Raw genomic sequence first — 60,948 nt, 5'->3', positions numbered from 1 at the left:
TCTTTCAATTTGAATTATTGTAAAGTATTTTTCTCAGGGCTTGGGATAGAGCTCAGTTGGTGATGTGGTCGACTAGCATGCACGGGGGCCCTGGATTTGTCCCCACTGCAACATAAACCAACGTGGTGGTACTGCATGCCTATAATGGCAGCACTAGGAGGCAAAGGCAGAAGGACCCGAAATTCAAGGTCATCCTTACCTACACAGCAAGTTGAGGTCAGTCTGGGATACATAATATCCTGTCTCAAACAAACAAATCAGAAACTTTTGTCATTAAAAAAAATCACAAAATAAAGGAAGTGCCACTCAATAATAATACTAAAATAAAACAATGATAATAGTCATTGTACTAATTCTCAGCCCTTTAGACGTATGAACACCAGCCCCAGATCCCACCAGTCCAGAAGCATTTTCTGTGTTGCGTTTCAATGCCATCAGAGCATGTGGAGTTTTCATCCTCCGTCGAGTTCAGTAACACCCCGAGCAGTCCCCTTCTCCCATACAGTTCTCAGAAGCAGAGGGAGGAAAGAGTAAGTCTCTTCGCCAAGGCCTGGAGCCTCGAGGGCTTCAAGCCTTCGTCTCCTCAGGGTAGGAGGGTGGCGGTGAGGGTTATGTGACTGCCTTTACCGGCCATCCATTCATTGTTCATTCTCTCAACAAATATGTGCTACCTGAACTGCTGTGCTGAGCCCTCAGTAAAGGAATATGATATCCTACATCCTGATCTGTTGGGGTGTGTGGAACTTAAACCTTTAACAGTCAAAAGAGCGAGAGCTGGTGTGGACGAAATCAGTGACAGTGAGTGGGTCGGTGAGGTGAGCCAGGAAGGAACTGTATTTTCTCAAATCATTCCCAGTCCCTATTCTTTCCTTTACTTGTTGAGTTTCCCACACTGAAGGTCTAAGAGGGAGAGACTCCGAGAGCTCAGAGGTCACTGGCAGCCTGCGCTGTGCCCCAGACTGTACCTTGAGTATCAATGACAATTGTGAGAGCGGAGTGTTTCAGCTCCCGGAACAGAAATTGAATCCTGGACTGGCTACAGAGGGGGCCCTGCCAGCCGCTGGCTCCGAAGTTGGGTTTGGCTCTGGGCTGGAAATGTGGAAGTTGGGGGCCAGACACTTTGCTCAGCTCAGCAGCTCGTATTGATCTCCGGGGCTCTTTTGTCTCCTCCTCCCAGTGGAAGCCTCTCCTCCTTCTCCCCCTCTGCTTTTCAGGCTCTTCCGCTTTGCTCTTCTGCTTCCACCGAATTGAAATCTCCGAGAGCTGCCACGGCTCTGGTACTTTCATAAAACTGTCCTTGCTCTCTCTGCATCTGTCCAGTCAAGGGTATCTTTGCCGGAGGAGGTCGGAACGGTGCTGTCAGTCCTGGTGATGATCGCATAGCAACACAGAGCAGCACCGAGAGGGGAGGGGAGGAGGAGGAGGAGGACGGGGAGGTGGGAGAGACAGAGGGAGAGTGTGCACACAGCAGCTGTCGGCATCCCTGTCTCAGAGACTTCTTTGCTGATTCACAGAGGCAGCTTAGCCCGGGCCTCCCAGCCTCCAGCTACCCGCCTGCTTCGCAGACCTGACGGAATCAGAAGGTAGGCCACAGAGAAATTATTTCCAAGCCTCGCCCTCGTTCAGCTGGCAGTAAGAAGGGATGCTTCAGGGGTAGCACTGTCTAAGGGGGTGTCTGTATGCCTGCTCTTGTCTGCCTGCATGTGCCATTGGGGGAAAATTGCATTAAAAAGGCTTCTAACGAAGTAGTCACTGATTGAATTCATAAAGGAGAAAGAAGATTCTGAAGACTAGTAACTCAAGCCAATTGGAGCAATTGTGATCTAAAGGATGAATAAGAGGAAGGTCCATGGTCTGTTTCTTTGACAGGAATGTGGTGTTTATTTATTTATCTTAGCTTTTTCAGTGACATGCTTTTTTGTCTAAGGGTAGATTTACTGGTGAGAGGGAAGGAGTATGTGTGGAAAGCATTTGCTGGAAAGAGAAGAGAGGCAATACTGGACCTCCAATTTTTGGAGCAAATGAGTATTCTGGCCAGCAGAGAGGACACGGGAGTTCTTCCCTGAAGTAAACCAGGCTCAGGCCTCAGAGCCCAGGGGTGAAGGGATCATGGCATCTCTGCACTGACTTCCTGACCCCCTTCATTTTCCCTGATGCAGTTTCCCCCCATTGTCTGTTCTGTTTTCTGATCCCCTCTCTGCCTCCTGTAACAGGGAGGCAGCCTTTTCCTCTGCAGAGCATAGTTTGGAGTGATTTGAGACAAGAGCTTACTTCTCCAGAGTCTGACACCCCATTTTCTTCTACACTCCCTGCCTCCCCTAGCCTCAAGCTAAGTGCCCCAACCTGGTACACGGGCCTGGGACTGGATGGGTAAATGCAGTTTACCCTTCTTTTGATAGGTGGACAGATCTCGTGGGTTCCCAGCAGGTGAGGTGGCTAGGGGTGGGGAGTAGAGCTCTTCGGAGCATCTCCTGTTAGCTGATATTGAGAGCATGGCGCTTGCTTTCAGGAAGAGAACGCACTTTTTCAATTGTTCGAAAGAACAAAGGCCTTCAAAATCTCTACGTATACTTTTACAAAGGAATCTTCGTTTCTAAATTAAAGGCCCCCAAGTAAGTCACCTTCAAGAAAGTCTGGTGGAAGCCACAAACCTGAGCAGATTCTTCTTCTGAGGTTTGGGTGGGGAGATGGGTCTCAGAAACCTAAGGGCTGGAAGTTGAAGTAAAAGTCCTGTCCCTGAAGGAAGATGGAGCCGCTCCTTCCCTGGGTGAGCAGGTCTCTCTGCCTGGAAGTGCTGATCCCTGCCAACTCTTGATGGGGGATAAAGGCACATAGGAAGAGACTTGTGCCTTCTGGGTTAGGTCCTAGCTGAGTGGCTTTGAGCTCTCACCACGAACATCTTTCAGCTCTGCTGTCACCTAAAGGAGGGGAGCTTGGCTTGAAGCAGCAAACTTCGGATAGGCCCAAAATGCAGATGGGGAAGATCACATCTCAGACACAGGCCTTCCCATCGCAGATGCTCACAAGTGTCTGGTGCTCCGTCTGCCATAATACCTGAGAGGCTAGACCTCCAAACTGATCAAGGACATTCAGTGAGAGAAACCCACTCAGTGGCTGTTTCGGTACGCAATCCCAGTGTTCTCTCCAGCGTGTGGAAGAGAGGGCATGGGCCACGACTCTCCTGTGGGGTCAGAGGACAGACAACCTGCAAAAGTCAGTTCTACTCCTTCCATCTTGCGGGTTCCAGGGATCAAACTCCGGTCCTTAGGCTTGCAGGTGTCTTCCCCCATCTTACCGGTCCTTCCAAAGGATTCCAAACACTGACTGCTAGAGTAGTCAGGAAATCCTTCTAGGGCAGCAGTTGTAGGAGAATATCAGTAGATTGTGTTTTAAAGTGTGTGTGTGTGTATGTGGGGGTGGGGTGGGGGGCACAGAAATGCTTTCGAAATGCTTTTTAACTTCGTTTTCCTCTTGGAGAGTGACAATGTACATAAACCATATTAAAGGTTCTGAGGAGTGCTGCTTTGAATAAATCTGAATATTTTTTGACATAGGAAACACTTGAGAATTTATAGGGATGGGTTTAGCAGTTGCTGCTAACTAACCAATTAACCAACCAGACAAACAAGAAAAACTTGAAGGAGGCAGTCGTCTGAAAACAAAAATCTGTAAGACAGTCTGCTCAGGCATTGCATTTTTTAAACATGCAAACCCAAGAGTTTAACAAAATTGCTCTCCTTCCTACAGCTACTGAGTGGCTGAGAGATTATCTCCTGATTTCCAGCTGACTACACCCAACTGCTAGGTCTCTAGTGGGTTCCCTCCTGTCCCAGGAAAATGAAGAAGCTTTAAGGAATAATCTTCTAATTTTGAATGTGATATCTATATTTATTACATTGTGTTTAGTGTCTTGTTATATCCGAAAGTGATCAACTTTTCATTTAGCATGGCATTTGTTGCATTTTTAAAAGCACTGTATTTTGAAATGTTTTATGCATTCAAAACAGCATAAAGAATAATCTGATGTCCAGGTTAAGAAAGACATTACCAATAGAGTCTATTCTTTCATAATTAAAGCTCCTACCCTCCACAGTGGACACTATGCTGGATGTAGTGTTTGTTATTCTCTTTCATTTATTCATACTTTAATCCTTTCTCCTCTCTCTCTCTCTCTCTCTCTCTCTCTCTCTCTCTCTCTCTGTGTGTGTGTGTGTGTGTGTGTGTGTGTGTGTATTCATATATGTGTACGTGTGTGTTTAAAGAACATGCTGCTGTTTCTATTTTAAACGTTTATACCAATGGTATTCAATGTATACATTATTCTACAACTTGTTTTTATAGTCACTATTATACTTGTGAAAGCCATCCATGTTGTAATATGTGGCTCTAATTCACTCATTTTTTAATCATGTATATTTGTGAACATAAGCAGAATTTATTTATCCCATTCTGCGACTGGTGGATGTGTAGACAGCCTCCAGTGTGGAGCTATGACAACCAGGGCTTCTCTGTGTTCATCCTTAGGTAGTTAAGTTAGGTGAATGCTTCTGTCAGGAAGATTATCTGGAGTGGAATTGTCCACTCACAAAATATGAGCAGCAGCATCTTTAAGAAACATTGTCAAATTCCCTCTCCAAAATTGCTTCTAACCTACATTCTCACTAGTAGGGTAGGAAACGTATTGAGTTAATTGGCTCTCAGAATAAAATTCTCACCCATGAGGATGTGTCTCTAGGCTTTTGAATGGGAAATAAATTTTGTTTCTCAAAAGTGCTTGATAGGTCTTAACTCAGGAACACCTTTGCTTGGTTCCAGCTGTCAATTAAGGGGTTGCTTAGATGATCGCACAGGTCTCTTGCTGTTTGATGGTTGGTGTTTCTCTGCTTTATTCATTGAGTCAGGTACATCTGAAGTAAGAACCCGGCTTCAGCTATGCTTCCGGAAATGACTTTAGGCACATACCTAATGTGTGCCTCCTTCCTTACAGCCATGCTGTCTAGTAGAAAAGCCACACTGTGAGGGAACATGGTCATGCAGTGTTACCTTGGACTGAGGCGTGGAGTCCGTAGCTGCAGGGAGACTTCTCATTCTGTTTTCCCAACACTTGTCCACCTTAAAACTTGAAGCGTTTTTTCCTTCTGAGAATAATAAATGGATTGTCAAAATATGGGGTGGGGGTAAAGAAAATAATAGAATTCCATTTATGCAGCTCCCCAGAAGGGTCAATAAACAGTTTGGTGTGTATTTGCCTAGGCTTTCTTTCTGCACATATTCACACATAGATTTATAAATGCATTTACAAAAATGGACTTTTACCAAGCATAGCACTCTTAACAGTTGTTTTTCTTTGACCTAAAATATATGTTTGGCATCTGTGGTGGTTAGTGTTGTAAGTTTGACACACGCTAGAGTTACCTTGGGAGAAGGAGCCTCCACTGAGGAAGTGCCTCTGTAAGACTGGTCTGTGAGCAAGTCTGTGGGGCATTTTCTTGATTACTGATTGATGTGGGATGGCCCAACCCACTGTGGGCAGTGCACCCTTGGACAGAGAGTCCTGTATAAGAGAGCAGGGTGAGCAAGCCATGAGGAGCAAGCCAGAAATCAGTATTTCTCCACGGCTTCTGTATCAGTTCCTGCCTCCCGGTTCCTTCCTTGAGTTCATGCCCTGATACCTTCATGAGATGCTGTGAGGTGAAATAAACCCTCTCCTCCCCAAGTTGCTTTTGGTTATGGTGTTTATCACAGCAATGTAAAGCACATTAAGATAGCATCTGATAAGTCAGTGCATATAGAGCTTTGTCTTTTTAGCAGCCATGTAACATTCCTGTATGAATGGCTGCACTAGAAAACATTTGAGTACTTGCTAAACACCAGAATGTAGGAATTAACTGCTTGCAACAAGGCAATGAGATAAAGATCTCTTTCCGTGGCTACAGACTTCTCTCCCTCAGTCCAAGGTGACATTGCATGACCACCTTCCCTCTCACAATGGGGCTTTTCTACTAGACAGCGTGGCAGTAAAAGAGGAGGCACACATTTTAGATCTTTTTGTTACCCTGTGTTATAGATAGAGCAGCTGAAGTACAATAAGGTTAGAGAGCTTGTGCAGATTTTCGCTGGTAAGTGGCAAAGCCAGATGCAGAGGCCAACATTTTGGCTCTGGGCCTATGCCCTTAACCATCATGCTGGGCTTCCTCTCAGGCATGGTCCACTGACCAGCCCCCTGTTGGTGGACATTTGAGTCAATTGCACGGTTTTGCTCTCTCACATTACATGACAGTAGACATCCCCGTCTACGTCTATAACTCCCTCGGCAGTGTAAGTTTCTAACCGTCAGCTTTTAGGTGGAAGGAGTTTATTTGTTCATTTTAAAGTATTGATTGAGCTATAGATATTGAGAAAGCTCTGAGCTCAAACTGAGAAGCTTGTCAGTTCAGAAATTTATTTCTAAGATGTCCTGCAAAGGGCAGTTAAGTGCTTTGCAGGGTTTGTCAGCCTGATATGACCCCAGACAGATTGCCTGCATTCTGCCTTTGCTTGCACGTGCGTGCGTGCGTGCGTGCGTGCGTGCGTGCGTGCGTGCGTGTGTGTGTGTGTGTGTGTGTGTGTGTGTGAAGTTTATTTGTCTATATTGGGTCCAGGTTCTGTTTTTCTGTGATGGTTTCCAGTTGCTGCAAAGACAGGCTTCTTTGATGAGGCCCACTCACCAGGAGGGAAATCATGCCCAGTACTGGAAACCTAGCCAGCTTTTGGGGGTTAGTGAGGTCATGGACCTTGGAAAAGAATCTGCCACTGCCATGTTGCTAGGCCAGCATCATTCCTTACTACAGTCTAAAACTATCATTACACACACAAATAAGTGTAGCTACCACCCCTAGACAAAGTGCTGCAGACAACTAATGGCTACTAGGAGAAGGAAAATTAGCCTCTCCCAGGGATGTGACCCTATAGTGGATGTCCAACACAGAGTGGCCAGCCCTGAAACCATATACACACTAACAACAAAAACAGACTCAGCAGGTTACATTTATGTATCTGTGCACACACATACATACACTATGCAAAATAAATATATGCTAATAAAACATTAAAAACAATATCACCACTTCAGAAAGTGATTAGTTTATATCATAAGGGTGGAGCCATAATGCCTGAATTCTACTGGCATTATTAGGGAGGAAAGACTGAGGAGGGAGACGAGGGTATATTCACACTTACAGATGCGAAGGCCCCTGAACCAGTGTCACGCTGTTCGTTTGAATTCATAGCTTCTAACACTGTGAACTAAATACAATTTAAAATTGTTTAAAATAATGCTTTTGTTTTCTGTTTTTAGATTTTAAGACAAGGTTTCTCTACATAGTAGTAGCTGTCCTGGAATTCACTGTGTAGATCAGCTTGGCCCCAAACTCACAGAGATCCATCTGCCTCTGCCTCTTGAGTGCTGGGATTGAAGGTGCGTGCTGCCACACCCAGCCTAAAAGAATGGTTTAAATTGAAATAGAATTGCATCACTTTCTTTCCTCCCTTGCCTCCTTCCAGCTCCTTCTAACTTCTCTCCTTGGAACCCATCCTCTGTTCCCCAGTCTCCAGTTGACAGTCTCATTTTTAAATTATTGTTATGTGTACGTATGTGTGTTTAATTTATGATGTTCTCATACATGCGCGTAATGTATCTCTCTCTCTCTCTCTCTCTCTCTCTCTCTCTCTCTCTCTCTCTCTCTCTCATTCCCCTCCCTCTTTCCTCTGATCCCTTCATCTTCCCAACCAGTTCCCCTGCTTTGCTTGCTAGGACATCGGTGACAACAGTTCCCCAGAGTGTGGGTTCTAGATTTTACAAAGACAGCATCATGGAATGGTGAAGAAATGGCATTCTTGGACAGAGCCGCCCAAGGCCAGATTCCGGCTCTTTGCCTCTTTTCTCATTGCAGCTTGAAGATATTAACGACTGTTTTATGGGGTTCTTGTGAGGATTATATATGTTAACATTTAATTAATGCATATATGTATTATATATATAATTTGATTATATGTAATGTGGAATTTGGTAGATTATTTTCTCTTGAGACAAGGTCTCTCTGTGTAGTCCAGGCTGTCCTTAGACCCATATCCTCCTGTGGCAGACTCTTCAGGGTTTTTTTTTTTTGTTTTGTTTTGTTTTTTTTGTTTTTCGAGACAGGGTTTCTCTGTGTAGCTTTGCGCCTTTCCTGGGACTCACTTGGTAGCCCAGGCTGGCCTCAACAGGGTTTTTTTTCTGAGACAGGGTTTCTCTGTTTAACTTCCCTGGCTGTCCTGGAACTACTTTGTAGACCAGGCTGGCCTTGAACTCACAGAGATCCGCCTGCCTCTGCCTCCCAAGTGCTGGGATTAAAGGCATGGGCCACCATCACCAAGCCAGACTCCTGATTTACAGGTATGCACCACCATGCCTGGTCAGAAGATTTTTAACTACTGTTGTTCATTTAGATATGAAAAAACTACCACATCATTTTTCCACAAAACAACTGAAGACCTTATTTTAGTTCTTTTCCTGTTGCTGTGATAAGATACTTGTTCAGAGACTAGAGAGATGGCTCAGTGGTTAAGAGCACTTGCTCCTCTTCCAAAAGATCCAAGTTCAATTCCCAGCACCCATATCAGGTGACTCACAACTACCTGTATCTCCAGTTCCAGGGGATTCAAAAACTCCTGCCTGCACATGCCTACATAGAGACACGTAATGAAAAAGATGAATTTTTCAACAAATACTTGATATTTGAAAGAGAAAGTGTTAGCATTCAGGCATCTGTACTGGCCTGCCCTTAGGGTCCTGACAGGATAGACTTCAGCTGCAGCCACTAAGAGCACCCCTGTGTGCATTTGCTATGTTTCCTTATAAAAGGCAGGCCTTGCCCATCTCCCATCTTTCTCTTTCCCTTTCTCGTCCCCAGAAACCAGTTCCTGCCTCCTTCTCTGCCCTTTCTCTCTCCCCTTCTCCTCAATAAACCTCCTACATGGGCCCTGTTGTATGGTGTGACTCCTTCCCACCGTTTTAAAAATACAACAGAAAGGGTTGTTGTTTTTTTTTTTTTTTAGCTCACAGTTCAGGTATTACATCATGGTAAGAGTGTCGGTTAGTTTTTGTCAACTTGACACAAACCTGAATGTATCTGGAAAGAAAGAATCCTAACTGAGAAAATTCCCCCACCGGATTGCCTATAGGAAGGTCTATAGGGCATTTTCTTGATTAATAATTGATGTGGATGGGCCCAGCCCATTAGAGATGGGCTGGTGGTCCTGGGTTCTATAAGAAAACAGGCTGAGCAAGCCATGATGAGCAAGCCAGTAAGCAGCACCCCTCCATGGTCTCTGCCCCAGGTTCCTGCTTTGGCTTCTCCTGGTGGGCTGTGATTCAGGATATGTAACCTAAATGAACCGTTTCCTTCCCATATTGCCTTTGGTCACAGTGCTTTCTCAGAGCAATAGGGACCCTGGTAAGACAGCAGGGGAGTCAAGAGGGCAGGGGCCTGAAGCAGCCTGTCATATCTCCTCCATAATCAGACATTCTCAGCTCTCCTTTTCCATTTTATTTAGTCCAACATTCTCCACACAGGCAATGGGCCCTCCCCCAGTTCAAACAGGTCTTTTTAACCCTGATTAACACAATGAAGGCGACCCCTCACAGACATTCCCAGAGCCTTGTCTTAATCTAGATCATTCTTAACTGTCTGCTGGGTGATTCTGGATTCTGTCAAGCTGACAGTTAACACTGTCGCCACAGACTTCCATGGCATCTTAAGAGCGGGGAGAAAGGAGAAAGTAGCTGCTTTTAAATGCTTGATATATTTACGTGGTTAAAATTCAAAAAGTACAAGCAAATACTGAGTCTAAAATCCATATTTCTAAGCTGGACAAGTGGTTCAACAGTTAAGAGCACTTGTTTATTTTACAGAGGACCTGGGTTCAGTTCCCAGTACTCACATGGAGCCTTTTTTTGTTTTTTGCTTGTTTTTTTTTTTTTGGTTTTGTTGTTGTTTTTATTTTGTTTGTTTGAGTCAGGGTTTCTCTGTGTAACAGCCCTGGCTGTCTTGGAAGTCACTTTAGATGAGGCTGGCCTCGAACTCAAAGAAATCCGTCTGCCTCTGTCTCCTGAGTACTGGGATTAAAGGTGTGCGCCACCACTGCCTGGCCCACCCATATGGAGCCTACAACAGTCTGTAACTCCAGTTCCAGGGGATCTGAGAACCTCTTCTGACCTCAATGGTACACACATGGTACACATACATATATGCCAGCAGATACTCATACACATACAACTAAATAAAATCCACATTTCCTATTGATGATGTGAGATTTACTTTTCAGCCTGCTCTGTAATTATATGGGGATGTGCTTACAATAATTCAATATATAGGGATGTACTTATAATAGTTCAATACATTTTACGTACATGCTCAATGTACTTTTTAAATAAGTATACTGCTTTTTTTTAAGGGAGAAAGTCCCAAAGGAGCAGAAGAGAATTTCTCTATGATAACCATTCATTTCCCTTCTCCAATGGTAACAAATTATCGTCTATACTTCCAAAAGATATTTTAATACAAATATAAGGGCATGTTCATTTTTTTTGGTGAGCAAATGAAGACGAACAATCTTGGTTTACTTCTTGTTTTTTTACTGTATGAAATACGTTTTGGCTGTGTACAATGGCACATGCTTATAATTTCAGCTACTTAGGATGCTGAGGCAGAAAGATCTCAGTTTCAAGGTCAGTCTGATAAACACTCTGTCTCAAAAATGAAAATGGCTAGGGATGTAGCTCAGTGGTAGAGCACTAGTCTAGCATGCATGAAACTGAATCCCCAGTTACACACACACACACACACACACACACACACACACACACACACACACACACACACTCACACCATAGAGCAAAGCACTGGCCCAGAAATCAAGGGCCCTGGATAGGGTTCAGTTATGTTTCAGCATATTCACCTGAAAATGAAATTGTAATTCTGGCTCGGGACAATCTTGCCTAATTGTTCTTTAAAAACTGTTTTTGTTTGCTTGCTTGCTTTTGTTTATTCCTTTATTTGAGGCAGAGTCTCACTCGTCCCAGGCTGGCACCAACTGCTATGTCCTGGAGAATGACTTTGAAATCACCCTCCTCTTCTCTCTGCCTCCTAATTGCTGGGATTCTAGGCATAGACCACAGTGCCTGCCTCATGTGGAGACGATCTTGAAAGACAGTTTAGCAGGCTTCAAGTTCATGCTGGACAAAGAGTGGGAATAATAGTGTTTTGATGCCCGCCAATCTTAAACACTTACATTTGACAGATTTAGCAAAATAAGTCCTAAGCCATCATGCTCATGAACTCACAGCAGCTGCGGTTACCTACACAAGGCCTGCAAAAGATGGGGCCCTCCAACTTTTAATTCTAGGTGGAGGAGGGGCTTGTGAGGCCCCGGCCATCCTGGAGGAGTTATTATTGGCAGTTAATGGTTCCTTGGGGTACAGGGAGTCATTGTCTTATGCGGTGTCTCACTGGTTAGTTGCCCATGCCCCAGTAAATAGACTTGTTTATGCAGATACCCTAATTAAACTCAGCGAGGTCCTCCAAACAACACAACACAACAAAACAAAACAAAAGACGGAAGAGCAGGAGAATTTGTTGGGAAGAAGAGGATGAGCTGGAGGGAGAGGAGTGAGGGTAATGGGGGAGTAAATGTGATCAAAATACATTATATACACGTATGAAATTGACAATGAACAATGAATCTAAAAAATAAGGCTTAGAGAGGTGAAATGAGGTAAGGTCATAGAACAAACATCGAAAACAGAGGGTCCTAATACTGGGACCAGAAGGGATTAGTTGTTTTGTTTTGTTTATTGAGACAGGGTTTCTTTGTGTTGTCCTGGAACTCACTTTGTAGACTAGACCGGCCTTGAACTCACAGATAGCCACCTGCCTCTGCCTCTTGGGTACTGGGATTAAAGGCATGCGCCACCATGACCTGAAAGGGATGAATTTTTTTATTCTTTGCTTTATCTTGGTCTTGTCTGGTGACAGGCCAGCAGAAGAATAAGAAGGAAAGCATTAATCTGTAAAGAATTCTGTTTTGTTGTTCAGACTTTGGGAGCCAGGATTTCACACCATTGCCCTGGTTGGCTGGGCACTTGCTATGTAGAAAAGGCTGGCCTTGAACTTGTGGTAGTCTTCCTGCCTCTGCTTCCCGAATGCTGGCATTACAGACAAGTGCCACTATGTTTGGTAAGAAGTCACTCTCGAAGTAGTTCCCAAAAGAAGAAATGCAAATGACTGCTGAAATATGGGTGGAGGGTCCACATTTCTAGTAATTACAGAAATGCAAAGTAATCAACAAGATACCATTTTTTTTGCTCACAAATTTGACCAAATTGACACTCTCATACATTGCTGGTGGTAGTATAAACCAATGTAACTTTTTTCTAGCATACTTTAAACATACGTGTCATAAGCCTGAAACTTTTTTAAAATCTTTATTCCAGGAATTACCCCTTTCAGGACATTATTATACTGATAATCATAATTATGCACAAGGCTGTTAATTGTGATTTGATTTCTAAAGCAGAAAAACTATAAATTTATGTCCAACTGTTAAGATAAATTTTGGTATATCAATTCAGTGAAATAGTGTGTGACAATGATTATAGCTAACTCAACCATGTCCTGTTGCCAGGAAGTATGCCTAATTGTGTACATTGATGAATAACTTTAATAATTAGAACAATTCCATAAGGTCAGTATAATTCTTATCCCCATTTTGCAGACCAGAGCCCTGATGCTCCAAGAGGTAAGGGTATTCCAGGCCACACTGTTGGTAGGTTAAAGAATGTTGACTTCTGGGTCTAGTCTGATGTCAGAGCCAAAGACTTCAACCATAGCACTCTTTGCAGTTATCAGAAATCATTTTTGATTTGATTTGATCCAGTTTAGAGGTACAGTGCTTGTTTGTGTAGTATGTGTGAGGCCCTGGGTTCAATTCCAAGTGTTGGGTCTAGGGGGAATGTGCAAAATAATGGGGTTCAGACCACTGAAATCTAAAACCAGAAGCAAACTTTATTCCAAAAAATCACTGCGGGGCACAAATAGCTTGTCAGCTAGCTGAGACCACAGCCAGAGTTCGTGATTCTGAGACTGTGGTAATTGGAAGTGGGTTATGAGCCCCTTTTTATAGTAAGGGGTGAGCATTAGGTATGGACAAAATAATTTTTACAGTTTGGAAGTTAAACTTTTAGAGACAAATTGCAATTTAGCATTTACAATTTTCCATTAACAAGGTTTTAGAGGGTTCCAGCTAATTGATATTTGTATACCCTGCAGTCTTTCCTGACACAGCTAATTGATGTTTGCCCAAAACATGCAACTCTTCCTGACATAGCTGGACTCCCAGAGCAGGGGCAATACGAAACACCGCAGAGCAGGTTGTCACGTAGAACTCATTGAAAGTTAAATTTGGTTTACGGCAGTTATCGGTGGTAGGACTGTAAGTGGTAGGGAGAATAGCTAACCCCAGGGCTGCAGAGAGCCATCATAAAAAGACTAGCATTTGCTGGGTGGTGGTGGTGCATGCCTTTAATCCCAGCACTCGGGAGGCAGAGCCAGGTGGATCTCTGTGAGTTCGAGGCCAGCCTGGTCTATAGATCGAGATCCAGGACAAACACCAAAACTACACAGAGAAACCCTGTCTCAAACAAACAAACAAACAAAAAACCTACACCATAAAACCTAACATTTGGGTTGCTGACAGAGCTGCCCATCTAAAACAAAGAAAGGCCTAGTTAAAGGTTAATCCCTATTTGCTGACAGAGCTGAGGGCTGTTAGCTTCCATCTCTTAAACTTACAACTTTTTATTCCTATATTGCTATCTTATTCCTATATTCCTGGACCCTTCACAAGCATCACACACACACACACACACACACACACACACACACACACACACACACACACAGAGAGAGAGAGAGAGAGAGACAGAGAGAGAGACAGAGAGAGAGACAGAGAGAGAGAGACAGAGAGACAGAGACAGAGACAGAGAGACAGAGACAGAGACACAGAGAGAGACACAGAGAGAAACAGAGAGAGAGAGACCATGTTTTAGAGGAATACTGACATTATAATTTGGCCATGATGTGGTAAGTGAACGAAGCAGGTTACAAATGATAGATAGCATACGGTGATTTCATTTTAATTGAAAGCCAGGCGTGATGGCACATACCAGTAATCCCAGCATACTGGAGGTAGAGGCAGGAGAGATGCAAGGTCTAAACTAGCTTGAGCTACATATAAGAGCCCTGTCTCAAAAACAAGCAACAACAACATTTAATTAAATTTTAAAATTAGCAGGCAAGGTAATGAGTTTCATTATGGTATTTTTCTGTGTGTCACTATATTTTATTCTAATTTATATCCCTCCCTCATTGCCTCCATCCAATCCTTTTGCTGGTCTCTTTTCTGGTAGAGGTTGAGATGGAATGGCAAAGTAGTTTTCATTAGAATTTCCCTAATGGCTAACTGTGTTCATTTAAAAATTTTTGTTTGTTTGTTTAGAAGTCATATCTTGGGGAGAGTAGAGTACTGAAATCACCCACTATTATTATATCAAGACCCATGTGACCTCTGCACATTAGTGTTTGGTTTTTGAAGTTGGAAGCCTCAATATTCCTGCATGTGTATTTAGGATTGTTAGAGCCTCTTTATCATTATGTGTGTCTTTTCTCTCCTAACTTCATTTGAAATCTGCATCGTCAGGCTGCTACGCCAGTGTGTTTTCAGCTTCCGTTCACTTTTGATGCTCAGTGTGTGTCTTTAGCAGTTTGTTTCTTGATAGCACAGTTCGATACAGTATTTTATCCAGCCAGCTATTCTGCATCTTTTGGTTGAAGAGCTGAGGTCACTTACATTTCAGGTTATTATTGAAATTAATTCCTGTCACTTTTTTTGTAAGTTTAATTGTCATTTGCTCTTTTATCTTTTATTAGTATTTTTTTTGTTTTTGTTTTTGTTTTTGTTTTTATTTGAGAAAGGGTTTCTCTGTGTAGCTTTGCGCCTTTCCTGGAACTCGCTTTGGAGACCAGGCTGGCCTCGAACTCACAGAGATCTGCCTGCCTCTGCCTCCCGAGTGCTGGGATTAAAGGTGTGCGCCACCACCGCCCGGCCATATCTTTTATTAGTATTAGTGGTTTGCTGGTTTACTGTGTTGGTCACAGTTGATTCTTTTCTTTTCCTTTGCTCATCTATTCCTGTCATGAAATTTGTTTTCTTTTGTGCCCCCATGATTGAGACTTCCTATTTTTCTTTCTCCTTTGTGTATAGTATTCCTTTAAATATCATCTGCTAGGCCCTCCACACAATAGAGCACACTAGTAAAATAAAGCCCGATCGAGTCAACCCCATTGGTGAATGGTGGGTGAGCCAGCCCGGGGGTTGTGAGCATGGGAAAGCTGTCCCCATTACTCATCGGTTACTCGGTGGCATGGGCAGGGGAGAGATGTCCCCTCACCCACCAATGCCCAAGGCAGGTGAGAGAGCTGGCCCTGCCCCTCAGCTGCAGCTCTCAGGAGAGTGGCCCCTATGCCACACCTGGGTAACACAGTAGAGCTGACCCTGAAGGTGTAGGTGTGTGTGTGTAGGGGGGGTCTGACCCTGAGGACATGAAAGCAGGACTAGCCCCGCCCCTTGGCATTGCTTCCAGGAGTGAACTCCCCAGGACAATGCAGGAGTGCTCCCCCTGGTGGTGAGGACAGGGGAGAGCTGGCGGGCTGACCAACCCTGCAACCACCCAGGCCCAGAACCAGGGCTATGAGTTGGTCCACCCCAACATCCACCCTGTCTATCTATGATCTGCTGGAGCACGTGAAAGTGCTGGTCCTGCAGACCCAAAGCTGCAGGATCTCTACTGCACAGGGCAACAGCAGAACAGCCAAGAGGAGCCCCAGTGAGGGCCAGCATCGATACTGTAGCAGTGTAGTAGAGGCCTCTGACCAGACCCGTGACTCTCTGCAATGAACACTTGCAAGTAAAGATGTGTGGATAGAAGGGTTTACTGTGTGACTCACTGGGTCACACCACAGCTTACACATGAGCGATTTTTCTCCTTCTCTTTTTTCTTTTCTTTTTTTCTTAAATTTTATTTTATTTTATTTGGGGGGAGCAGGTGAAAGGTCAGAGGGTGGATACGAAGGGATGGGGAAATGAATGGGATGGAGATGCGTGATGTGAAAGACACAAAGAATAAAAAATGATCTTCTGCTCAGTGGTTAGTTTGTGCTTGAGCTGGCTTACTTTGTAGTAATCTTAAAATGTCCTTATTTCTCCATCAATTTTAAAATACAGCTTTGCGTTTCATATAACAGTCTTGGTTGGTAGTTACTTGTATTCAGAGCTTGAAATATCTCCTTCTCCTCCTTCTCCTCCTCCTCTGGTTAGTTTTAGGGTTGCTGATAAGAGACCTGATGTTTTTATGATGTGTTTGCTTTTGTAAGTTAGTGATAGTTTTCCTCTAAAGCTTTTAAAATTGTTTCTTTGTTTTGTATTTTTGACTTCCTGACTGGAGAATGCTATGAAGAGGATCTTACTTTGTCTTACCTATTTTGAGTTCCAAATGACTCTGGCATTTGCATTTATCTCTCCAGATGTGGGGATTTTTATGCTGCTATTTTATCCACTAGATTCTCAGTGTGTTCTGTTTTTATCTCAACTCCTACCCTATGGATTCTTAGGTTTGGCCTTTTGATCCAGAATTCCTGGAAGTTATGGTCAGGCTCATTTTTCTTTCTTTTTTAGTTTTTTGAAACATGGTTTCTTTGTGCAGCCCTGGCTCTCCTGGAAATTGCTATGTAGCCCAGGCTGGCCTTGAGTTCACAGCGCTCTGCCTGCCTCTGCCTCCCAAGCACTGTGTACTGTGACACCTGGAGTCTTTTTTGTTTTTTCTTGTTTGTAAAAGTAGTGTTTTGTTAACCATGCCCTCCACCTCTAAATTCTTTCCTCTGCTATGTTGAGTTCATTGGTGGTGGTTTGGACAATTTTTAAATTTTCGATTTATTGACTTTTCATTTCTAACATATATATTATTAAACTTATTTATTTATTATAGGGGAGAAATTTTTGAGAGGTGCTTTTTTTCTGTGTACCGAGTATTTCCCATTGGTCAAACACAGGTCATCAGTGATGGCAAGCACCTTAACTCGCTAAACTGTCTCATCAGCCCTTTTTCTGATGTTTCTATTCTATGTTCTCCTGTTTTCAAAATCCCAACTTCCTTGCTGAATTTTTCCTCCATGTTACTGACTTTCTTGCCTAGGTCTTAGATGAAGGTCGTGTGCTTATTTGTAGCTTCTTTGGGGTCATTGATCACCTTTAGTCTTAAACTTTGGAAATCTTTACCTAGCATTTACCCATTTCCTTTATCTTTTAATTCAGTAACTGAGGAGCTGAGCTCGTTTGGGTTTCTGTGATTAAATTTGCACATCTGTTGTCTGCATCTCTCTTCAATTTTACTTGGCGATATTTTGATTGAACAGCCTTCTTTGGAGGGCTTAATTCCCTAGGACACCGCAGAGAGGAGAAAACAAAGTGCTTTGGGCTGGGCTTCTGCTTCCCTTCCCTTCCCCTCAGAGAACCCCGTGGTCGAAGCTTGTTCAGTTTAGAGTACTCTGTGCTTTCGCTGCTTCACTATTAGCACCTTCGTGAATTTCCAAAGCTCTTCCTCTTCTCTCTTTGAAATAGTCTATTTTTAGTTATTCTGACTCTGCTTCTCTGGTCACGTGCAACCACTTTCATGTCTCCCAAATCACCTGGAACTTACCCGTATTTCTTTTTCAAAGACAAAGTACTACATCTTTACATCTGTTAAGGATGGTTATCCCTGGGTTGCGATAACACGGCGCTTATTTTCAGTTCCATCTCTGGCGTATTTCACATTTTCCAGTTGAAGATGCAGCTCAGTGGTAAAGCTCTTGCCTAGCATTCGAAAGTCCCTGGGCCCTGTCCCCAGCACCCCAATTAAGTAAATAAATAAATTTTAAATGGAAAAGGTTTTAAGGGCTAGAAATGTGCTTCAGCGATATAGAGTTTACCTCGTATGCACAAGTCCTCAGATTCAATTGCTAGCACCATAGAACAATCTTTTGAATTTTAAGAACATGAATTACTTGTGAATTCAACAAAAACAAAAGCATTTGAACTGGAACTTACTATGTAGATCAGACTGCCCTTCACTCTTTAGAGATCTGCCTGTCTCTTTCTCCTGAGTGATGGGATTAAAGGCTACACTGCCACATCCAGTTCGATACATTATATTTTATCTGAGTGACTGATCTCTTTCTGTTGGTATTTGATTAGGGGAATCATATTTTCAACCATTCTTTGGGGAATGTCTTTGTGGGTAGAAAGCTGTGTAGCTGTGTAATTGCCAGGAATTTTTAGCTGTAACAAAGTGTTCTTCACTCTACAAAACACCAGAATCTGTAATAGTCCTTCATCTTGGGACCATGGACCCTTGAGAAAAAGGGTACTTGATGCATGGAGTCTACAGATGTCTAAATGTGTTACGTGTTTTTCCCATTCTGTAAGTTCTAAAAGTACAGCTACTATTGTGGGTGTGAGTGGGTGAAGTGAGACGCTTTTTCGTCTTAGGAAGGGACCCTTATATGTAGAATGTTGGAAACTGGTGGAATAGAGTCTAAAAACGGTCACTATTGAATTATCACCACCAAGAATCAAAGATTATTGTTTCTTCTCCTTTCTCATTTGCAAGCATCATCCTTGTTGCTTATCTTCTTGGTGTATACATTTATTAAGCCATCATTTGACTTGTACTTCTAATTTTTTGTTCATATAGCTCCTTTTCAAAGATCGTCAGTCCTGACGTGTAAAGCTAAATGTCTCCAGCCTTGCTCCTTAAATACCATTACCCTCACCTCTTACCACACCAAATGTGTTTTTTTTCCTGTATTCCTGCTCTTGCTCTTGGCAAAGTTGCCCACCTAGCTCCCAAATTAGAAATTTTGACTCCTTCTGCTCCCTCCCCTTTCACATCCAATTGGCCGCGGAGTCCCAAACATTTTTCCCCTTCAATGTACCTCAAAGCTTGCTGTCTGCTCATGCATCCTGCCTACCTATTTATTATATGCTAGCTTCTCAGTGTGTTCTTCCCCTGGGAGAATCACCACACAAGGCAAGCAGAGAAAAATCTGGCCATGTCACTCTCCTGCTTAAAATCTTCAGTGCCTCCTTCTTGTCTACAAGATAAAAGCTAGACTCTTTCGTTTGTCATTCAGGACATGACCCAATCAGGCACCTATCTTGTTCTTTGCTCACACTACACTTTTTTATGTGCAGTTTGGAAAATTCTTTTTCATTTTATCTTCTCTACTTAATGCAATCCCACTTATCTTTCATGATTCATCTAAAGTACATTTTCTCTAGGGAAATTTTCTTGACACGACCAGGAAGAATTCACCTTGTCCTCATCTATTTCTTTAACTCCATCCCATCACTCTTTCTAATATTAATGCATATAATTTATGGTCTATTCTCCCTGTTTCTCTGTATGTGAACTCCTTGAGCAGGCACTGTCTTTTCCTTCTGTGTCTTCTATACTGAACGCACTGTTACTGGGGTATGCTTAGCCGTTTTGGGACATCAGCCTTTAAACAGGTGGGTCAATCATTATTGCCTGTCTCCCTTTCTCCCCTTTTCTGCAGAGGCAAACTCTGCCTCCAATGCCCATCTCAAATGCATTCTCTTTGTAGTGTGTGTGTGCATGTGTTTGTGTGTGCGTGTGTGTGTGTATGTGTGTGTGTGCATATGTGTGTGTGTGTTCGTGTGTGTGCTTGCAGGTGGGTGCATGTGAATGTGCAGGAGCATATGCATTTGTGTACACATTTGTACGGAAGCCAGAGGTCAACTTCAGGAGCAGCTTTTTTATTTATTTATTTATTTATTTGGTTTTTGTTGTTGTTGTTGTTGTTGTTGTTTTTGTTTTTTTTTTGTTTTTTGTTTTTTTTTTTTTGAGACAGTGTTTCATTGGCCCAGAGCTCAGTAAGTATTCTAGGCTGGCTATCCAAGTGCCTGTTTCCCCTCCCCAGTGTTAGGATTATAAGCACACGCTACCAGGCCCAACTTTTTTTTAAATGTGTGTTCTGGGGATCAAATTAAAGTCCTCATGCTTATGTAGCACACACTTAACTGACTGAGCCATCTCCCCAGGCCCTCAAATGCAGTCTCTCCGAATCTGGGTGGTCTTGGATCTGCTTTGTGCTTCCCTAACCTAGTCTAGCCTTAATTATAGTACTTGACACATAAGTAATTATTGTAATTACTAGCTTACCTAGCTCCATCTCCAACCTATCTCATAGTAATTCACCTTTGTGTCTTTAGCACAAAGCATCCTATACTACATTATTATACATCCAACAATACTGCCTTGGCTAGTAATTAATCTTTTATGGAACACAGTAGCCTGGGAAGAACTATTGTATAGGTCAGTTATCTATGAATGTTTATCTGCTACATAGTTAGCTGGTCCATACAGCTGTTAGGATGTGCTAACTTCATTGGCTTGGTCTAGCCTTGTCTCTAAATCTCTCCTTATTACTCTTCCAGGTGCTTGATGCTCAACAGTTGGTCGACTGCCAATCCTCACCCTCCATGAGCCTTGGTTCTGATGCAACCTTTGGTCATGCAGGGATGCCCTTACACCCTCCCACGATGTCATGAGTGGCGTGCTGCTGACAGGTTTCATCACAGCAGCAGCCTCAGAAACAGCTGTCCCCAGCCTCAGGTAAGTGTCCATTAGTAAAAGAAAGGCCTGTGTAAAATGACTGGATGTGGGATCTGTTTGAACATAAATGATGCCTATACTTCCTAAGGTGCAAGGAAACTCATGTAAATAAAAACCCTTAGATAGCAGAGCCTCCTACAGCCCATTCCTTATCAGCCATGAGGTAGTTAATGGGGGACATGCTGCAGAGAAAGTCGTCAGGTTAGGTAATCCAAAGGCCTATTACATCTGATGAGGACCAATCCCATGTTAACCTTCTGGGGATTACAGGTCTGGGGAGATCCCAAAAGAGCATGATTCTTCAGTGCATGGCTTAGAGCAAAGTGAGGTCCTTCCACGGCCTTGGTTTCTGCCTAGTGTACTTTATATTCTTCTGGTTTCTCTCTCCATTGGCTCATCATCTCAAGTCCCTAGTCTTCCTCGCAGCTCCTGGCTCAGCCCAGCTTAGAATTTTCTCTTCTCCCTTAAGAGTATGGTGGTGGTGGTGGTGGTGGTGGTGGTGGTGTGTCTGTCTGTCTGTCTCTGTTTCTGTGGTGGGTGGGTGAGAAGTAGTAATCTAGAAAGAGAACCCTCCTTTCCTTAAAATGAGGAAGGAGGTCCAGGGGAAGCTGTCTGGAAAAAAAGGGAGACATGGGTGCACTCTGGATTTCCCTGCAGTGCTTTGGGGTCTAGAGACTGTGGGGCACGAGGAAGTACAGTATATCCCGGAGAGTCACAGACAGACTGCGGTGCTGAGTCATTTCTAGGGGCACAGACAGCAGGTCAGTCTGTAGGGAGATGGGAGAGAGGGCACAAAGCAGCAGAGAGAGAATACGGGTGTTAGGGAAATCATTTGGGAAAAGCTAAAGAAGGAAAAGTCAAGATCCAGACAAGAATGCGGATCAGTCTTTTTGTTTTTCTTTTCTTTGTTTTGGCATTTAGCCAGAGAAACATTTCTGCCTCTAATATATTTTCAAAGCCAGGGTCAATTTAGAGTTGCCCAGTAATCTACCTCTTGCCTGGAGTGTGGCTCTCACAGTGTGGAGGTATTGAAAAGCCTGCGTCTTTCCAAAAGGCTTCATTTGCCCATTGTCTCTCCACACCCACCAAGCTTCCCTGCATGGGCAGAGCTCATAGGGGCCGCAGTGTGTGATTGTGAATGGCATAGGGCAGTCTTTCTTTCCTGATTGCACGTGTTTTTTTTCTTCCTTCCTGCACTATTATTGTCTCAAGGGTTCAAGGTATGGGTAGAGAATTCTGTGGATGGGGTGTGAGCAGCAAACATCCACAAAAAAACAGAACGGGAAAGCAACTGATAGGGGAAGGGAAAGAACACAGTTCCTCTTCATGATTCGCCTACGAAATGCCCTTGGCCCTCTTCAGAGAGGAAATGAGAGGAGAACAGGGCTCTAGAGAACAACGCGGGAGCCGGCTGGCTGGTGATTAGGAAGCTAAGAAGAGAGAGCGCTGAAGAGGATGAAAGGCGAACACCGATGGCCGGTGGCGCCCAGCTCATTGTGTGTTCCTCCCCAGAGCACAGCCAGGACGGCTTGGTCACGGCTGGATCACAAGGGGCTCTTTCCAACTCAGGGGCATTCCCAGTCCAAAGGACTTTGTGACACTGGCTTTAGCCCAATTATCCTAACACAAGTAATGCCTGTAACTGGAGGCACTCCCCACTCTTGGCTCGTCCTCCCCTGCCAGCCTCCAGCCATCCCAGTTGGCTCCGCTCAGGCCTCTAGAAAGGGTCAGGGCGCCGTTACAGCTATGCCTGTAGGTGGACCTCAGTATGGAAACAATGTGGAACTGTGGAAAGCCGAGAAGACTGTGGGAGATAAAGAAGGATGGGAACAGAACACTTTTTGGTATAAACATAGTGTTTTCCGAAAGTGCTCAGGGGTGGGGGCTGAGCTCGGGAATGTTAACCTTTTTTCCAGGCAAGTCCACTAAAGAGAGAAACTAGTGATCATTTCCAGTAGGGCTCGGCCCCTCAGTCAGCGGCTTAATGGAAAGGGCTTCCCTCAGTCCCACCCAGTATAGCCCAGGCTGGCACAGGGGTGTCTCCATCCCTGGCTATCTTCATGGAGCTGCTACATTTCATTGGCCTCTCTTCCTCCGCTATAGAGGCTCAAAGGGATGCCCAGAGCCCATCAGTTTGTCCTCAGGGTACAGAAGTCTGCCAGTCATGGCTCTCCCTCTACCTCTCAAAGGCAGGGCAAAACACTCCCTTATTTTAGTAGTGGCCTCCAGTGAATCTTCTGGTCTCTGCACTCATGGAAGATGACCAAATGCACAGGGATTCTGCTACCCCAGCTTCCCAGTGCAGACATTCCATGACCCTGTCCCCAGGTGCCGAACACACTCCTCACTGCTTCCGAAGACGCTCACTTAGTTGGGAGCAAGGCTTAGTTCCCAAGCTCATCTTCCATCAGTCCTTGGAGAAACTGCCTTCCAAAAGTGTATTGCTCAAGTTGCCTTATCTTTGTGTCCACTTCAGAGCAGGGCCGGGCCTGGAGGCAGTAAGTGCTTTGTGTCTTCCTCAGAGAGGGGAAGTTAGTCAACAGGGCTGCCCTCTCCACACCACTCCTCAGCCCCATGGAATGCCCAGTCCCACTCCTGCTACCCTTGCCAGCCTGGGAGCGAGCCGGAATTCCCCACAACAAAGCTCTGATTCACTGGGTAGACTCTGACATGGCCGCCCCCTCCAGATTCCTGGGGGGTCAGTAAACAAACAGGGTAGCAGCCCCCCATCCCCCACCCCGCCTCCTGGCCTGGCTTAGCTCTGCCCAGTCTCCCTGAGTGGGGTTGCTTGCTCAGAGCTCCTCAGGATTCTGCCTGTCTGCACTCACCAGACACGGGGTCTGGATTCCTGCTGAGGGAAAATCATGGAACTCCCAGGTCCTGCCATGGACTCCTCAGGCAGCACAGGTAGGGTCAGCACACAGGCTGCAGCGGGGCTCAGTTCTCAGGTTGTCCCCCAGAACTTGGCAGCTCCTCACTTTTCTTTCACGCTGTGGTCGTGAGCTATAGTTTTACTGGGATGGTTGGTATCCTAAATTGCCTGGGGAGTCTCCCTCAACTGAATGGACCAGGCTCTGCTGACTCCCCATGGGAGACCTTGCCTCGGAGGAGGTGGGAATGGGGGGTGGGTTGGGGGGAAAGGCTGGGGGGGTGGAGGAGGGAGGAGAGGGAGACTTGTGGTTGGTATGTAAAATGAATAGAAAATCTCTTAATAATAACAAAAAAGAAATTACTAAATAATCAAAAAAAAGTATGATTTTAAGACAGAGAGGAGAATCGAGGAGTCCCAGCCTCTAGGAGGGCCAGCTAGCTGGCAAGATGCAGGTAGACCTGTGGGCAGACAGGAGAGTCTTCATGGGTAGGGCGGATCAGCTCAGACAGAGATTCCCTCTTCCAGCTCCCTCCCTCCACCCTCTACTGTCCCTGGCTGGGTATTTCCAGCACTATGCGCATACTGGGTGATTTGGTCAACCGTACCCTAGACCCGACAATACTCTCACAGGGCCTCACCAGTGCCCAGGACAACAACAGCAGAGTATGAGACGGAGAACCCAAGCTACAGTTTGGCAAGCTTCAAGACTGGGCTGCTTGGCTGCCGCCATAAGTCAAAATCCTTTTTAGTGCAAAATCCAGAATGTTCCTTTTATCTTTCTCAGTCCACGTTCACCTTCACGACCTTTAGGAAGATTTCCAGGCTTCCTGATTGTCATTTGAAGTGTGGATTAAAACTGGGGGAAGGTGACCTGAACGGCCTAGATCCATTGGAAAGTAGGATATAGGGAACAGATCACTTCCTTTGCCTTAGCTGCCTCTTCTCTGAATCTTTGTGGGGCAGCCCCTCAGCTGTGTTTTCTAGAAGGCTGGGTAAAGTGTGAGCCCCTGTGGATTGAGTCTATAGCTCAGTTTGAATGCTATGATTGTTCATGTTTGGACAAATCCCACCAGCTTCTTATTGGATGCAGGGTCCCATTTGCACAGTCATCCTGACAAAATTTCTAACAGAGGGTAGGGGAGTGTATCAAGAAGGAAGCAGTACTCTGCACTTCTATGCCCGTTCCAAGAGAAGAGCTCCCAGCGAGTGGCTCTGTAGAGTCCTGCTGCAGCTCCCCCTTGAATACGCACCCGCACAAAATAGGATAGGATTTCTGGACCCTAGGACCAGCCTTTCTCTCCTCTTGTTCACTCCTGTCCCACACTTAGCATAGAAGAGGGCATGGAAAAGTCCAGAGACCAAGGACTTTTTGTGTTTCTGTCCAGGTTAGAGCTGCGGTCACCATCCCCGCACCTCCTTGGGATGGTGCCGGGAATCCCTGCCTAAGTCCGAAGCTCTTGAACGGGTCTGTTGGAGCCATTGGCCCCCTGGAACCATCAGCCATGAATCTGTGTTGGAATGAAATAAAAAAGAAGTCTCATAACCTCCGGTAAGGACTAACCCCTAGAAAAAGTTACTTTAGGGGTTGGCTGGGACAGTATTGGGCCCCTTTTGTTGCTGTAGTTTGTGTACCCCCCAGTCAGCCTCACTATCTTTCTCGGGCACAGAGGAAGAACCCTGGGTTAGAAGTAAGGCCATTTCTATCTTAACCCGTTTTAAGTAGTCGTGTCATCTTGGATAAGTTGCTCGAGTTCTCTGAATTTTAGCTTCCACTCGGTTTGATTTTGTCCTGAGATTGTAGCTCAGGCTGGCTCGGCATTCTCTGTAGAGTGCAGGCTGGCCTTGAACCTTGGAATCAACTCTTATTTACCTCTCCAGTGCTAGGCTTATTGGCGAGCACTACTACATCTGGCTTCGTTCTTTAGGGTTTTTTTGTTTGTTTGTTTGTTTGTTTTTGGTTTTTTGTTTTTTTGAGACAGGGTTTCTCTGTGTAGCTTTGCGCCTTTCCTGGAACTCACTTGGTAGCCCAGACTGGCCTCGAACTCACGAAGATCTGCCTGCCTCTGCCTCCCGAGTGATGGGATTAAAGGCGTGTGCCACCACTGCCTGGCCTCGTTTGCTTTGGGCAGTACATATACTAGAATGGGAACGATACAGAGAAGATTAGCATGGCCCCTGCGCAAGGATGACATGCAAATACGTTCTTTACTTTTTTAAGAAGATGAAATAAGGAGGAATAAATAATACTTCTCCTCCCTACCTCACAGTGTCACCAACATCCAAATAACCAGGAATAATGCTTTCTAAACTTAAAAGTGCTGGTATATAAATCAAAATGAAGCAATTGTCCCCTCCTCCTCTTCCTCATGACTGTCCAGCCTTGGAGAGTTTCATCTGCACACTCCCATCCCTTTCTTGTATTTTGTTTTATTTATTTATTTATTTATTTAGAGACGTATCCCAGACTGTCCTTCAAGTCACTATATAGCTGAGGACCCAGAACTTCTGATCCTCCTGTTTCCACCTCCTGGGTACGTGGATTGCAGGCATGTGCCACCACGTCCAGTTTCTGTGGTCATGGAGCTCAAAGTTCATGCATGCTAGGCAAGCGCTCTCCCAGCCGGGCCGCGCCCCCAGCCCAGTCGCACCTTTCGATGTCCTCTATTCCCATCCATGGGCTGTCACCTCGGGTAGATGCAACTCAGTAAGAGCCCAAAGGCGGCTTCTCTCTGTTGTTTTCTTTCTGCTCTGCTGTGTACGTCTCCTTCTTAGCCCAAACTCGGGGCATCTGGGGGTCTGTGATGAGATGAGGCAGTGTAGAAAAGCTGAGAGAAAGCAGCCTGTCTGCCTGAAAAGCCTGTTTCAAATCACAGATCTGTGTCAGTCACCTAAGTCTGTAGTCCTGAACAAACTGATCTTTGGAAATGATAATGCCCACCCCATAAGATTGTTGTAAGAACTAGTTGACACCGTAATTTAGAAAAAGCTTTTTTTCCCCAGGTATAGGGAAGCAGTGGGCAGAGATAGTTGTTAGTGCCAACTAAGAGGAATGGGATTAATATCTGCATCAGGCCTTGACCAGCCTCCAGCTTGCTACTGTTAGACCTTAGCTCATACTTCATTTGGGTGTCGGGGGCAAACAGACATGTGATTATATAACACATGTTTTCTTCTGTATTTCCAACCCGTAGCCGATGTTTTTGTCATCTTTTGAGTCCCTTTGGGCTGAGATTTGTGTAGAGCCTTGCTCAGGTCTGTGCTCATATCCAACCGTCCACCCTGCCCTTCCCACCAACTGTATTCGCTCCTGTGCAGAGCATCCTACCTGGCTGAGCAGAATGATGTGATTTGTGTTCCGCAAGGGCAAGAGGGGAGCCAGACTGCTGTCACCCCTAACGCCCTTGCTCAGTTTCTTACCCTTCCTGGCATGGTGCTGGACATGCAGCTGAAGTGACCAAGATCCACAAAGTGATGTTTTCAACCATTTTAATATAGGATAGCTCCCAACCACTGTTTAAACTACTACACACCTGTGGTGGGAACGTTCATGGGTAGATACAAGGAGGAGCGGCTCCCGGGTCTCCTTCCACTTCAGCTAGAGCAGTTCCTTTGAGTCCATTTTGTATATTAAAGTATATTTGCATATTAAAGGAAGAATAGATTTTGTTATTTAAAAAGTGACTGGGTCACTGATCTTACAGTGCTCGCCTCGAGGCCTTCTCAGACCACAGTGGAAAACTTCAGCTCCCGCTCCAGGAGATTATTGACTGGCTCAGCCAAAAGGATGAGGAGTTGTCAGCTCAACTGCCCCTGCAAGGGGATGTGGCCCTGGTACAGCAGGAGAAGGAGACACATGCGGTAGGTTGGACTCCTGGAGGGGTGGTGTGGCGCCTCTCAGCAGGAAACACTCTTTCAAGGTGGGACCCTGACAGACAGGCCCTCAGGTCTACTCAGATACCTAAAGCAGTAGGTCAGGGTGTGCAGTCCTCGTCTGGGGCTTGCAGTCCACAGCGTGAGCCAAGCCTGGTCATCCAATTTAAAACCCTGCCTTGATTTATAAGGAGAATATGGACAAATGAACTTGATATGATGTTTAAAATGCAAACTATAAAACTATGGATCTCAGTTACATAAAGATGTATATAGATGTGTGTGTGTGTGTGTGTGTGTGTGTGTGTGTGTACAGAAATGGCACAGGGGGGCAATACACCAAAACGTTAACTCTAGGTGATAAAACTGTAATTCTCTTTCATTTTGTAATTCTCTATAATTTTTCATTTAGTTTTAATTTATATATTTTTTGTTTGTTTGTTTTGTTTTTCGAGACAGGGTTTCCCTGTGTAGCTTTGCGCCTTTCCTGGAACTCACTTTGGAGACCAGGCTGTATATTTTTAATTTATAGTTTTCTGAACTTTCAAATGTTTTTGTGACATCACCTCTATAATCAGAAAATGACCAATATCTCTTTGTTTTGTTCTCATATTGTTTTGTTTTTGAGACAAATTTTTACTACATGGATTTGACTGGCCTCAAACTTAGTATAGAGCTCAGACTGAACTCAAGCTCATTATAAAACCCAGGCTGGTGTCACACTGAGTCTTCCAGAAAGCTAAGATCTATTCTACGATGTTTCTTCTACTTTATGGCATAGCCAGACTCACTGCATACTAAATAGACTTCCTAGCATTAGAGGTATTTTCTGCCTATAGGGAGGACTGATCTTTTTCCCTCCCTGGGTAACCCTAAAATCCCTAGTAATGCCGCGGGACCAAGTTTCCTTAAGAAGAAAGGTTGTTGATCATGGCGTAAAATTGAAGTGATTGAAAGGCTTTCTTTTCCTTTTGACTGCAAACCTTCACAGGCCTTTATGGAGGAAGTCAAGTCTAAAGGTCCCTATATCTACTCCGTGCTGGAATCCGCTCAGGCTTTCCTGACCCAGCACCCATTTGAGGAATTAGAGGAGCCTCATTCTGAGAGCAAAGGTAGGTGGCCTTCCTGCCTTCCCCCATTTCTTCTTGAGCTATATGTACTAGTAAACAAACACCTTTGTGCCTTTCACGGGCTCCTTTTCTGAGTTGTTACTTAGGAAGGTAGTTTTCTCCTTTGGGCCCAGAGTCAGAATGGGACAAGAGTCACAGTTGTAAGAAAGGAAAGAACCTGAAGTAGGTCTCACCAGCATGGGGCCTAAAGCTGTATGTGGCTCTTCAGAGAATCATGTGTGGCCTTGTAATGAGATGTTAGGGAGGAAGGGAGGGAGGGAGGGAGGCAGGGAGGCAGGGAGGCAGGGAGGCAGGGAGGCAGGGAGGCAGGGAGGGAGACCTCAAGTGAATTGAAGCCACTCAGGGAATGAGAGGAGTCTATCCTTTCGGGATTTTGTTTGTCCCCTGAGTGACAAGCCAGGCTGTACCTACTACCCGTGTGGATCTGCACCTTCATTTTCACATTTGCGTGTGAAGATACTAATGAATAAATGTAGCACGAACTGAAAACATTAGGAAAGAATCTGATTTATTCCAACATAGAGGGACATTGGCGATGCTGGTATCAGCCAGCAACTACAACGCAATCTTAAAACCAAAGAATCTTCAGATTTTCAGATGAAAATTGATTGTGGCTGGTCGATACTGACCCTGGTGACTTCTGGACCTGATTTCATAGCGAGGGCTGTTTTCTATCTCGATTCCCATAAACTGCCAGTGTGGCATTCATGGAAATCAAGTCCAAGTGGCAGTCTAGCAAACCCTCCGGAAAAGGCTCCTGAGCCCCAACCCACGGAGGGAATAGACTGGAAAGAAGCCTTCATCAGCGGAGTCCTTTCTCGATTCCATTCACAGGCTCGGTTGATTTCTGGCCTCTCAGTGGGCCAGTTAGCACATACATCACTGCTCAGTGGCCGCAGATAGGGCAAGCTCCAGAGACAGTAAGGCGAGTCCACGCAGCTTGGGACTAGAGACTCTGAATCCTCCTCTTTCCGAAGGAAGTCTGAGGGACAAGGAGGAAACCTAAAAATGAGAAGTCCAAGGAGAAAAGCTTGGCACATTATACCAGACTCCTGACTGAGCTGGAGCATCCTTCTTTGGATTTTAGTGAACAGCAGACACTAATGCCTAAATCATTTCCTGGGATATATGAATAGGACTAGATGATTTACCTCACCATACCTCTTAAAATACTTTATTCCTTCCTTACCTTGCCATTTAAAAAATGAGATAACCTTAATGTAAATGTGGGAGGAAAACTAAAACGGCCTCATGTGGCTGTAGATTCATGAAGCAACACATGATAAAACTGCATAGAACTAAATGTGTGTGTGTGTGCGCGCTGCGCACACCCACCCACAAATGAATATAGGTAAAACCAGGGAACTTTGGACAAAATTGACAGATTATATCAATGCCAAAATCCTGGGTGTTATATGATACTGTTAGTTTACAAGACATTACCATTTTGGTAAAGGGTGCAGGAAATATCAACATTATTTCTTATAACCAAAAGCTAATCTATAATAATGTTAAGATAAATGGTTTAATTTTTTTAAAAAATAATCTCTGAATGTGGGCCAGTGAGATGGCTCAGTTGGTAAAGGTGCTTGCCCCAGAGCCTGGCAACCTGGGACCCACTTTGTAGAAAGAGAAAGCCCGCTCCAGCACACTGTCTTCTAACCTCCACACAGGCACGCAGAAAACACACACACACACACACACACACACACACACACACACACACACACACACACACCACATATACAAATATACAAAATAATTATGTATATGCATAAATATAAATAATAATTTAAATCCCTGAATGTGCAAAAGTAGCTCAGTCATGGAAATATATAGATAAATAGGAATATTTGTATACAAACAGGCACACACTGGTGTCCCAAACCCCTCATTTATAGGCAAGCATGTATATTTTATAAAAGGATGACTTTGTCTTAGTCTTTCTCTGGGTTGCCTCTCCCGAGTTAGCTTGACTTGGCTTCATGACTGTACTCACAGATACCTCCCCCAGACAACGAATTCAGAATCTTAGCCGCTTTGTGTGGAAGCAGGCAACAGTGGCCAGCGAGCTGTGGGAGAAGCTGACAGCCCGCTGTGTGGATCAGCATTGCCACATTGAGCATACTCTGGAACATCTCTTGGAGATCCAAGGGACAATGGAGGAACTGAGCAGTACTCTGACCCAAGCAGAGGGAGTCCGAGCCACTTGGGAGCCCATTGGGGATCTCTTCATTGATTCCCTCCCAGAGCATATCCAAGCCATCAAGGTATGTAGGTCTCCTTCCCTGACTCCAGTCCCTGCTGAGAGACCCGATGTCTTTTCGCAGTGCCAATTTTCCTTCTGCTAAGACATGATTGTCGGTCTGGGCTTCAGCCAAGCCTCTTTTATTGTGGGCTAGATTGGGGGCTAGGTTGTTTATCGCCATCTCTGTCCTACTGTTTTCTATCCCTGCTTTTCTGGAGTGAATAGAAGGAAGGGACTAGACCACTGGCCACTTGTATCTTAGTCTATTGTACAAATGGCCAAGTAGCTAGGTGTTGTTGAGACTAGCCCTCCACATGGGAAGGGGAGGTGAATGAGTGATGTGTCCTCTTTCCTACTCTCTGTCTGCTGTGGCACTTGGTTCTGCTTGGTTCTAGCTCTTCAAAGAAGAATTCTCTCCTGTGAAAGATGGAGTGAAGTTAGTGAATGATCTGGCCCACCAACTTGCCATTTCTGATGTACACTTGTCAATGGAGAATTCAAGGGCTCTGGAACAGATCAACATCCGGTGGAAACAGCTCCAGGTAGAGGAGCATCCTGAAATGAGCCATGGGGAGGCATCATGGTATGGCCAGGCTTTGGGGGAAAGTGTACGCAAGCCCAATGGAATCATGGGTTTGGAAATGAAATCTACACAGGAAAAGAATAGTAGAGAATTAGGGGTCAGAAAATAAACTTCTCTACCTCTAAGCTGCAGGAAACGGCTGAACTAAAGGAATGAGAGGAACTTGTCTAGATTTAAACACACTGGTTAGACTGGGGAGAATTACCATGGCTCAAAACTAAGGCAGCTGCTCTCTGATCCTTGTCAGTGCGAGAGGAGGATGGAAGTTTGGTGACTATAGATGGGATTGGAGCAGGAGAAAGGCTAGCCTATGAGGGAGCTCGTAAAGATTCTTGGAGGCAACTGCAGATTCCATACTAAATGGCTAGAAGTAATCCACTGTTCTTTCCGTAGGCGTCAGTTGGTGAGAGGCTTAAGCAGCTCCAGGATGCCCACCGGGACTTTGGGCCTGGGTCACAGCACTTCCTCTCCAGTACGTAAGCCAAGCTAGACTGCATGTAGAAGAACCTCAGCCATTTCCCAAGAGAATCTACTGTTGTCCACTGGGGATCTGCTGGGAGCCCAGTAGATCTTGGCATCCAAGAAGCGATAAGGGAAAAGCTGTGTGGTGTGGTGGTTAAAAGAGCAGTCTCCCCAGTCAGAGGAGCTGTGCAAACTTCAAAAACGGGTGTAATCTTTTCGAAGCTCACTTTTCCATCTGAAAAGGGGAGATTTCCTAGCCCTTTAGGTTTTAAATATTAAATAAGTTTATTTATGCAACAGTTTCACTGTGAACCAGGCACTTTTGTGGACACTGGAGCCATGCTGGTGGGAAAACACACACACACACACACACACACACACACACACACACACACACACACCCTTCAATTTGGACAGCTTGCATTCTGGTGGAGGAAACAGATCATAATCAAATAAGTAAACAGGTATAAGAGAAATTTGTGGCAAGTGCTATGGATAGGTGAGGGAGCACACGAGGCACAAATTCTAGGCCCTGAAAACAGGAGGTCGGGGAGGTGTGCTGAGGAGCAGCCAGGAGGCCTGCGGAGAAAAAGGCAAAGGAAAGAGCAGAGAAGTGAGAGCATGGTGGGCCTTGCAGGGAAAAGAAAGAACGTGAGATTTTATTCCAAATGGAATAGAGGATTTGGGGTAGGGTTTGAGAAGTGGGGTGACATGATCTGATGTGTGGTTCGGCTTGATGTTCAGAATACGCTGTTATGGGCCCGAGTGGGAACAGAGAGACCTCGCAACGTTTACTGCACAGTAACCCGTGTGAAGGGTGATGCTGGCCTAGATCAAGGAGGGGGGAGAGGAGATGGCAAAAACAGACAAAGATGAAAGTTAGATGTGCATATAAGGCATGGGCACAGTATCTGGCCCATGGGAGGAGCTCAATAGACATGGTTAGAATTATTGCCTTATAGTCAGTTCCACAGAGCTTTATCTGCAGAGGATTCGAGGATTCGGAAAAGTTGCAGTGAGTGAGCAGGTGAGCCAGCGAAGCTGAGCCTCCTCTGTTAAGACCTCAATGATAGAGACAGGGGGTTGAAAGAGTTCCTTATAAAGGAGAAATGGGCAGTGCCATCCCCTCCCCGCACAGATCTGAGAAGGTCGGCCTTCTAGGGGAAAGGCTTCGAGCCTCATCAGACAGTTGTATTTCATAGCCACAGGAGCAGTCCAGTTACCTGCAGCTGAATAGGTAAAACAGACAGCCTGCTTAAGGCAAATATTAAGGTTATGAAATATTCCTGTTCATGTTCTAGCCCTCTTTTGGGTTCAATAGGGCATCGGTGACAAGCTCGTCCCCTTCTCCTGTCCCAACATCAAGGAACAAAGTGTGTTTCTTGTTAAGTGCCCCTCCCTGGGAGCTGTAACAGTTGGAAGTGAATGCTATTTCCTTTTGTGTTCCACTGCCTTTGAGGAAGGATAGTGCTTAAGAATGGCCAAGGCGGCGGCGCACACCTTTAATCCCAGCACTCCGGAGGCAGAAGCAGGTGCATCTCTGTGAGTTCGAGACCAGCCTGGTCCGTCTACAGAGTGAGTTCCAGGTCAGCCAGGGCAACACAGAGAAACCCTGTCTTGAAAAAACAAAAACAAAACAACAACAACAAAAAGTCAAGCTGGACTGGAGAGGTGGCTGAGCGGTTCAGAGCAGTTGTTGCTCTCACAGAGGACAGAGGTTCAATTAGCAGTCCCCACAGGGCAGCATCCAGCCACCTCTAAGTCCAGTTCCAAGAGACCTGATGCCCTGTTCTGACCTCTGCGAGCACCAAGCACACATGTGGTACACATTCATTCATATGTGCAGACAAAGCACTCACATATAAGAACATGAATTCTTCTAATTAAGAAATTTAAGAATGGCCAGGATGCTTGAGGAACACTAGTGGCCAGCTTTCTTTCTCTTCTCTTTCACCAGCTTCTGTCCAGGTTCCCTGGGAACGAGCGATTTCTCCCAATAAAGTTCCCTACTACATCAAGTGAGTGATCATCAGGATCAGGAGCCGGTCAGTCACCTGCCTATCCCCTCCATCACCTACCTTTTGGGTCCCCAACTCTGTCACTTCTGTGCCTTGAGATTGCCCTGCTTAGTCTAATGTTTCCCCCAACTTGTCAGACACGCTTAAGGTTCTGCCTGGGTGATGGTGAACTCTGGTGTGTTAGGAGCTTCAGAGTTCTGTCTTTGCAATGTGCAGCTTCTTGCAGCCCACCTTTCACGGACTAATGGATGTGGGCCTGCAAAGGGTGTTGGAAATGTGATGTTGGTGCTATTGATGCTTTTGTTTGTAGCCACCAGGCTCAGACCACATGCTGGGACCACCCCAAGATGACTGAGTTATACCAAACCCTAGGTGAGAATGCAAGGCTCCTATATGGGCTGGGACCGTGTACAAGTATCTTTATCCTATACCCCACTAATGGATGAATGGATGAACATGTACCATATGCACAAAATGGACTAATACTCTTTAGTCTTAAAACAATGCCATTTGGATGATACCGATAAGCCCAAAGAATGTTACGCTAACTGAAATAAGGCTTGAAAAGAAGATGAAACACTGCATGATCCCACTTATATCAGTAATTTAAGATAGTCAGACTCCTGAAATCAGAGGAGAGTGGTGGCTGTCAGAGGCTAGGGGAGGAGGAAGCAAGAAGGTAATGGTCATAGGTCACAGTTTCAATTATGCCACCAGAAAAGGTCCTAGATAGAGATCTGCTGCACGACGTAGTGAATATAGTCAATAGTACTGTTTTCATGTGTCGAAGTCTACTAAGAGAACAATCTTACATTAAGTGCCCTTACCAGCAACATACAACTACTAGGTAGTAATATTGATAAATAAGAAGATGGGAGGAAACGTTGGTCGCAATGGATAGGTTTATGACACAGATTGTGGTGATGGCTTCATGTTGTGTACTTATCACCAAACTTACCAAGCTATATACATTAAATACATGCTGCTTCCTGTCACTTCACACATAGCTTCTTGCATGTCCATTGTACTTCAATAAGGTAATTTTTAAAAGAAAAGCTCCTCTGCATCTTCCTCAACAGCATAGTCTCCATTTCACCGTGGACCATTTTAGCGTCATTAGGGAGTTCATCATGAAGACATGAATTCTAATCTGATTTGTAAGGCAGTCTCTGATCTGCAATGAGGGAGACGCTTTCATGCCACATCTTTACCTACTAGGAGAAATAGCATATGTCACAAGTTTAGCCCTATGGCTACAGTTAGAACGCTCACTTTCACTGCTGTAGGGGATACCATACATAATATAGCCTTTCTTTATCCAGTCTACTGCTGACGAGGCCATGGGTCCCTCCCTAGTTTAGAGTGAATATGTGTAATGCTGCTGAAGAGTTCCTGTACATGGCTTCTGGTACACATGTGCAGGGGTTTTTCCAGGGCATGCTTTTAGTATGTAGGTCATAAAATTATTTTACCATGTTACAATAATCTTCTTCAAAAGCTGAAATAGACCAGGAACTATCAGCGGGCAACAGATCCTTAGCAAGGGTCAGATTTGATAGTAATTTTATGTTTTTATTTGTATTAAATCTAGTAAAGAATTGCTCTATGAAATGCATATATACTGGCTCATGATATGAGATACATTTCTTACTGTGAGTCTTAGTAAAAAGTGTTTGCATATCACTGCTGGGGATTATAGCTGCTTTGATGGCAGGATGAATGCGTTCCACTTTACTGGGTAATACCAAGTTGTTTTTCTGGTGGCCACATCAGCGCTCACTTCCACTACCAGCCCTCACTCACACATATCCTTGTCGACCCTTGTTCTTCTGTACATTTCTCTGATCTAAGCGAGTCTCTTTCTGTTCTTTGCAGCTGATCTGAACAACATTAAGTTCTCAGCTTATCGGACTGCCATGAAGCTCCGCAGAGTCCAGAAGGCCCTGCGCCGTATGTCCTCATGGTCTTCCCCATGGCTTTTACTCCCGTCCTCCTCTCCCTCACCTGGCTGCTTCTTCGCCCTTGCACCCTTCCCTGGCCAGTCATTGATTGCTTTGATGGGAACTCTGCAAATACTCGAACATACTGGCTGTGAAAACTTGACCTTTTCATTCACCTCACACCCCAGCCTTGTTTTCAAAGTAACTCCACAGCTATCTGATTCTTAGTCCGTTTTCCCTAGCCAGCTTTGCAGCAGGCAGCATCTGCTTCATGGCTGACCATCCTGGGGTTATTAGAGACAGCAACAGAACTGTTAAAACAAGTGTCTGTAGTTGGGCTTCAGCATGCTGCAAATGTGTTGTCTCTTCTGGCCTTGCTTAGGAGTACTTCCTGTTCATTTAAACTTCCTGTCCCAGCTAGGTAGGCTGACTCCACATCACAGGTAATTCAAATATCTTCCTGGTGTATGTAACATTCACTCAGCCATGCACGACCCTTTGGAAGCAGGACTAAGCTTCCTAGAACAGGATCCATGGACAAATCTGCTTTCAGTTGAAACTGATGTTGGGCTGAGGGCTGAGCTCAGTGACTGAGGGCTGAGCTCAGTGATAGAGGGCCTATTATGAACAAGGCCCAGGTAGCAGTCCTCTATGCCTCTGAAATTAGTTTAAAAGACAAAAGAGGCTTTTGAAAGCAGAGAAACTTAAAATAGGACATGATCCCCTGGTAGTTAGCACAACCTAAGAGGTGTGTCCATTCACATCACGCCATTTTCTCAAAACTCATGTAAAGGAAGTTATGTATACAGAGACATGCTACATTAACTTGGGCGGCCTCTTGTTACCTTGCTCTTCCATGGGATGGGGATCACGGTAAAGGATAAGTTTATGGCATTTTCAAATGGTTGGTTTGGAGCTGGTACCAGATTTGATGATACCGTGGCCTTGCCTCATCGGTTCCCTTGGCTTCTTCTCTGGGCTGTATTTCCCTTTTCTTCTTTCCTTTCCAGTGGATCTGGTAACTTTGACTACGGCTCTGGAGATCTTCAATGAGCACGACCTGCAGGCCAGTGAACATGTGATGGATGTGGTGGAGGTCATTCACTGCCTGACTGCCTTGTATGAACGACTGGAAGAGGAAAGAGGCATCCTGGTCAATGTGCCACTGTGTGTAGACATGAGCCTCAACTGGCTCCTCAATGTTTTTGATAGGTAAAAGCTTTCAGTCCTGGAAACCTCCCAAATCAATCCAATAGGGCATCTCCACTGGACACAGTGGGAAGAATTTGCTCCCATGGTGTACTTGGATCAGTTCAGCTTAGGGCATGGTTGGCTGCTGGGTCAAACCACTGAGGAAAAAAGACTGCCAAGATACTAGCCCTTCACATGCATTCATGTTGTCTGTCTCCCCCTTGAAACATAGTGGTCGCAGTGGAAAGATGCGAGCGTTGTCCTTTAAGACTGGCATCGCATGCCTGTGTGGTACTGAAGTGAAAGAAAAACTTCAGTGTGAGTATAAGTCCAGCATCTGCAGTGGTGCCGGGGGCGGGGGGAGGCTTGGAGGCGGGGGGGGGGGGGGGGGGAGGCCACAAAGTATGCAGAATTCAGACCTTTGGACTCCACAGAGGAGTGCTTGCGTCACCTGGTGATGCTTTTCAGTCCCCCTTCCAGGTCCTAGGTGAGGTTTGAAGCAATGGATGATATGTCCAGAGGGGAGCTGCCCAAGGTTGTTGGCCTGGGCCTGAGGAGATCCTAGAAGAGCTGCCCTCTCTTGAGGGTGGGAAACGCTGCCTAGTGCCCATTCCCACACCCAGAGGCATCTCCTTTCCCAGGAGTGCGACATCTGGGTCTGGTACTGTGCTACTTGGTGCTCTCTCTCTGTCTCTCTGTCTCTGTCTCTGTCTCTTTCTTTCACACACACACACACACACACACACACACACACACACACACACACACCCCTCCTGTCCTCTCCTCTCTCTTCTCTCTCTTTCTCTTCCCTCCCCTCTCTGTCTTTCTCTCTCCCCCTGCCTCCCCATCAGTATCTATTTGTTAATTTCTTTCTCCTCTGTTCTCCTGAATTCTACCTCTTCGTCACTCTCTCCCCTGTTCTCTCCCTGTCTGTCCATTTCCGCCGACCCTTCCTCTCCCATTGATGATGCCCTATTTGTGTCTGTCTGATTCCCCTACCCCAAACTCAGGGATGCTCTTTTTAGAACACCTGGGGATTGGGGATGAATTTCTGGATTTTCCGGTTTCAAAAGTCATTAGTTCAGCAATGTGCTCTTTCTCTGCCATCCTTTCCTGCTTCTTCTGCCTCACACCATCCTCTGGCCCTTCCTAAATTGGGGCTGGCTATGGTTGACGATGGGCCCCGCAGACCTCTTCAGCCAAGTGGCCAATTCCAGCAGCCAGTGTGACCAACGCCATCTCGGTGCCCTGCTTCATGAAGCCATTCAAGTGCCCCGTCAGCTGGGCGAAGTGGCAGCATTTGGGGGCAGCAATGTGGAGCCCAGTGTCCGCAGTTGCTTTCGTTTTGTAAGTATGGAGCTATAGACTCACGGAAGGACGGAAGGGAGATGGCAGGAGTGGTGAGTGGAAGGGAGGGAACCCAGCATCTTAGCTTCCGGTGCAAAGTACTGCGAGGTAAAGGGGCTTTTTTTGAGATGGGACAACAGAACTAATGGTCCTCTGGAGGGTGTCCATTAAGACAAGGCAGAAGGTGAACATGTCTGGAGGGGGGCTGGTTTCCCTGCTTCACTAAGAGCTGGCTGACATTCAAGCAGCAAGCTACTTGGGCCGGGTCATAGCCATTGGATTTCTTATTTCTCTAGAGCACTGGCAAGCCAGTCATTGAAGCGTCCCAGTTCCTAGAGTGGGTCAACTTGGAGCCCCAGTCTATGGTGTGGCTGGCCGTTCTGCATCGGGTCACCATTGCTGAGCAAGTAAAGCACCAGACCAAGTGCTCTATCTGCAGGCAGTGCCCCATCAAGGGGTTCAGGTATGGGACCGAACGCCTGCTGGGATGAGAAAAATATCATGGGATGCAACAATGGGTACAAAACGGCATTGTTTAATAGTTATGTTTATAATTTATCTATGGTGTGTTATTGGTGTATTGTTGGAACCTTTTATTTATTATTTATGTATTTATGTATTTATTTATGTATTTATTTATGTATTTATTTATTTATTTATTTATTTATTTTTGTTTTTTCGAGACAGGGTTTCTCTGCGTAGCTTTGCGCCTTTCCTGGAGCTCACTTGGTAGTCCAGGCTGGCCTCGAACTCACAGAGATCTGCCTGGCTCTGCCTCCCGAGTGCTGGGATTAAAGGCGTGCACCACCACCGCCCAGCTTGTTGGAACTTTTTAATTGAAAAATGTTTAACTTCTGAAAAATTAGAAAGGAAATAATTTTTTCCAGTTGTAATACAAAGTACTACAGATTTTTAGAAATATATAGTAAACATTATTTTTTTTTAAAAAAAAACTATGTACCAGATGTTGAGTCAGCAAATATTTCACCATCAACTGCCCAGAAAGAAAGGAAAAAGAGAAAGCCTGATTTATACCATTTGTGATATAAATAATCCCGTCATAAATGAACAATCAGTTACACATAACAGATCCTAGTGCAGAATTGAAAAGATACACATACTCACATGTTTATAGCATTTCCACCATGCAGATGAAGCTCACATATCTCTAATCTAAAAATCTGAGGGGCTAGAGAGATGGCTCAAAAGTTAAGAGCACTGACTACTCTTCCAGAGGTCCCGAGTTCAATTCCCAGCAACCACATGGTGGCTCCCAACCATCTATAATAGGATCCAATGTCCTCTTCTGGTGTGCAGACTTACATGCAGACAACGTACCCATACACATAAAATACATAGTAAATAAATCTTTAAAATCTGGGGTATTTTGTCAATGCCCCATAAGGGGTTTCTGGATTAGCAGACTCTGCCAGCAAAGCCTGAGCAACCATGGCAAGATTTCTCACAAAAGAGACCCAACCAGTACCATAGAAGTAAACAGCCTGGTAGGTGTGAACAACCTTCAGCTCTGCAGCTGAGGATGGCTACGAGTGTAGCCCAACACAAAGTCATAAACCTACAAACTTCATGAGGCTTTCCGTAAGTTAATTGCACATTCCTCTCAGCTATGAACTTCCTAGATGGCGGTATGTTACAGTGTCGACTGACTGCAGCACGCTGTAGTGCATACCAGAGCCAAGCTGACGGGGTAAAACAGCATTGAAATTCATTGGGAGCCTCCCTGATTATAATCCACTCCTCCCTCCACAAAGCTAACTGATCTCAGAAAATGCCTAAAGCTTATCAGTACGCTGCTGAAGACAGAACCCGGGGTCTTGGACGTGCTAGGCAAGCACTGAGTGCCCGCCTCAATCCATTCAACCTTTTCGCTTTTTAGAGTGCTAACATATAACTGTCCCTACATACACTCTGCTTTTTATAACTTGAGCAAACTAGACACGGAAGTGCAAGATGACTGCCCAAGAAAACCTGGCCGTTTAGCTGTAAACCCAGGGATAGATAGTGGCTTACTGAAGGCCAGGCATTTCACTCTTCCATGCTACTAGGACTAGGGAAGGTTAGCCTGCCTTTAGAAGGAGGTGGCAAGATGTTTACTCCGACTGGCTCCCTTTAAACTGTGGCTGAAGTAATGCCCTTTCCTACACTTACTGGGACCTGAGACTTGTGGTTTCATGGGGATTTGCGGTCTGTAGAATAAAGCTGTTCACATGTTGAGGACTTCATATTGCTAGGTATAGTAGGTTGAGCCCCATGCCCTTCTGTGTGGGTATTTGGACTGCGGAAATGGTGAAGTCAGTGTGTGGCCAGAAGTTTCTCCGATCCCGCCTAGCCCTGAGGTCCCACAGCCACTCATAAAATAATCACTCAGAGGCTTAATATTAATTACAGCCTGTATGGCTTAATGGTGCAGGCCTCTTGCTAGCTCTTTCATCTAAATTAACCCATTCTTATTAATCTATATGTTGTCACATGGCCACAGCGTTACTGGTTGCTGGCAACTTGTTGCTCCTTCAGCAGCAGCCTGCGTCTCTCCTGACCCCGCCCTTCTTCGTCTTGTCTTCAGTCTGAATGTGCTGCTTAACCTTATCCTGACCTTCCATAGGTCAATGCAGCTTTCTTTATTATCAAATGGAACCCACACACACTCACAGCATACAGAAAGACATCCCACGGCAACTGTGATACACTGGATTGTCTTTGTGACCCCAAGTGTCTTGTGACACTGGATTTGTCTTCTCTCCCCAAGGTACCGGAGTCTGAAACAGTTTAACGTGGATATCTGCCAGACCTGCTTCTTGACAGGCAGGGCCAGCAAAGGCAACAAGCTCCACTATCCCATCATGGAGTATTACACACCGGTAAGGAGTCTCTGCACCAGGAGGGAGGCTTGGGCATCTGTCTCTCAGACACCAGGCTTTGGGCCTCTGCATAGCATTGGCACGTGGCAGCTCTCCTGGTGGAACATTCCCTGAGTAGCAGGGATTCGCTGGTTTGGAGGATTCGGGCCCCTCTAGTCTTCCGTCACAGCTTCTCTGTCCCTGGGACTGCTGTTGACTGAGGGCACTCTTAGTCTTTTAATCAGCATTAGCTGTTTTGCTGCAGAAAGATGTCCCAGCGGGAAAAAAAAGAGCAAGGGGGTTCCAGGTACCCCCTCCTCTTCTCATGTGAGTTTTCCAGGCTAGCTTCTCGGATGGCTCCTATACTGAGGCATTGGGTCTTTTCTTGCTACTTTGTTGTTTGTTTGTTTGTTTGTTTTCTACCCCTTCTTCTTTTTTTTTTTTTTTTTTTTTTTTTTTTTTTTTTTTGGTTTTTCGAGACAGGGTTTCTCTGTATAGCTTTGCGCCTTTCCTGGAACTCACTTGGTAGCCCAGGCTGGCCTCGAACTCACAGAGATCCGCCTGCCTCTGCCTCCCGAGTGCTGGGATTAAAGGCCTGCGCCACCACCACTGCCGGGCTATTTTCTACCCCTTCTTGACAGTACCAAAGTCTGTGCTCAAATTACTCAGTCCATTAAAAGGAGAAAGATTTTTTAGTCTCAACTCACAAATTGTACTTGGTTTCCATGGGCAGCCTTCCCTTCGCAGCCGCCTGAGCCCATCTTGGTCAGCTTCGGTGAACTCAGCCACAGGGTTGCTACCCGTGTAGCCTCCTGAGCTCGATCCCTCGATGTCTTTTCAGATTTATTCATTTTTAATTTTATGCATCTGGATGCTTTGCCTGCATGTATGTCTGTGGACCACTTGCGCGACTGGTGCCTGAAGAGGCCAGAAGAGGGTGTCAGGTCCCTTGGAACTGGAGTGACAAACAGTGTGGGTTGCCATGTGGGTGCTGGGAATCGGACCCCACAGTATAGCAGTGCTCTTAGATTCTTTCAGAACCTCAAGTACACTCCAACTGACTTTCTCTCCCACCCTGCCTCTCCATTTCAACCTGTTTCTCTATAATCCACTTTTCTAAGGTGTTATCTTCAAATTGTTTAAGCACAGAAGATGTGAGCCCATGGAGTAGGGGCCATGCCCTTCAATTCCCATTTCTTATCATTTACGTAAAACATTATAAAGGGCAAGCAGAGAAAACTAGCTAGAAGAGGTAAGCTGATAATCCTCAGCCTCCTGTTCGTCTTCTCCATCCCTGGAATTTGGAGAAAAGGGGCAGCAAGATGGCACAGCAGGTGAAGGCACTTTCTGCCAAGCCTGATGACTGGAGTTCGATGCCTTGACCATACATGGTAGAAGAAGAGAACCAATTCCTGCACGTTGTCCTCTGACCGCTTGCATATCATAGTGTGTGCATGCAAACACACATGCACAGCAAATAAGCAAAATTTCAAATTTTAGTCATTAAAAAGATTTTTATATAATAATCTTATTTTTTGAGAACTTCATAAATGAGGGCTGCATCTACATACTGTTGCCCCTCCAACTTTTCCGGTGTCCCCTCTTTTTTTTTTTTTTTTTTTTTTTTTTTTTTGGTTTTTCGAGACAGGGTTTCTCTGTGTAGCTTTGCGCCTTTCCTGGAACTCACTTGGTAGTCCAGGCTGGCATCGAACTCACAGAGATCCGCCTGGCTCTGCCTCCCAAGTGCTGGGATTAAAGGCGTGCGCCACCACCACCCAGCCCGGTGTCCCCTCTTTAATTATTGTTGCATATATATGCATACACACACATATATATATATACACATATATGTGCACACATGTATATACAACCTACTGAGTCCATTTAGTTTTGCTAGTATGTCCATGGCTGACCACTTGGGATTGGACAACCACTCTGTGGGAGTGGTTCTTTCTCTCTCAGCAGGCATTGACCCCTTGTAGCTCTTCATCTAGGGTGGGACCATGTGGAATTTCCATCTGTGTTGGCATGTCAGCTGGTATTGTCACTATGGATACTATTTTAGAGATCCACAACTAATCAAAATGTAGATCATAAGTGACTGTGGGCGGCCCGACTCCAGCTGACTGATCTTCAACATGAACCCTGCACGTAAGATTAGGGACAATCACAGAAAGGGGCATGGAAAGATCGTAAGATCTGGAAGCCCAGGACACCTGCTGTGAGACAGTGTCTTCTGTGTTTGGCAGCAAAGAACCCATGAACTTTCAACAGTACGGTTACCTGAACAAGCCCAGCATAATGGCAAACCCCCCCCCCAAAAAAAAAACCAAAACAGCGTTATCATAAAATGTAGCAATTGCATGCTTACTGCAAAAGAGTCAAACTCTGCAGCTAGAGGTATTTAAAGTTTCACATGGAAATTCTCCTTCCTCCTCACTCTGGCCCTCACCCCTCCAGTCTCCCTTCCCAGAGTTCAGAGTTAAGGGTATATTCTTTGAGACATTTAGACGGGGACGGGGGTGGGGTGGGGGCAGCAGTTATGGTAGGCACAAACAACATTGGGATGCCAGTCACATTCTGTGCTCTAGTGGAAGACTCCCAACACCTCATGGTGTCTGGAAGCCACTAGGGTGGGTCCCTCTGTCCTGTCTTCCTGCAGACCACATCCAGTGAAAACATGAGGGACTTTGCCACAACCTTAAAGAATAAATTCCGCTCAAAGCAGTATTTCAGCAAACACCCTCAGCGAGGTTACCTGCCTGTGCAGTCAGTGCTGGAGACTGACTGCAGTGAGACGTGAGTACTGATGGCTGAGCCGAGCCTGTGCATGGGAAGGGGCTGAGTCCCAGATGAGCCAGAGAACATTCCCGAGGGAAAACCCCTAGCCGCGAGGCACGTCAGCCAGGCTGACTTAGACTCTGGCCCGAGAAATAGAGTAGGAGCCTCTTTTTGTATCTCACTGCCACCTTGGCAGTGGAGGGGTGAGCGTGGTGAGGAGACAGCATTTCAGTTGCCTCTGGTCCTCTGACTCTTTGCTGCTTTTTTTCCAGACCGGCCTCTTCCCCGATGTTGCCACACGCTGACACACACTCTCGAATTGAGCATTTTGCCAGCAGGTACCACTGCATTTCAGTGGAGGATGGGGTGGGGACTGTAGCAAGTTCAAGGACAAGGAGAAACAGACTGAACCAGGGGAGATACAGAGTGGAAGGTGCCAAGGCCATCAAGGCCCAGCCTTTAGTAGTGGTAGGTGGGAGGCAGCTCCCTAAGCCAGGTATCCTGGGGTGCCATTAGTGTGCGGGAGGTGGAAGCAGACCCCGCATCCTGCTTTCTCTCCTACTGTGGCTCTTTCTTTCTAGGCTTGCTGAGATGGAAAGTCAAAATTGTTCCTTTTTTAATGACAGCTTGTCCCCGGATGACAGCATGTGAGTTTCCACAGCTGCTAATTTTCCAGAAATAGCTGTCCTTGGGATCCTTCTGCCACTGTTTGGGAATGGGAGGCTGGTGGCTAGGGTCCTTGATTCTCCGAGGAAGGAAGGCTGCGTCCTGACTACACCATTTAGAAAGGGGAGCAATTCTCCATCTGTCAAGTGAGCCATGTACTCAGGCCCCTTCTATCACAAGATCCCATCCTTCCACGCTCAAATTTGAGGGGGGGTAAAAGCCCCTGTCTGAAGTTACAAAAAAGAGCTGTTGTTTGTGCTCAAGATACAAAACCCCATATGATGCCATGGCCACCCTAGGAGAAAGCAGAGACTCGACTGAAGTGTACCCTAAGGGAGCAGTGTGTTAGAGCACTGAGAGGGGGCCCTTGCACCTCTGAGGGAGGTCCCTTGCCTGGGAAGAAGGCCCAGGGACAGCTGACTACGGGGAACAGTCTGGTCCTGACTAGGACTCCGATCCCTCTGGGAGATGAGAAGGAAGGAAAGGGGACAGGGACAGGGACACTGCCCAGAAAGAAAAGTGATATCCTCATTATACTCAAGAAGACCTCAGAAACCTCAGCATCCCGGAAATCTCTCCCAGTCCTCTCTCAGATACTGCCTCTTTCAACTTCCCAAAGCCTGAACTCGAGGCCTGGCTTTCTTGATGTGACTTCAAAGTGGATGTGCCAGCACACATTTCCCAGGGGCTGAGCTGGGATCTGAGACCCGGATCCCTTGACTTGTGTCTGTGTTCAGCACCTGACCGCCTGCTTTCCTCTCCCTACACCCACGCAGAGATGAGGACCAGTACCTGTTGCGGCACTCCAGCCCCATCACAGACAGGGAGGCAGCCTTTGGACAGCAGGCTCCGTGCAGCATGGGGACAGAAAGCAAGGGGGAGCTAGAGAAGATCTTGGCCCATCTAGAAGATGAGAACCGGTAGGTGTGGCCATGGCATAAATTTGTGTGGTGCCAGAGCCTGGTGGCTTAAGTCTCAATAGTGATACTTCAATGTGTTATAAAACCTGGATCAAGTCACTTACATCTTATGATCTTCCATGTTCTCAGCCGTATAATAGGGATAATAATGATACCAATTTCCCAGGGTTTCTTTGAAGACCAAATGTAATATAATCCTGACTTTTCCAAGTACCCACTAGGTACAGGTAGAGAGAACCCTGGAAGAATGCAGAAGAGATTATAGCCTGTGCTTGTTCTCAAAGAACTTTCTGTACTAAAACTAGAAAGAACTAGTTGATACCGAGTGAAAGTATCCCAGAGGGTTTTGACATTACATACAGCATTTCCAAACCAGGAGACACAAAGTACGAGGGATGGCATTAACCTCCACAAAAGAAGAAGTGGCTTCATGGGCCTGAGGAAAGTTGAAGGCCCTTGGAGGGAGGGAAGAAACATTTGCAGAGCCTCTTGGAGCAATACTTTACGAGCCTTAGTGTACACAGGAGTCAATTGCAAAACTTGGGGAGATGCAAGTCCTAACTCCTCGGTGTGGGAGGCCTGGGTTTCTGTTTCTAACTAGCTGACAGGGATGTTAGTGGCACTGGTCCGCATGCCTCCCTTGGAATGGCAAGCCTTAGAACAGTGTGCCTTGAGTGGTGGAGTGCAGGTGAGGACTAGTTTGCAAAGTGTGTGTCACCAGGCCAGGAAAGACATACAGTAAGGGTTTAGACTTTTCTAGCAAAGTTGACGTTGTCAGCATGAAGCACATAATTAGTCGTCCATCCCAGTGAATAGGCTAGAGATCAGTTTGAGTGTTGTTGAACTTGTGGGGTAAGGGGTGGCAGTGATGTGAACTATGGGCCAGTTGTGAACATTAGGACAACCCATCATTACACAATGGAGTGAACTAAGGTCAAAACCCTGGGTTCTCACTGGGGACGGTTTGAGAACAGCTACATTAAAGCAATAGGGAGCAGGTACTGGGAAATGCTAGGACGAGTGTTTCTGTTTGCCCAAACAACAGAAAGCATTGTGCCTAAAAGTAGGCTGTCTCTTTGGAGTGTTGCCTTGATGACCCATTATGAGCATCTAAAGCAGGTCAAGTTGCAGGGCTGTAGCGAGAAGAAGCAGGCTAGGTGATCTCTTTATTTATGCTTCCCTTAGAATCTAAAAATCTATAAGTAGACTAGGTAAGCCATTGGCACTAATGCCTCTTTTATTTGTAGAACATGTTCTTAACTGCTTTTGAAGGTCAAAATTAATCCCCAAAGCATCACAGCCCTTAAGACATTTCTTGTGTGAAATGTCAGCTCACTGCTCTGAGGCCTCAGGATGGCAGAGTAAATGTCAAATAGGCTGGAGAGGAAGTGGCTGTGGCCATTTCAAGCAGAGCATTGCCAGGGCGTGGGTTGGGAGAGCGCAGTGATCCCTCACACTTGGGAAAGAGGGGACCTGTAGAATCTGGATAGCGAGCTGACCCTGTTAAAGCCCTAGGTCTTGGCTTCCATGTCCATGGCAGGATTCTCCAGGGAGAGCTGAGGCGCCTGAAATGGCAGCACGAAGAAGCGGCAGAGGCCCCCACCCTGACCGAGGGCTTCAATGCGGTGACGCCAGACCACCGCAATGAAGAGCTTCTGGCTGAAGCCAGGATCCTGCGGCAGCACAAGAGCCGCCTGGAGACGCGCATGCAGATCCTTGAAGACCACAACAAGCAGTTAGAGTCTCAACTGCAGCGCCTGAGGGAGCTGCTCCTGCAGGTGAGGCTGGAGATGGAGGAGGAGGGCAGTCCCTGGCTCAGGAAGAGGACATAGAGAGCTGGGGTGCAGCAGAGGCAAGAGACAGCGCCCCTTGGCTGTGGCACAGTCAGGTGACTTCTTGAGAAGAGCTGACTGGCAATGGGGATGAAGGGATGAAGAAGGATGAAAATGGGCAGTATGGCTACATCCTTAACCAGTCCTCTTCCCATCCACTTCCATACCATGTCTGTGTGTCCCTCCCAAGCTACATCCGGCCTGGAGGCAGAGGAAGGACTTCCTAGTTCATAGCCCATTAGAATCTGGTATTAAAAGAACACACTTCCAAAACTACCTGCAACAAAGCGGCTCAGACAGTAAAGCACCAAGCACAAGCACCTAGGCTGGATCTGCAGAGACCATTAAAAAAAAAAAAACAGATGTGGTAACACACACTTGGATCCCCGTGCCAGGGACGTGGGTTACTGGTGCTTGCTGGCCAGCCTAGCCTACTCGGTGAGTTCCAGGCCCGAGAATGACTCTGTCTCTTTAAACGAAGGAAAGAAAACAGAAAAGAACGGTGGACAACACCTGAGGACTCACACCCAAAGTCGTTCTCTGGCCTCCACATACATGTAACACTCAAATAAATGTGTGCTCACGCACGCACACATACACACCAACACACAATCCAAAAATGTGGCATTTTCAGGCTTGGACAGGTTTGGCAAGAGAAATATTTTACAAGATTGCTCTTTTGTTGCATTTTGCCCTTTCTGTCTCTGGGAGGTTAGGCAGCTCTGGGGGCGCCCGACAGCCCGGCTTTGAATCTATGCTGTCAGTTAGTGACTGGGAGGTGCTGGGAACGTTCTTTAACCTTACTCGGCCCCAGTTGTCTTTAAATGGAGGTGATGACAATACTAGCTACATTTTTTTAAGGGAAACAAAATACTGGAGCTGAAGAGATGGCCCAGCGGTTGAGAAAGCTTGCTGCTCTTCCAGAGGAGCTGAGTTCAGCTGCCCAGCACCCATGTAAAGCAGCTCACAAATGAGTAACTCCAGGTCCGGGGACCGGACACCTTCTTCTGGCCTCTGGAAGTACCCACACACATGTGGCATACACTCACAGATGCATACACAGAAATAAAAATGAAAACAAATCTTTTCTTAAAGGACCAGCAAGATAGCTCAGCCAGTACAGTCCTTGCCACGCAGGCCAGCCAACTTGGGTTCAATCCCTGGAACCCATGTAAAGGTGGAAAGAGAAAACTAACTCCACAAAGTTGCCCTATGGCCTACACATATGCTCTGTAGCATATATGAGTTTACACACACCACACACATATACCCAGTAGTAATAATAATAAAAATTTAAAAAGTAATGCCACCAGCATCATAAGATTGTAATCATCCTAAAAATCAAATAATGTGCCGGGCGGTGGTGGCGCACACCTTTAATCCCAGCACTGGGGAGACAGAGGCAGGCAGATCTCTGTGAGTTCGAGGCCAGCCTGGGCTACAGAGTGAGTTCCAGGACAGTCAGGGCTACACAAAGAAACCCTGTCTTGAAAATCACACAAACAAACAATTAAATAATACGTAGCGCAGGATTCAGCAAGATAGCAGGAATATAGTCCACCAATGAAATAGTTAACTGTCATTGTCATCGTGTGCAGCAGATGGTGGCACCCTGTCTCTGGATTATCCAAAGTACAGCCTTTTTTTTTTTCTTGACCAATTTTTAAGTTAACATTCAAAGTAGTGTTTTCCTCATGGCCTTTTTGTACATATCTGTGCGATCATACTTCGTTCTCATCTACTCTCCTTCCCCATTGCCCTCCTCTGTGCCCCCTCAAGCTCATTCCCTTCCTCCCCCCCCACCAGCCCCCCATTCTCCTTTTTTGTGACATGTATTTCATTGCCCTCTCTAGTGCCAGAGACAGTATTTAATGAATCCCTTGAGTTGTCTGACTTACGCTGTTGTGTCATGAGCTGAGAATGCGGTGTGCAGCGGCCAAACTCCAGAGAAACTGGGGCTCCAAACAACTTAATTATAGTGGAAATGACAGCAAGAGACCTTTAGGTGTAATGCCATTCCTGTAAGAACCAGGAGCCAGGCCGGGCGGCGGTGGTGGCGCACGCCTCTAATCCCAGCACTCAGGGGGCAAAGCCAGGTAGATCTCTGTGAGTTCGAGGCCAGCCTGGGCTACAGAGTGAGATCCAGGACGGGCACCAAAGCTACACAGAGAAACCCTGTCTCAAAAAACCAAAAAAAAAAAAAAAAAAAAAAAAAAAAAAAGAGAAGAAAAAAAAGAGGAACCAGGAGCTTTTGACTCATCTTGTTGTTAAAGGAAGAATTTAATTGATAATTAAACGGTCTAAGAGCTTTCTTAAAGGAGAAAGTCATGGTTTATGGCACTATGAAAAGCTTCTTAAAGACCCGGGGCATAAGGCTGGGCATGAGGTCTCTAAGGTCTCTTTTGAAGCTCAGGAGTCTAAGAATGAGGTTAGGAAGCCAAAGCCACTTAAATCATGCCTTACCTCTTGCTAGCCACCTACGGAGTCAGACGGCAATGGTTCTGCAAGCTCATCCCTAGCTTCCTCTCCACACCAGTCAGAAGGCAGTCATCCCCGGGAGAAGGGCCAGACTACTCCAGACTCTGAGGCAGCAGGTAAGTCCCCCCATCTAGGCCTTCCATCCCCTTCCTCCAGCGATTGGTCCTTGCTTTGATTGCCTGCCCAAAGTTTTACTAGAGCTTGGGATTAGGGATGTGTATAATTGATTTCTTAACGGTTTCTCTCATATGTGTCTTCTAAGAAAAATATCTAGTGAGTGCCTCCTACATACTAGTCTTTCAAATGGGAGGGTGCGAATACTCTTGACCCACTGTCCAGCTCGCAGCAGCTTGCTTCCGCCTCTTGGCTTCCTTCTTATAAAGGAAATCTCAAGAAGTCTTCCTCGATTTCTCTCTTCCAACGTAGATGATGTGGGGTCAAAGAGTCAGGATGTCAGCCTATGCTTAGAAGACATCATGGAGAAGCTCCGTCATGCCTTCCCCAGTGTGCGAAGCTCCGACGTGACGGCGAACACCCTGCTGGCCTCTTGATGGAGTCAGATCCTCATCCCGTAGTCCTTTTCCTTTCCTGATTCTTGTCAAAGCCTTCCCTCAACCTCCGCCCAACCTTTCCACTACCCACTGGCCCCACATTCCTCAACCAGAGATATTTGGACCTGGGGCAGCAGCAGGGGATCTGATGGTATGTGAGATGTGGGGGGGGGGAGGACAGGTGGGCTTCCTCTAGAGAGGGTCCCATTAATCCTTAAGACTGAGCCTGTCCCTATGTTATCCTGCTGTTGCAGCCCAGGCAAAGGCAAATCACACTTGTCATCCAGAGGAGGACCAGAGAATTGCCTTGCAGAGCTGAGCAGTGCCCACTGGCCCCTTTCTGTCCTCCATGGAATCATGGAGAGGAAAGCATAATGGCCCCAGGGTGTCTGCATTATGGACCCCCGGAGGGGTTAGGCCTACTCTTTGGCCCACTTGGAAGAGGCAAATGGGTATCCTTGAGACACCCATCCAAAGTGCCCCTTAGGGAAGTCTGGGCAGTGTATGTCCTACTACTTCAGCTACAGAGCATGGTTTTCACCTTCAGAATTCTACCTACATGGTTCTTACTCAACCATGTAACTTCCTCCCGCCACAGTACCTATCAGATCTTCTCTGATGGAGGAACAATTCACCGTGGCTGTGCTTCCACCCTGTATTTGGGACCATTAAAGACATTCTTGTGGGTTTCTAGTCCCTACCCCCGATCCTCCTGTTTCCTGAAGACCTTGGCATCCCAAGAGACTTCTTGAGATGCTCTCGTACCCATATGAAGCCACTCTTTGGTCTTCTGAGTCTGTCCTCACAGATCTGGGGCAGGAGTGGCACTCTCTTCAACAAGGATGCCTTGCTCGCTCGCTCTCTCTCTCCTTGGGTAAGAGGAAAAGAAACCTTCTATCCTAGGGGAATGTGAGCCTGCCACTCTCCAAGCTATAACCATTTGAGAGCGTAGGCTGGGTTAGGTGAGGTGGCTGACTGCCCCCAGCTGTTCACTGGAAAGTTCCAACTGACCAGCCTGAATAGTGGTGCCTGCCTAAAAGCCACTTGACTTGAATCAGCAAACTGGCCACATTCCATCCAGATAGCAGCAAGGTCTTCCTATGCATAAAACTGTTGCTAACTCTGAAATGTGAACCCAGTCCTAAGAATGAACTAACTTTTCCTAGACTGTATATACCGCGATTCCTTTGTCCAGCAACTGTTCCAAATAGAGTGTGGAGGTGGGAAGAGTTGGCTGGGGAACTTGGAATGGAGCCAGAGCCCACTTGGGCTACTTTCTCCAGAAGAGAGCTTCCTCCCCAGAGCCATGCAATTGACTAAATTTTGAGTTTACCCATCCATCCATCTCTATTCTACATATCTACTGGACACCAGTGCTCTCCCAGCCTCATTCACACATTAAATTCTAATACTTCTGGAAGAATTAGTGCCCTGCCTTGCTCTTTGTTAGTCTCTCTCAGTCTCTGGTTGGGAAGCTAGATCCACCCTGCCTGTGCCCTGGGATGTTTCTCTCCATTGACATTTGAGGTGAGCTGACCTTAATACCAAAGCAGTGGACGTCCGTGGCCACAGAGTAATCAAACAGGAAGAGACATTCTGTTCTCTTCACTAATTCCAAACTTTGTTCCACTGAGACTTGGTCCTTAGGGATTTTTTTTTTTCTGGCCACCCCTAAACTGTGATTTAGGAGCCAAAAGAGAAGACATCCAACCTCTACCCATTCCACACAGAAAAGAAGGAACAAAAGGTGTATGATAGCCTTTGCCAGGCTAAGACATACAATAGATACTATGGTCCCCTAAGTTCCTAAAGTCTAGCTCATGGCCTTACATAATGCAGTGGTTGTCACCAAGGTCAGTAGGAGTGAGATGGTTGGAGTTCTGGTTTATAAACCTAGCCATGGCCAGCATGTAGAACTGCTAGGATCCTAGACTGATTTATTCTGGGTACATAGAGCAGTAGCTTGACTCAAGAAGCCAAGATTGCATTCTCCACAACTAAGCTACAGGTTTAGGGGTCAAAATTTATGTCTGGAGGTCTCTGGGCCCAATAACTGGGTATCCGTTTATGTGATGAGCATTTGGTAAGCAAGCATCAAACACAGAGCCAGGGCATCATCAGAATGAGGCATCTTTGTAGGGGCCTGGATTGTGGGCAGTATTCAGATACGTTTGTTGTGGAACAGAGGACTCAGAAACTATCAAGTATGTGCCTCCCTACGCCTGCAGAGGACAGCTACTACGGAGCGATCTTTTATGGGAGTCCTTTCCTTAGCCTCCACTAAAGAGCTCTGAGGCTGCTGAGGGTCTGTGACAACTGCGTTGGACTGGAATTGGTAGAAAAGACGTTGATCTTGTCATGTAGGATTTGTGCTGGAGGTAGTCCGAAGCAGCAAGTCAGGGTTGAAGCCTCGCTAGGGGAGTCACTGGCACTTGGCCAGCTTGTGTTTCGCTGCAATGCGGAGGTGAGTACATGGCTCAAGGGTCCACTAGCAGTCCTGGCTGCACACGTAGGCAGCTGGCATGTCGCGATGAAAAAGGCTCCTTGGACAGTGTAAATCCACACTGGGGATGAAGTTAGCAAAGATGCGTTCTATGTTTTGGGGGAAGTTGTGTGTTGTAACTCCTAAAGGAGTCTTGTGTAAGGTGTGACTGAGAGGTAGCGAGTGAGTTGCTGGGTTAGGAGCCTAAGAAAAACCTTCTGACTTAAGAGATTAGTATCAGTGATGAGGAACGTGTTTACTGGACTTGTTATCGAATAGTGGAGGCAATTTATTCTGGACAGAATTCGATAGAGAACAATGAGCCATTGGGAGGGTAGCTGTGCTTTCAGCTAGAGCATTGATTGGCAATTGTTAGGGAAGGCTGACTGGCTGGAAAACATAAGGCTGTGGTACCCAGGTCGTTTCCTAGAGAGTGTTCCGACAAGGAGGAAATGTGCCCTTCTCTTCAGAATGCAAAGGTTGGAATGAAGGCTCTCAATGTATCTCTCAAGTCCCAGAGTGAGGCAGTCTTTCCCTATGGAGGAACCTGCTTGAGAATTGCAGGTGTTTTGTGAACTGGTCTGGCAGAGCACAGTAGTTAAAAACAAACTTAGGGGAAAGGCAGAGGCCAAGCCCGGGAGATCTTTATCACCAGATTAGTTCTAAGTTATATCCTTGCTTCCTGGGGTGTGTGGGGTATGTGTTTTAAAAGGGTTTCGGGGCTTCATGTCCAGCTTCAGGCTAGAGCATTTTTTGAACTCATATTTTCATTGGCAGTAATTCCATCCGATTTCCCTTGACACTGTTGACAGCTAGCCAGCCAAGTTGCTGCCTTATTATGAATAGTCCTGGGAGAGAACCTGGAGGCACTCCCCTAGGTCTGTGGGCATTTAGCTCCTCAGCTGGGTAGCCCAATCTGTGGACCGCCCTGCAGAAAGCTGGTACTTGGAACAAAGAGGTACTTCTTACTGTTTTGACACTTGTGACTCTAGGCCAGGGCTCCTGTCCTTCTCCTCCTCACTTGTCATGTTTGGGAGGAGACCTGATGAATGGCCTTGCTGTTCCCACGGCAGTATTAAGGGCAGACTGAAATCGGCTGTGCTGTTTGCTGGCTGTAGGAACGAATCAAAAGGATGAAAATTAGGGATGGGGTTGGGGAGGAGGTGTCAAGAATGGCATGCAATTGTCCAAAAGTTTGGGATTAATGGTCGGGGCTAGGAGCAAATGGGTTAACATCAATTGCCACTCACTGTGGTGCTTTTCCCATTTTATCCTTGAATTCTGCTTTAAAAAGAATAAATTTGTATTTGTTTACTTTGGTCCCTCTGGTTATTTTCTCCAGTTATGACATTCTACCCTCCTCCAATATTTCAGCATGGGAAGAGAAGAGCTAGGTCATGAAGCCACAAGACACTGTTTCACTGGTGTAGTTACTTCTCTTCATGGCCCCTTCAAGTTTCCTTTTCCAAAAAGAAGAGCTCACTTTACAGTATAAGCAATGGTTCGGAAATTTTCTCATTGATCTGAGGTTTTTCTAGTAAGTGAAACAATATGAGAAAAATCAGGGCCACTGCCGTGAGTGTCCATGAAAACATACCTATTCAGTCACCAGGGCCACTGCCGTGAGTGTCCATGAAAACATACCTATTCAGTCACCAGGGCCACTGCCGTGAGTGTCCATGAAAACGTATCTATTCAGTTACCAGGGCCACAGTCATGAGTGTCCATGAAAACATACCTATTCAGCCACCAGGGCCACTGCCGTGAGTGTCCATGAAAACATACCTATTCAGTCACCAGGGCCACTACCGTGAGTATCCATGAAAACATATCTATTCAGCTATGCTCTATCTTTTATTCTGAGATTGTGACTATATATATTTTTTGTGTTAAAATGTCCCCATGTACTTATGATGATCATTTTATTTAATGCCATTTCATGGCAAAATAAAGCTCTATTAGTCCTTCATCTGCACCAATTTTTCTTTCCTTGGCAGTCCATAGCAATGCTGTCCAATACAAATGCAAGTCACATCTATAATTTAAAAATGTAAACACATCTAAAACATAAGGCTAAATATGGAGAATTCATTTTAATATTTTAGCTCACTGAACAAATGCTGTCATTTCAACTATAGATTTATAATTAATATTATTATTAATTTAAACAATTATTTTAATATTTTGCCTGTTTTTCCTAAGTCTTCAGAATTGTCAAGATGTCAGCTTGTGGTAAGATGAGAATCCAGTTACATACAGTTTATTACTTACAGAGATAACAAAAACAGAATAGTGCTATAAGCTCCCGGGGCCTTTTGTCTCAAAGGATGATCCTGAAATTAACGGGTTCAGATGACATATAAGATGGTGGACCCCCTGCTGTTGAGTTGCCAGTGTTATATTGTAGCTGAGCAGGGCTGTGGCCTCCAGAAGCAGAAAGCCCTCCATCCTACAATGAGGAAGGCTGATGAGACACTGCGTTGTGGTAGCCTCCATCGAGATAGGGAGGTGAGGAAACAGTCTTGTAGTCACCTGTATAAGTCACTTCCTGTGTTCTGGGAAAGTCACAGGGTCTTCCACCAAGACCCTAGTCAACTTGACGCTGAGCTTTACCTGCATGGCCCATGTGGATGGTCCAAGATTTCAGGGTACCAGCACCAAGCATTTCTCCTATAGAAATCCAGTATATCATGCTCATTTACACACATCTCAGGTGTGGATAGCTACATAGTAGGCGTGGCTTGCAGATACCCTATTAAAGATCACAGGACTCTAACATGTCAAGCAATCAGCGAGCTGGGCAAAGGAAACCCTTACAAGGTGTCAGTGTGGACACACACCTTAAAGTATGTGTATGCCCATGTTAAGTTTGGCAAATCACGGCAACAAACACTTTGTGATGGAAACAATGGGAAAGCAGTCCCCGTGGATGACACTGAGGAGTGGCACTAGAGGGGACAAGGGGCATTCAGGATGTGCAAGCATGTCCTTATCTGTTTGTATCGTCCGTCCTCCTTCCCGGCCTCTCAGCAGAACTCTTGGCTGCTCTCCAGCCGCAGTATTGGACAGAGCCTGCGTGAAAGCTCTCCTCCACCTCTCACGCCGAATGCCACCTGGGACACACATGCCGTCCTTACTGCTTCAGCCTGTCTAGTGTGTGTTTTAGATCTTTTTACTGTCCCGGTCCTCCACCTTGGCTGCCCTGGAACGTTTGTCTCCATTTCAAACTCAACCTCTTGGCCTAGCCTGACATAGAATTTCTTTTCTCCATTATCCTTCTCTTTCTTCACATCTTTTCAGTTCTCTGTGTTTCTAGAAAACAATTTTATATCATCTTTGCTTTTAAGATTTTCTCATACTTCTCTTCCAATATTAGCTTACCTGGGTTTGGACATGCTTATGTCCTTTGGTTCTACTTCTTCCCATGTATTTCCCTTAGCATTCCTGCTGTCTTTGGCCTACGTTCCTAACCCCCCGCCCCCCATACATACTGATTTACTCTTCTCTTCCCAGTGCTTATGTTCATTTGGGAGAGAGCAGTAAAGATGGCACAGAGAACCTAAGTGTGTATCTCTTAGAGCAGCGTTCACTTTTTCTATTGGAACCAGACCCGGGTCTAGCTGGGCAGTAAAAACCTACAAGTCCTCTTGGTGATAAACTGGCCACCTCTGATAACTAGATGACAGCTGGAAGAGGTGACCTACCTACAAATGGTGGAGCTGCAACTGCAACCATGTATTCATTCTACTACATGAATACTTGACTCAAACACTGGAGCTGCTAATTTGTATTCCTTCTCTCTATCTTTTTCTCCAAATCCCAGTGTTATATAGTTATGACCCAATGGCTTGCTCCTTTCAAAGGGACATAGGCTGTTTTGTAACCCAAGAACTTTTTTGAAGGACTCTCTAGTATTGATGGCACCTTATGTCATTCCCATCAGAAAATTCTACACTGTGAATATGTCCACCTAACATTTTTATGTTAAAACGTCATCTACAATATAGTGTTTTTAACATATGGGGCTTTTGAGTGCGATTAGGTCAAGAAGGCCTGAGTAATACCCTTATAAAAGAGGCCTGGAGAATATTTTTGCTCCTTCCATGTAAAGATGCTCAAGAAGTCAGGTTGTATGCCATCAGAGTCAGACTATATCTGTGGATGCCTTGATATTACATTTCTCATCCTCTAGGGGTCTGAGCAATAAACTTATATTACTTATAAATTAAGGAAACTATGGTATTTTTGTTACGGTAGCCTAAATGGACCAAGGCAAAGTTTACTGTTGTGTGTGTGTGTTTTTTTTTTTTTTTGGTTTTTCGAGACAGGGTTTCTCTGTGTAGCTTTGTGCCTTTCCTGGGACTCACTTGGTAGCCCAGGCTGGCCTTGAACTCACAGAGATCCGCCTGCCTCTGCCTCCCGAGTGCTGGGATTAAAGGCGTGTGCCACCACCGCCCGGCACTGTTGTGTTTTAATACGATCCTGATTCATGTACAGCAATGAGGGTAGGAGGTTTAGCTTAGTGGAACAATACTTGCCTAGCTTGTGCAGAGCCTTGAGCTTGATCACAAGCACCACGAAAAAATAAACAGACATTTGTTTCAAATAAACATTTTTTTTTCTTAAAGCACATGTACCCGAATATCATAATGACATAGCCCTTGAGAAATCCAGGGTTTATGAACTGCTCAGTGTTTCTAGGCCTGGCAGGCTCTGGAGGACAAACACAGAATTCACTCACAAGCCCATCTGGGTGCAGAGGCACCAGGCTATCAGACATTATTATGGTGAGTGAGTACAAGGTGGTGAAATGGAAGAGGCAGGACAATTCATGTGCCGCAGAGAGAGACAGATCTGAAGAAGCAAGGGTGGTGAGGAATGGGCTGAGGTAGATGCCCTGCTTGCTACCCAGGGCCATGGCGATGTTTGGGCCTGGGCTGCAGCCAAGGGCCATGACTTGGTCCATGACCCTAATACAGCTGTTGGGGTCTGTGTTGATATCTATGGCTCCTGCTACCACTGAGGGCCTTTGAGCCACTCTCTGGGACCATGTTGATGTACAAAGGATGTGCCCCCTACAAGGGCTATGCCAATCATGGATTCCTGTACTGCCACCCAGGACCATAGTGACATCCAGCCAGACTGCTGCCTGGGGTCATGTCTGGGTCCGTGGCCCTGCTGTGACCAGGCTCTGAGTTGATATCCACAGCTCCTGTTACCACCAAGGGCTGTGCCGAGACCCTCAGTCTGGGCTGACACCTGATACCATGTTGGTCTTAGAGGGTCAAGCTGCCACCACTGGGACCATATAGACCTTGGTGGCCCATGCTGTCCCCCTGGGTCATGGTGTCCTCTGGTCCTGAACTGTGGCTGTGGGCCATGTCTGGATCTATGGTCCTACCTCAGCCAGGGTGTTTGTCAATGTCTGTGGCTCCTTTTACCACGGAAGGGTGAGCAGATGCCCAGGGTCTGGGCTGCCACCTAGGAACATGCTGGCATTTGGGGGCCACGCCACCACTGGGACCATGATGATTTGGGTGATCTGCAATGGCAACTAGGGCCACAATGACATCCAGGCCCAGGCTGTTGCCAAGGACTATGTTTGGGCCTGTGGTTACTGCAGCCTGAGTCTGTGCTGATGTTCACAGCCTGTGTTGCCACCAAAGGCCATACTGATGCCTGGCATCTGGTCCTCCCTTTGTGGCCTTCTTGGTGCCTGAGGGCTATACTGCTGCAGAGCCCATACAGACCTGAGTGACATGCACTGCCACCCAGGGCCAAGGTGTTATATAGGCCTGAACTACAGCCAGGGCCATGTCTGGGTCCGTGGCCCTGCCATAGCCAGGGTCTTCGATAATGTCTCAGGCTCCTGTTCCCATTGAAGGCAGTGCAGATACCCAGGATCTGGGCACACACCTGGGGCCATTTGGGGGTTTGAAGACCACAGGGCTGTTGGGTCCATGCCAATATAAGTGACCTGCACTGCCAGCCGGGGACATGGTGACATCTGGGCCCTGGCTGCTGCCAAGGACTATGTCTGGATCTGTGGTCCACCCACAACTGGAGTCTGTATTGCTGTCCGTGGCCTATAGTGCCAATTAGGGCCACACAGATGTCAGGGGTCTGGGCCACCACCTAGGGCCATGTTAGTGTCTCAGGGTTGAACCTCTGCCAGGGCCACGCAGATCAGAGTGGCCTGTGCTGCCACCCAGGGTCATGGTGTCATGCAGGCCTGGGCTGCTGCCAGGGGCCATGTCTGGATCCGTGGACCTGCCACAGCCACAGTCTGTGTTGACGTCTGAGTGGCTCCTGTTACCACTGAAAGCAGTGAGGATAGGGATGCAGAGTTGGCCCCACCCCTCAATAGGGGCAGCACTAGGGAGAACTGGCCCTGCCCCTCACCAACTGTAGCACTTGGGAGATCGGGCCTTGGGTGCTCACCTGCTGGCATGGGTGCAGGTGAGCTGGCCCTGAAGACACGAGAGTGTGCAAGCTAGTCTCATGGTTTGTCACGTGGTGGCATGGGTGAGGGAGAGATAACCCCCTTGCCTCTCACCCTTTGCCACCTGCTGCTGGTGGGAAAAGCTGGTCCTGGGGTCACGAGTGGGAGAGCTGATCCTGCCCCTTACCAGATGCAGCACCCAAGAGAATGAGCCCTACACCTAGCCCAGGCAGCACAATAGAGCTGACCCCATCGATGGGGGCAGAAGTGATCTGGTGCCTCAAACTTGCATGGGAGATCTGGCCTCACCCTTCATCTGCCATGTGGTAGTGGAAAAGAGATGACCTCTCCCCCCCCCACTTGTCACCTGTGGCCAGTAGTAGAGCTGGCCCTGAGGTCATGAGCGTGGGAGAACCGGCCCCCACCACCAGCTGCAGCGCTCAGGAAAGCGGCCCTGCACCTCACCTGGGCAGCACAATAGAGCTAACCCTGTTGGTGGGGGTGCAGGTGAGCTGGCCCAGCGGTTATGAGAGCAGGATTGACTCTGCCCCCCTCATCTGCCATGTGGTGGCATGGGTGAGAAAAAAAGCTCTCCTTCCCCTCGCCACCTGTGGCAGGTGAGAGCACTGGCCCTGGAGCCATGAAAGGGCTGGTCCTGCCCTGCACTGGCTGCAGCACACAGGAAAGTGGGCACAGCACCTCGCCTGGGCAGCACCCTAGAGCTGACCCTGTTGGTGGAGACACAGATGAAATGGGCCTGTGGGTGTGAGAGCAGGAAATCTGCCCCCCCTCCCTCATATACCTTGGGGTGGCATGGGTAAGGGAAATGTGCTCCCTGCTCCCCCCCCCCCCCACACACACACTATACCTGTGACAGGCAGGAGAGCTGGCCTCAGGGGCATGACAATGAGAACCGAAGAGCTGGCCCTGCCCCTCACCAAGTGGAGCAATCTGGAGAGTGGGCCCTGCACCTCGCCTGGGCAAAGCAATAAGCTACCCTGGTGCTTGAGTATGGGTGAGCTAGACCAATGGTGTGAGAGCAGAACTGGCCTCACTCCTTTCTGCCTGCTACATTGGGTGAGCTAGCCAGGGGCAGTGCTAGAGAGCTCACCTGGGTGGTGACGATGAGGGAAAGCTGGCAGGCTGACCAACCCAGCTACCACCTTGCCCAGAAGCAGCACTACAAAGTAACCTACAAGGCAGCCCACCCCAACATCCACCTCATCTATGAACTGCAGGAGCATGTGAAGGGTCTGGACCTGCAGATCCAAAGCTACAGGATTTCCATGACACAGGGCAACAGTAAGATATCCAAGAGGAGTCCCAGTGAGGGCCCAGCACTGATAGTGTAACAGAAGCCAGATTCCTCAGACCAGACCAATGAACACTTAAAAGTAAAGATGTATGGACTAAAGGGCTTACTGTGTGACTCACTGGACCACTCTACAGCTTCCATGAGATTTCTTAA

The 60,948-nt window shown here is 46.2% G+C and overlaps 1 protein-coding gene and 1 pseudogene across 3 annotated transcripts; both read left to right on the top strand.

Moving 5' to 3' along the window:
* Nucleotides 1-1,182: 1,182 nt before the first annotated feature.
* Nucleotides 1,183-54,351, top strand: Drp2 (dystrophin related protein 2). 3 transcript variants are annotated; one of them, XM_006986427.4, is made up of 24 exons: nt 1,183-1,277; nt 1,515-1,583; nt 20,632-20,809; nt 25,067-25,230; nt 27,383-27,539; nt 28,543-28,663; nt 30,683-30,951; nt 31,325-31,471; nt 31,906-31,984; nt 33,932-33,992; nt 34,303-34,364; nt 35,868-35,942; nt 36,943-37,144; nt 37,356-37,441; nt 38,313-38,470; nt 38,767-38,933; nt 41,238-41,349; nt 43,991-44,127; nt 44,382-44,447; nt 44,691-44,756; nt 45,552-45,695; nt 47,236-47,473; nt 50,001-50,121; nt 50,432-54,351. In XM_006986427.4, exons 3-24 carry the CDS (start codon nt 20,693-20,695, stop codon nt 50,554-50,556), a joined length of 2,874 nt encoding a protein of 957 aa, XP_006986489.1. In that variant the 5' UTR covers nt 1,183-1,277; nt 1,515-1,583; nt 20,632-20,692; the 3' UTR covers nt 50,557-54,351. The 3 variants fall into 3 exon arrangements, with proteins under 3 accessions (XP_006986489.1, XP_042124908.1, XP_015860492.1); XM_042268974.2 differs by lacking the exon at nt 1,183-1,277 and having other exon boundaries at nt 1,439-1,583; XM_016005006.3 differs by lacking the exons at nt 1,183-1,277; nt 1,515-1,583; nt 20,632-20,809 and adding an exon at nt 23,588-23,716.
* On the top strand, nt 25,796-25,896 carry LOC121825892 (U6 spliceosomal RNA; annotated as a pseudogene).
* Nucleotides 54,352-60,948: the final 6,597 nt, after the last annotated feature.

Source organism: Peromyscus maniculatus, chromosome X (genome assembly GCF_049852395.1).
Source record: "Peromyscus maniculatus bairdii isolate BWxNUB_F1_BW_parent chromosome X, HU_Pman_BW_mat_3.1, whole genome shotgun sequence".
In the NCBI taxonomy this organism is placed as follows: Eukaryota; Metazoa; Chordata; class Mammalia; order Rodentia; family Cricetidae; genus Peromyscus; species Peromyscus maniculatus.
This window is presented reverse-complemented; position numbering and strand designations above follow the sequence as displayed.

Coding starts and splice junctions, on each gene's coding strand:
- Drp2 (XM_006986427.4), top strand. CDS start 20,693: ATGCAACCTTTGGTCATGCAGGGATGCCCTTACACCCTCCCACGATGT. Junction 34,365..35,867: donor TGAGTTATACCAAACCCTAG/GTGAGAATGCAA, acceptor TGTTCTTTGCAG/CTGATCTGAACAACATTAAG. Junction 38,934..41,237: donor TGCCCCATCAAGGGGTTCAG/GTATGGGACCGA, acceptor TCTCTCCCCAAG/GTACCGGAGTCTGAAACAGT.